Genomic DNA, 55,116 nt, shown 5'->3' on the forward strand with positions numbered 1-55,116 from the left:
CTGGTGTAGCTGTCTAGGTGGACAGATTAACTTCTTGCTGCCTGTCAGTATGGTCTGCAGACCTAATTAATTTCTGGGCCATTACCACAAATGACCTGGCAGGCTCTGAAAGCCTGATGATGGTAGTTTTGCCTGAATCGGGACTTAGCAGGGGACACTTTGTTGGGGGGATCATGTGACTTGAGGAATCCCCAGGAAGGTATACTGCAGGTTTGGCAGCAGTCTCACAGTCAAGGGGGTGCAGACTCAGTCTTATCTGGGAGGAGACAGATCCAGTGATGTGTTAGAGCTGGGAAACCCTGGGGAATCCCGCAACTCTGCCCTTCTTTTGCAAGAGAACAGTAAAGAGATGCCTCCCTTTGCCTTGACGTGCCTGGTCGGCCGGGAAGCTGTTCGCATTGGACAAAAGGTGAAATTTATGTCTTTCATAACTTTGTGTTTGGATTTTGTGTCCTCTGCTTATTTGCACAACGTGGTCCAGAACACGAGTATTATGCATTGAGATAGCTCATCTCCTCTGCCCTGAGCCCAAAGTGCATGTTGCTGTCACCACAGGAAAATAGTATGACCACAGATGGAAGCAAAGAATGTTTCTTTTCAAAGTTTGTGCTAATTTTGCACTTAATTGGTATGTTACAAAGCTAGCAAATCATAAATAAAACCTGAGTTTTCCTTTTTCTAAAACTAGGTTTTAAAATGTAACTTGCCTAAGATTGGAGTCGAAAAGGCAAGCTTTTGAAAGAGATGAAGCATGCCCTCATGTGGCAATATTTTTTCCTCATAATACCTATTTGTTTTGGTTTTAATCCCCAAATAATCTATTACAACGAGCTGTGTCACGACATCAGAACTGGCATACAGAGTAGGTGTTGTGATACAAAGCTGGCGTACACACAAAATGTTCAGAAATAGTTAAATGGGCTCTAACTCTCTTGTTACTTGAGTCCCTGCATGAGTGCTTTTATTCTAAAATAAGACTAGCTCCACACAGGAGTTCACAAATAAACAAAGGTGTGAATTAAAACTTGTCCTGTCCTCTGCTCTGTGGGAAAGTTGCTTTCCACAACTGAAAGCAAAGTTTAAAACTGTTGCAAAGTGGACAGCTTGGTTTGAAACCAGAATAATTGATTTTGTTTGAAGTCAATTTTAAGCTAAACCAAAATAAACTGAAAATTAAATACACATTCACAGAGCTGGCCTGAATAACTCACTTCAAAAATCATGTTATTTGTTGAGCTGGTAGAACTTCCTCATGTCTACACAAGGCTTGCAACTGTGTAGATAAACTTTTGGAAACCTGGCTCTGCTGTGAATTTTACTTTTTGACACATAAATGTTGGGTTATAAAACCCCAGCTGACATTTCCCAGCTTGATAAATAGGGAAGTTCTACTCTTTCCTGACACAGCATTGTCTGCTTTTACTGTAGATCAATTTCCTGTTTTTTCTTCCCTGAACTTAAAAACAGTAAATGTAATTCATAGAAATTACTGGGTCCCAACAGCTTATTGGGACTTTTTATAGCATTCTTCTGTGATTTTGGATGGATTGGTGTCTTTCATCCAGGGCACCATAGACAGTAAAGAAAAAATGCATGGTGATTGCGGGAGTCTAATTGGGAAGCATGTGATGGATGCCATCAAGTTTTAAACTTCAAGGAAGCATTTGAAATCCCAGGGTTTCCAGTCTGCTGCCGTCACTGTTTCCATCAGTTGACCCTTCACCAGATTCCTGGGAAGATGTCACCTGGCAATCATGTGTGCCATGGGTTCCCCGAGGTTCATGCTCTTCCCTGCAGAGCCTTGCAGAGCTCGCAGGGTGGTCAGGTCGGCTGAAGAGCAGTAGCAGTTGCTTTCTCCTCATCTTCCTCTCCAGGCTACATTCCCTGCTAATACAGGCAGCTCCCTCCTGTGCTGAGCGTCATTTCCATGGGGTCAGGAAATACGAGAAGTGGAGAAGTGGAAACTCTGGATCCACTAGGCAAACCTCGACTCTTCTGGGGGGCCTGAATGTATGTGAAAGTTGTGGGTGGTCTGAATTTTGGGTGCTTGAGCAGGAGGCTTTGGATATCTGTGTGGATATCCAAGTTGCTTTGAGAAGACTTCAGGCTGAATGAGAAGTGAATTCCCTAAATCTCTCCCCTAGGGTCTCATTGACTTTCAGCAAAATCCTCCCTCAGAGGCAACTCGGCAATCTTCATTCATGGAGTTCTCAGCGATGCTCCGCTATCGAGTTCCCTTTGAAAGGGTTTTTGTGCTGTAATCTGCTGGCTGGTTACTTAACTGGTGCAGCTTACAGACCTCCACTGGTTGTTGCATGTCTTGTAATTTTTAAGGGTTTATTTCAGCTCCTTTGTGAAGCGTAAGGAAATGGATGATTAGCGAAATTCTTCCCAGTATTTTAGAAGCATTAGTAAATGTTGAATAAAGGGCAGTCACACTGTTGTTTTCGTGGGAACTGTGAAAATAAGACTGCTAGATTAGGTGCAATCCTGATCTTAAAGTCACAATTCTTACACAATGTTTTTTGCACTCTGGTGCAAAAACTTGTATGTGAGAATGTGTGCTTGTAATGAGCCAAGTAATTCAGCACTGCAGGAATCCCACCAACTTCATCTCCACACTGGTAATGAACACGGGCCTGGACACATCCAACTGGTGTGTTTGCCTGCAGAAATTATCCGTGTGCAGTCAATGACAGCAGTGTCCTTCAGATGTTGGGTTTGATGCAGTAAGCATACGTGACACTTCTGCTTTGCTTCCTCTTCTTGCTGTGCCCTGGACTGGTCATAGCTGTGCTCTGCTCTCTGTAATCTAGCCAGAGACACCCTGTGCCTGGAAAAAGGCACCCTGTGCCTGGAAAAAGGCGAGCTGGGCAGGTGTGTTGGAGAACTTGTGTCAGCCTCCAGCAGCTAGTTGATCCCCGTGTCTTGCTGCTCTTTTGCATGGCTTCAGTACCTGAGCCAGTGCATTTCCAGCTGGCAGAGGTGTGCCTGAGCAGCACTGAACAGAACTGCTTGGAGGACCAGAGCAGTGTGGTTGGAGCAGAGGTGCTTGCTGACGTAGCTGACTAGATGAACTGGTTGACTGGTTAAATATTGGTGGCAAAAGAACTTGCAAAGCTGCTTTGCAGAAGTGGGTGGGTCTCAGCCACATCCTCACTGGCTTTGGTATTTGTCCTCAAGCCTGATTTCCATTTTCTGTACACCCTTTGCTTTCTGCTCTCCTTCTTTTTTGGCAGTAGGTTGTGGCAGCCTATCAGAAGTGAATGGAGATCTTCGTTGGATGAACAAAGCCTATCCATTCCCTGTCCAGCCTGAAAACGCCATGGAAGGCATGGGGTGCCCAGTCATGGCCCTGTTGCTCATCTTTCAAACTGCAGGAGATGAGTGGCAATGACACCCCAGGACAGACTGCCCTGGAGGCACTGCCATGAGAGTCATGGCAACATCTCAGCAAGTGGTTTTCAGGTGAAGAGCACTTAAGGCCATGGATGTGAATGCTCTCTCTAAACCCCCTTTTCCCAGGCCCTTCAGTGATTTTTAATGCTTTCTGTTCAGGTACATCTGAAACAGGTATTCCAAGGTACACGGCTCCTGCTGCTCCCTCCTGCAAAGCTGAGGGGCAGGGCAGGTAGTCCCCTCCTCCATGAGGGACTTCACCCATGTGTTCTTCCTGCATTGTGGAGCTCCAGGCTGTTTGCAGAGATGGCACATTGACCATTTTTGCTTTTTGCCATACACCAGTGACCCCTGGCTGCTTTCCCACTGATGTAGCTCACCGTGCCAGCGGGATGTCGAGGTGGCAGGGGGACAGCAGCTGCTGGGGATGTGGGGGAAACAGCTGGCTGCTGCCTCAGCCCTGCTGCCTGGGGGGGATGCTGGCTGGAGAAGTGGGGGGCGGGAGGGGAGAGGTGCCTCCAAGAAGGAGCTAGGCCATCACACTCACCTTCCTCCAAGCCCATCTGCCCCTGCTTGTCAAAGGCGATTGTCTGCATGGCTGCCCAAGGCTTTGACGCGCGTGGACAGATGCCAGGGAAGTTTAATCCAGCTGGCTTGGGTGCTGATAGGGAGGGAATTGCCACAGCAACCTTTAATCACCTGAGCAAGTACCAGGTGAGCCTGAAAGGCTCAGGCTGAAAATGATGGCATTTCAGAGGAAGGCAGAGGTTTTGTCCAGCATTCATCCTGGCTGGCAGCTCCCTTGTGAGGAATAGGCTGCACTGCAGGTTGTCCTTCAGTCTGCTCCGGCCACTTCTGACGTGGCCTCAAGGTGCTGGTCTCAGAGGGGCTCCATCCCTGGCTTGCAGGAAGAGGAGCACTTTTTTGGGCCAGGGGAAATTCTGAGGGCCCTGAAGCATGTGGCCAGGTCTGCTCCTCTTCCAGAAGGTCCTACAACAGCAGGAATATTGTGCGAGGAGGTGACTTAGGCAGTACTGTGGGTTTTCACAGCACACAGCACACAGCACACCCTCAACTGAAAATTTGCATAAATACCTTTCCAAGTAACGAGTATTTTCTAAATAGAACCAAAATCACATGAGAGGCAGGGAGGGGCATTTACGGGAAAGGCAGGTTTGCTACATTTGGATCTCATGCAAGAAATGGTATTATTACTGTCCACGGAAGTTAGAGCGTGAATTTGTAAGGGTCTGGTTGAGGAAGTTCCTAAGCATAGATGGAATGACCGTGATGCTTTTGACCTGACGAAGCCAGTTGATGTCAAGAAGCAGCTTTTGTGCCCATGGCAGGGAGAAGACACCATTAGTCCCCTGACACCTCTTCAGGACGCCTCCATGTGATCCCAATGGACCAGAGAGATCCCCACATGGTATAAAGATGAGTGCTGTTGAAGACTGCAACCCCAAAACCCAAGAGCTTTTTCTCTTTTTGAGAAAGAGTTTGAGAGGGGGAGAGGAGGCAAGGGAGAAGTGAGTTTATTTAGAGTTATCCACTTGAGGTCTTTTTCCCTAGTTGCTCTCAGAGCATTTTCCAGAGGACACTGCTATTCTTACCCTGGCTTATCCCATGGGGAAGATGAGGCATACAGCAGTAAGGTGGCTGAGCTGTGGTCAGCGCAAAGCCTGGAGAAGGACCTCCCTCTCTGGGATTTCAGCTAGGTGGTTGCTACCAGTTAAGTTATATGTGATATAAAAATATCTGTTCTGCACTCTTTATTTAGAAATCACCGTTTCCAGTGGGAAGCAGGTAGAGACAGAATCAGTAAGTCCTGCTGCTTCCACTGCTTTTCCTTACTAGTCTGCCTGTCAATTCCCTTTTACCATTTTACATGTGGTCACTTGATACCAGCAGCTGTTTTGGGACATCTCTTATCTGTCACATCCTTCTTTTTATTTCAGTGTCCAAAAGTTTGACTGGACCACAAAAAACAAAGCAAAACAAAACAAAACAAAAAGACCTCCACATTAACAAAATGTGAGTTTCCCCCAGGTTCAGTTCTAAACATGTCACTTTAATGATGTCTAAACTACACAGCACTTGATGAGCAAAACATTGCTATCTTCTAGCCACATTTGTTTTCCCTGTCTCCTAGAGCATTATAGTCACCCGGGGAGAACTGCGTGTTCTACTTCACTGCTGTAAAGCTATTATGGGTATGAAAAGTTCCCATTAATCTGCTCCACACATGGATGTTTCTGGATAAAGTTCAGTAGCCAGATCCCTCTTTCTTTGTGTGCATCAAACGAAGCAGAAAAACGCCTCCAATTTAAAGACACCAAATGAATAACCAAATAGATGAGATTAATTTTTGTTTAATCCACGTGGGCAGCGAAGCCAATGGCCAGTGTTTGTGTGTGGACTTCTCCTGGGAGTTCATTACCAGCTGAGACTGTAATAAGTTAATGCAGAGATTCCATGGAAATAGGGGGTTAATTATATGCAGAGGATGTTGGCCAATGTACAGCTTTGAACAACAAAAATAGCCCAAGTCTTCTGTTTTGGATGTGGAATCAATTAACGAGGTCTGTGACATGTACCCGGATTTGTTAAGATAGTTGTAGTATAAGGATACTTATTTTCTTCTTTTCTTTTCTTTTTTTTTTTTAATATAAGAAGATAAAGAAAATAAATGGATAATGGAAGGCAAGGGACAGAAAGACATGAGACTGGTAATAAAACGCTGGACTTTGGCCTGGGGCCAAGGCAGGCTTTTCAATGAGTCTGAAGTTTGGACGGCAGCACAGTTTGAACCAGTTTTCACTGACTGTCCAAAAGGTTCTACCGTAATAGATGGAGAGAAGAGGTTGATGTTAGTTTAGCAACTCCCTTCTCTCTGCTGGCAGGAGTGTTCTGCTGCTAAGATGCCGTAGTCATTAGACTGACGGATATCAGCATGTGGTGCTGCAGATTCAACTCCGAAGCTGAAACATAAAAAATTCTCCTTGATGCTGGTTGGCACAAACCTAATTTTTTTCCCCCTTTCCACATCTGGTTTTAATATCAAATGTGTCTTTCTGCGCTTCCCACCCCCTCCCGCCCCCCCCCCCCCCTTGCCGCATCTTTAGAAATGGCTTCTTAAAAAGAAAAAAAAAAGAGTGTTACTCCCCTTCCCCTGTTTCCCTAGGTTTTAGAATTAATTGTATGTATGTGTGGTAGTTCAGCAGTGCAGCTTGGGAGCTGAGTGGAGCACAGCATACACCTCTGTAAAGGGAAGTTGTTTCACAAAAAAAAAGCAGAGGAAGACCAGATAACTTTTACTTCCCTTCGGAGTTCAGAGCTGTGAAGCGCACTTCTGGCTGTTACAAGTTTTCAAGGAGCCACTTAAACAGGTAGAATACAAATTTAAAAGAAAAATATCTGACCCATTTTCACCCCATTTCACTTTAGCACAAGCTCTGGGCATGTTCCACGCATTTCTAAAGTCCCTCACTGTTTTTTATTTTCACCCCCTTCTAAATGGTCCCTAAAACCATTAATTTGTTCCTAGAAATTATCTACTTATTTGTTGTGGTTTGGGTTTTTTTGTTTGTTTGTTTTGCACACAGAAATCCTCAGACCAAAGCAAACAGTGCCACAGAAAAATGCTGTAAGACAACCCAGTTTTGAGGGAAGTGCCCCTGATAACTTCTCAGCTCCAGAGAGAAGCAGTGGAGGTTGGGGCCACTGAGTCTCCATGGAAGTCAGAGGGTAAGGTTTGTTTAACTAATTAGTGGTAATCCTGAATAACTCAGTGGGCTTTAATTTATGGGGTTTCCACCAGGTTCTATGTTCAGCTCCTCACGGAGCGCCTGGATCCCTGGGTTTTGTCACACATGGAGTCTGGGAGACTGCCATGGCCTGGAGATCTGAGGTGGCCATCTAGGGCACAGGGACATGGCTTCAGGTCAAGTGCCTCTTGACTCTGTATCTGGTGGTGGGCAAGGATCATCCCTGGCTGTTGTCCCAAAAGTACTCTTGGGGATCCACAATGCAGACTAGGACATGGGCAGGATGGACACCCTTGTCCATCCAGTCTGAAGAGGCTGACTGTTTGTGGGACCTCGGTGTGCCACACCAGGGAAATGGACTCTGTCAGCAGGGGCGATGCTGCCTGGCTGCTTAGAGTTAAAGTGTTACCAGGAAAGGTGGCTGCAGCCTCCATACTGCAGATCTGGTGTGACCATCGACTCCAGGGGCACCTGGGGACAAGGTCGGAGCAGTGGGAAGGGGAGGTTGTTTCTGTGGCAGCTTGCCAGACAGACAGGAAAGCAGAGGCAGGGGAGGCCAGGCAGGAGGAGGATGTGACAGCAGGGCTGAGGTGACCAGCCTCAGGCCATCAGGGCGATGAGGAGACACAAAAGCTGTGGGGCTTGTTAGTCAGGGCCCCACTTGCCAAGGAGCCCACAGTAAGGAGCAGGTTTCTTAGCCAGTGTGTGGGAATGGGCAGTGCCTTTGTTTTGCCTGTAATGCCAGGGGCAGCTCCAGGCCCTGTTACAGGTGCACTAAGGCTGAATGCCAGCATTCAGCTCCCCCGTGGCCCCCAGAAGCTGCCAGGTGTTAGAGCAGGAGCAGGCTACATCTGCTCTCTGGCTGCCCAAAATTCTAAATGGAAAAGGTATTTCCCAAGTACCAGAGCACCACTGCCCTCATTTATGTCCTGGAACTGGTTCAATTAGGGTCATAACTAAGTGAAATGGGAACATCCAGCCCCATGCATGCTGTAATAAAGCAACACCTTTCTTTTGTTTTCTGAGCTATCTGGGGAGTGCCATAAGAGAGGGGGTCTCTACTGTCTCTGGATCTTTTTAGTTTTTAATTCTTCCTTGTTTGGGAGTGCTTTAGGATGGGATGATCTGCTGCTGACACAGTTGAGCAGTGCCATGTCCCATGCCTTTAACTCAGCTGAAACTCTTCACAGAGCAAGAATGGGTGACGGCTGCCTAATTCCTCTGTAACCAACCTGAGCAAGGAAGTATAATTATGATAGTTATCACTGGGGGATATTTCAAAGGGAAAGCATGCTAGATATTTTGACTAAGCACTTAATTTTTTTTCTATCAAATTACTTCCAGCCCAGCAGCTAGCTCTATGTACATAATAGCTCTGTTGGCTTCAATGAGGTCCTTCAGCTAAGGTCAGCTAAATACCTGCCCCATGAAAGCAGGCCACAGACCAGATGTGAGATGCCATGGTGTCACCTCATCCACTCCTTTCCTCTTCTACTGCAGACCCCCACCCCACTAGCTAATTGTCAGCATTTGGCCTTGTATAGTTTTAAATGAATCAAGCTCCATCTGACTTTACTCTTAAACCGCTTGTTCATTTCCCTTTTAAAATACAGATTTTTGTTCACACTCAAATAAGAATACATACCAATATTTTATCTTTTCTGCAGTGTATCCCCAGGCAGAAATTATATCGTAATAATAAACTGGCTGGCTTGTTTTAACAGTTCCTGGCTTTTGGCTTTATGCAACACTGCAGGTGTGATTCTAGTAGCAATACTGTAGGTGTGAATTATTATGTTAGCGTAATAGGCTGTACTTTATTGTGCTTTATTGCTTAATTGGCTTCTTCCATAAGGATTCTGCAGTTGTTACTGGGAACTAATGCCAAGCTTTTTCATTTAAAGAGTGGTACTCTTTTTTTTGGTGTTTACTAAGGTAAGTAATTTCAGTGGGTGACTGGCTTTGGGAAATGAAGGAAAGATGTCACTAAATGAATTAAGAAAGTGCTTACTAAGTCCTTAATAAAAAGCAGAGCAGGCTAAAAGATGCTCCTTGTTATGTGTAGATACTTGTAACCCCAAAGAGCCCTTTGGGAAAACAGCTGGCTGAGCTTTCTGGCAAAGGAAGCCCTCTCCCATGTTGGGGGGATTCCCAGGTGATGGGCAATATTTCTGTGTGGTTATGTGCTCTGTGACCTCCTCTCCCCTCTCTATCCTTCCCACTTTACTTTTTACAGAAGATGGAAGATCAAAGTTTTGTCTTCACAGCAACACACAGGCTGATCCTCTTTGCCAGTGTACCCCCACAGGAGTGCACCCCGGGCAGGGGGCTGCCTCCCCTGCCACATGGACTGCCTGAAAGAGCAGGGATGTGGGCAGCTCTCCAGAGCATGTGCAGATCCTGCCACTCTGCCGGGAATCAAGGGGGCAGGGAGGAGTCCCAGGGGTACCCAGGTGCCCCAAGGATGCCTCTGCCACTTGAAACCTGAGACACCTTCAATATGTGCAGCCACACCCTGGTGTGGGGACCAAGGGTGTTTTTCAATGGTTTGAAATAATGAAAGCTGCTGCTCCCGTGAGTCACTCAAATTCCCACCATGTACTCTTGCTAAATGATTTCACCTCTACTCCCCTGTGCTCCCTAGCACCGTGCCCTGCTCATGCTGCTGAAGTTCATTTTTGGCCTCACATCTTCATTTAAGTCTTTTTATGTTTGTCTTTCTGGAACTGCAGGTTTAGCAGAAGGATCTGTATTTACTTTCAGTTGGGTGAAATATTTATGCCTGGCATCTTGTTTGCAGGAGTAGTGAGGTAGGTGATTTCCCAAGTGGGATCTTCATCATGCAGAGCAGGAAACTTTTGATTTTCCCTTCTTCTTGTAATGGTGTTTTCCAAAACTGTTAATGCAAAGCAGAGCTGGGAGGTAGCTACAAAATATGGATGCAGATCTAGATTCTGAAGTCACAGGGTTTTGCCTGGTTCCCCCAAAGCACTGAGGCCTTATCTGTGGTGGATGCTACCTTGCCTTACCAGGGATCAAACTGAAAATATGCAGAGCTGAAAGCCTAGTGTATGGACCATTAATGGTTGAGTTAATAGGTGTTAACCATGCACGGATTGTCCTTTTCTGTGGCTGAGGCACCAAAAGTGTAGTGCTCATTTCTTCCTTTTTCCAGGCCTCACCAGGTCCAACCCAAAGGAGGTGAGCGTGTTTGAGCTGTGTTTGCACTGTCTGGCCAGGAAGAGAGGACTCGTCTCTTCCACAAAGGTCTCAGTGGGGTTTGTGCTGAAGTGGGATTCCACATCTGGGATCTAACCAAGAGCTACATCATACTCTCTTAGAGATAGGAAAGATTCATAAAGAGAAGACTTTGAATCAGGAGTCTGCTGTGCATTGCAACATTTATCGTCGTGATTCACATACCTCCAGTGTTACTGCAAATCCGGGCAAAGTGTGAAATGATTCTCTCTTTTATCTTGGAGGAAATGCAACGAGCTCCAACCATGCTGACTCTGAAAGTCAGCTCTACCCTGCTTTGGGCCACAGAAATTGTCAGGATTTTTGAAAAAGCTTAACAAACCTGAACACCACAATCTAGCCAATTAATTTTGAAGTGCTTTGGGAACCATTCGGGGTTTTTTCTTTTCACCTTATGTAGCTCCATAGAAACCCTTGGAGTTCTGCAGGTACGTACCTAGTTATGAAGGAGCTGGAGGCACTAGGAGGGCTGGTACATGACTAATAACTGTCAAATTACAGGGAACACTTTAAAATCCCTTAAATCTCTCCCCTCCCCTACTTCATCCTGGTAACTGGGACAATGACCCTTTAGCTAGGCTGTCTTTCCCAGAGGCAGTCCCTTCACTTGAGGCAGCAGACGATCTGAAGCCACAGGCAAGGGGTTCAGAAACTTTATGACAAAATCATGACATGGGAAAAAAAAAAGAGAGACTGGGTGAGCTGCAGCACAGAGGATCACAGGAGGGAGTAGCTGGCATGTGCATGCCAGTGCCAGAGTCATCAGACTTTCATCATGGGAACCTCAGCTTGACTGCCAGATAAACCACCTCCTTTTGTATTCACAGTTGCAAAATGTCTCTACAGCAGCTCTAGCAATTGTTCAGAGAGAAAATAAATAGAAAAACTTCTCTTGCATCCTTAGCATAGCAGGTGTTTTTACAAATTAAAGAAAAAAAGACATTAATTCTGCATTTTATTTTGGCCCTTTGCTATACCCCTGCTCTGTGTCTGAAATGTTTTCTTTGCCAAAGAGACAAGCAGAGGCAGTCAACTCTTTACAGACAGTTCTTTCAGGTTTATCAATGTTAAGGTTGTTTTCTTGTACACATTTCGGTACTGTTTTTTGGTTTAGACAGCATGGACTAACTGTATTTACTTTGCTGCCCTGCTGTCTTTAGCAGAAAAACTTAAGAAGTTTGTTTCTCATTCCTGTTTGCCATGGAGGCCTCAATCTCGGGGAAAATTGTAGAAGAAACTCAGTTAATTGAAAGTTAAACAAAATGAATGAAGTTTGTATGGTGCCCTGTGGGTTCTTAGACTCAAGGTCTGAGCAGCTGCCAAGGGGAGCGAGTTCCAGGGCAGGAGCATTCATCTGAGAAATCCCAGTTGCTGGACATGGAGGGGTCGAACCTGGGAGCCCCAGCTGCCTCCCAGCTGAGCTTGGCTGCCATGGCTGGATGTGGGGTGGGTCCCCTGTCCCTTCCCACACTCCTGGTCCAGAGAATTCTGTAAATGGATGGGAGGGCATGTCCCACCCCATGGGAGAGCAATAGGGATTTGCCAATAGTTCCAGGTACCTGGCTGCTTCCTTTACTAGCTGTGGAGCGAGCAGGGAGCTCTAAAATCACAAAGACAGGCAATTGCTGGGAGTTAGGGCTGATGAAAGGGCTCATGGACCTTGCCACAATGAAAGTCTGGAAGTGGCACAGAGTCAAGGGGTGCAGCAGGCAATGCAAAGTGACCGGTGGTCAGCGATGTGTCCTCTGAGTTGCTCTCCATCCACACGTCTTTGTCTCCCTATCAGAGTGATGCTCTGGACTGGTGCCTCGTTTATCTCCCAGTTCAGTCCAGCTTGGAGGTGGAGTTGAAATCACAGGGTATGGATGCAGGATGGAAGCAGAGAGGCAAAGTGTTGTGATGTCCTTTCAACTTCCAAGTGTCTTCCAAGTGCCTCTTTCTATGATATAGAACTTTGACGAAATAAAGCCATTAAGTGAAAACTGTAAGAGCAAAGATAAAGATGTATCTGGGTACACCTGCACTGTTATTTGTGAATGTTAAGCAGCATGTTCTGCCTTCCTGTAGATCAGTTTGTGTATCTGTGCAGCAGGCTTGATATTTTATTCCTCATTTGTGCCATAATTTCAGGAGTCCTTTATGCCAATGTAGACACTGATCTCACTGCATGTTGGAATTACAAAATATATGAGAGAGCTGGAATAACAAGAATGTGTGTTTTCTGAAAAAGTAGAAGGTTTCTGGAGGAGGAGTTTTCCCGAAGGGAGCTAAGTTTACAGATCTAACTCATTCAGGCCTTTTTCCTTCTGAAGTTGACACACACATGCACAAACACACAGGCTCTAGTATCTATTTCATGGACACATTCTTCCCATCTCCGTGTGTAAAGGTCTTGAAAGCAATAGCTACTGGCAGTACCCCAATGCAACATATCTAATAGGTCCTTCCCAGTTTCAAAATCACTGAGGACACACATGGTGAAATGAGAGCAGAGCTTAAACTACCTTGCTGTCAGAAGCAATGAAACTAGCTGCCTGTCCTTGTGGGCTTGATTTGTGGGTCCTTTGTTTTTGTAGTCTTGGTTTGCTGACTACATCTCAAGAACTGTGTTGCTAGAGCAACTTTGTTAATCTAACTCCTGCAAGTAACTCCAACTCCAACTGTTGAATGCAGGACTTTTCAAAATCTAATAATACACTGCAGTGGGTTTTCATTGTTTCCCAAATTTTACGGATTAATAGGCTCCAGGTGGAAGGAAAAAAAGAGTAAATTTGATTATTTGTAAACTACCTCTGACTCAGTGGATCTGCCTACATACTTAGAGAAGATATTTTGGAGCAGCATCAAATGGCCTAACTCTGCTGACTTAAACACAGCATTTCCAATTTGCATCACCTCAGTGTCTGAACCTTATGTTACCTGTGCAGATATGTAACCAGAGAAGGGACACTGCCTCTTCTCAGCTCCACATTTGACCTTCTCTGTGTTGACCTGTGATTGTGTCTACAGAGATATGGAAGCACATGTATGATCACAAAACATCTATGCTTTGCCATGCTTTCCTTTCTGCTTAGATGGGAAATCTTAGCTCCAGTAACTATCAGAGAAAACGTTTTGATGCAACCAACCACTGGAAGAAACAAATGTCCCCAAAGTAGACCTTGTGATTTGTACCTGGTCAGGACACCCTGAATCTGCAGGCTAACAGGAGCAGAGTTCCTTACTGGCTGACATGCATTTCCCAGGCCTAAATTTCTGTCAGGAGTTTTTTTGGGTTTTGTTGGTATTTTTGTTTTTTACCTTGCCATCCCTCCTGTCGTGCTGCTGTTCATACTTCCCAGCCCAGAGGAGCTCTGTCCAGGCTTTATCTTAGTGATTTGTATTCCTATGGTCACCACAACAGTTCAGGCTTATTCTTTTGAACAAAATTAATTATTGTTAGGTTATCTGGGAGATGGACTCAGATACTCTGTTTCACTAATACGTATAATTTTGAAGAGCTTTTGTTTAAAAAGATTTGTTATCTACTGCTTACTGGCAGGTTTTGAATCTCACATCCCTGTTGAGATTGATTTCCTGTACATGCCTAATTACTGATGACACAGTTAGATATAAGCTAAAGAGATATCTTGCAACTGGGAAAAAAAAAGGAAAATAAAAAGCTTTAAGCCAAGTTCCCTTTGACTTAATCAGAAAGAGGCTTAATTTTATTTCATTTAGTAAAGACACCATGGAAGGAGCCTCCTCCAAGAACTTGCAGCAATATGAGGAGTGTGTACAAAACATGTCCAGACATCAAACAGGGCAACTCCCAAAATGTCTCTGCATTTGTAAACATGCATCACATCTGCTCAGCTTGGCTGTAAGCATGAAACGTAAAACTTGGGATAGCTGTCTTATTAATTTGAATGGATGCTAATTCAGGCTGTGGCTTGAGGAGATGGAGGATGCAGCTGCAGCTGGCTTGAAAAAGTTTTTCAAGAAAAAAAAGATGCCCTGAAAAATTAAATATGTTTTTATTAAAGAAAAGGATCAGTTGCCTAATCTGATTTGTAGTGGATCCCTAGTTAGGCCATTTGGAGCAACTGCCTAAGCACTGCTGTCACTGTTAACCTTTTCCTGGGATCAAACAACAATCTTCGAACCAAAGGATGTTCACTAATGATGAGAACATGGAGAGAGGGAGAAAAGCTTCTGTGGCATTGAGATATGTGTCTTTTATTCCACACTATATGTGAAAATGGCTAGGGAGCCTTTATTGGGATGTATATTGAAGCTTTATAACCACCACAACCACGGACTAGGCTGCTTCAGCAGGTGCACTTTTCCAAACGCCTAGCAGAAAATCTTGCAGTGAGAATGGGTAGCTAGTAGTTTTTAGGGATGTAGAGTGGCACAGCTTATCCCTAAGTTAGAAATATTTATGTAAGTATAAATAAATAAACAGATAAATTTCCATAATAAAATATATTATAGAAATATATTTTACTTAGTCAATAAAGAGAAGTTTTATACCAACATAGGTGCCTGCACAGCAGGGATAGTACTCTTAGAGACTACATAAACTAAACCAATATATATTTGATGCATACTTATGTATGCATAACTATATTTGATACATAATTATAACGTGGGGAGTGTATGGAGATCAGGTCTGAGTTGTGGTGTAAAGTGAATGGCCCAAGGTGACCTTCATTCACGGCCAGGCACTAAATGAGGCTCCTGGTTCAAATGTTAATGTAATATTGTAGTCACTACGCTCCTGGTTGATACACCTTTTGGACACAGTTGCTGGAGGAATTTTTTGCCCATAATTGTGTATCACTGTCCCTCCTTTGCAAGTTACATCTCTAAGATTTTACTGGCAGAGCTGCTGATTTGACTTGTCTCATGCAGTTCTGTCAAAATATCTACGTATACATCTGACTATGAAGAAGCCTGGGGCTTTTGACTAGAGGCAAAACATGTCGAGCACAACAAGAATGAGGTGATCAAGACTTTCAAGAGTTTGGGGATCTGAAATTAAAAGAACAGGGTCTTAGAGTTTTACAAACTATTTGAATCCATAAATACAAGAACAGTTATGATTCCCTCACTGGACTACTTTCACACACTGGTTAGTGTAATTATTGTCCCTCTCCCCTCATGACAATATCTAGTCAGATGCGCCAGTGAGGCACACTCTTTTTCCGTAGAAAAGGGTCTTCTTTGGGGAAAGAATTTACACAGTTTTTGATACAGAGGCAGCAAATCTATCACTAGTTGAACATGGAAAGCACAGTTTTGGGAGTGCTGCAACCTCCTGGAAAATGTTGAGCTTCACAATGTAGATATTAAATACCATGTAGTGAGCACTCCATGTGGATTTTGGCGGGGTAGAAAGGGGAAAGTAAGGCACCTTCTAACACAGCAAGTGAGGTCTGCTTCTTACGGGTGCAAAAATGCCTTGAACTTTTGCCTTTGGCAAAACCTCAATTTATACGTGTTCTGTGGCTTGTGTCACTTGGCCACATCCCAAGCTCACCTCTAGTGTGGCTACATTTCAGCAATAAGCCAGAGCTGTAGCCCATCGTGTTAGGCACAGAGCAAATACACTGGCAGTCTCGCTCTGAACATCTCCTGGACTAGAAAGACCAGCAAAAGAGGAGGAAAGGAAAGAGAAGCAGCAGAAAAAAATCATCCAGGGTTGCACAGCATGCAAACAAGGCAGCAGAGGTTCCTGCTAATGGGTGGTGGCTGTTTTCTTGCCTTCCCAGCCACCATGTTGTCTCACTTAATGCTGCAGAAGGTAACTTTTGGGTCATGTCTAGGCACAGGGCTTTTGCAGGGCAGCTCTGGCTTTTCATGCTGTGACAACCTAAAAGCATTTCTCATCCTGTATGACTCCTGTGTCCTGCTGCCAGAGTGACTGTCCTAATGCCTGAGTGACAAACAGGTACATGTGCCTATGTAGAGGTTTTTCTAGGGCAAAGTTCGGCTTTTGAGTTTCAAACTGCTTGTATGCAGCAGGTCATTGCTACTGCTGGAGCTGGGCCTCGAGCACCTGGACCCCTGATGCCACAGCCTCCACCTTACACTTTGGGCTGAAAGGTGCTGTGCAATGGATACATCGTGTTGTTAACACAGCTGATTTCCCAAGGGAGCTGTGTGCAAGTGGTTTTTTTTGTTCTTTGATTTTTCCCTAATTCACAGAAATGTCTGATGTTCTCCAGAGTACAATAGACTTTATCCACGTTGCTAATGATTATTTCTATTTGTCTCCTTAATAGGACTGAGGGAGCAGTGACTGGTCACCCCTCTGCAATGTCACTCATGATCCCTCCTGGACCTTTTGAGTGACTAGGCTGGTAGGAAATGACAACAGAGTGCTGATGAGATTAGCACTTCTTCCTCTTCATAGTGTAGAAAACCCCAGGACTAACTCATTCTTCAAGCTCCTCAGTGACTAATAGGTATTTTATCATCCTTTCAATTAGAAAGCATTTATCAGTAATCTTTGCTAGCTCACTGCATGAATTGACCTGTCATTCACTGTCTCTGCCCTTGGAACTGGTAATTAAGTTTAGCAATCTGCCTCAGCAGCTCTGATTGAGATACGTGGTATGTTTCCATGTGAGTAGGCAGACACTTTGGGTTTTCCTTCCCAATAAAAAAGGGCTTTGAGAAAAGTGAATGAATGGTCCCAGCAGATGCCCTGTGACAGGTACCTGCAACCCTGAAAGCCTCACAAGCAGAGCTCAGTGAGTGGCACAGAGCAGCCGGGCTGCAGAGGGGTATCAGTGGGGCTAGCCTGACTACCTGTGGCCCAGGGAAAGGAGCATCTTTATTTGGAGTTGGCCAACATAAGCTGGGACCAGTACAGAGTGCTTCCTAGCTGAGCACCTGCTTCATGCCTAAACTTTCCAAACTGCATGCTTTTGGAACAGTAGAGGAGATTTTGCACTTCATTCTTGATGTTGAGGTATGTCAGCCTTGAAGTTTGGGCACAGATACAAAGCTCTGAAGTCTGGGTACCTCTTTGTTGTTGAGCAAGGGGTAAAGCAAAGCAGTTTGTAGTGAAGCATGTTATGTATGGTGAAATCTGGGGATCAAGTACACTGACACAGGTCCTACACCTTCTCCGGTACAATTCTCCTCAGTGCCAGCAGAGGACATGTCCTGTTGACAGTGTAAACAGCAACAACAAAAAAGGTAAGCCAGCCTCCTGCTGAAGGCAGTTTTTTAAGGGGGTTGACCCTACAGAAAAGTGACTGAACTGCAATGGCACAGTGTGATTTGCCGTGCTGTCACAGGTATTGCTGACATTGAGGCCGCATGCCTGTTGTTATCTCCTGCCCTGTCCAGGTAATCGCTTTCTTTTTAAGATGAGAGGAAATTTGCAGATTGCTTACACTAAAGCCACACTGCTGGTAAAGGAGCTTTCCCCCCCTCATGTAAATCTGTGGCTGACAATAGTTGATGGGGGCTGATTTTCAGTAGCTAGCCCACTGTTTTTTTAAGCAAATGACTCTGAAAAAACAGACATCTTAAAAAAACCCACACAACCTCCTTCACAACTGCCAAGGGGTACAGAAATGCCAGGGTCCCCATTACTCACTCCAAAATCAGGTTCAGGTTGCCTGGCTTGGGGTTTTGGAGGAAACACAATTTGCAGAGTTCACTGAACCTCACAGAAGATTTGGATTTGAATTTGTCTGGAGCTGCCCTGAAATATTTCTTACTGTTTCTGAAAATATTCCTTACTCTCTTTTACCACAGGAAACGTCCTAAGGGGATTTTTCTGCTTCTTCTTTTTCCCCTCCTTCCACTACACGAGGTTCGTCTCCCTGCTGTCTTAAGGAGACCACCTACAACTTAAGGAAATAAAGACCTCTGTGAAAAAATATAGGCAAACCCAGTATTTAAGGGTGAGCTCCCCACAATATTTATCTAGTTGTCTGAGCTGGTGTAACCACAAAATGGGGAAGAAAAAGAAATTATTATCATGTGGTGGCTGGGAGGATAACCTCTGTTTAAAAAACAACAACAAAAACACAATGCAGCAGCGTAAAAGTGATGAGAAAAGTGCCAAGTAGAGGAAAGGAAAAGGACTGATATTTATGAGCTATAGTAGATAATAGCACTAGGAGGTATTGCTTGGTGAGGATAAAACAGCAGACATCTTTAATTTTGGAGCAGAGAGATGGGGTCTTGTATAGTTTATTTAACAGATTTCTCTGTATTTATAGGGGAAAAAAGTGGTCCTGAATATGAAAAAAAAAAGAAAAATAGAAGAGATGGGCAAAAAAATATACTTTCTTCCCTGAAAATACCCAGAGGTTCCTTAAAGAATTCTGCACCCTGAAGATCATGTGCCTTAACTTCAGACCTGAAAAGTAGAGAAGGAAAGAAACACTTACAATTTGGAGCAAAGGCCGCCTTTCCTCACCGAGGCACTAAGCAGGGACGTAAATTACAGGGTATCTGTTTCAGGCCCCTTTCAGTATACGGCTCCTATAAGAGCTCCAGAGTAAGATAATCCTCTGTAGATCAGAGGCAACGTGTTATTAGCTGGAGCTCATAGGTTACATTTAGTGGTGCCTGGGGTACCTTTATGCTGAAGTGTTAGTGTCAGCCCGAAAGCACATAATCTTTCTCTTGAGTCTAATTATACATTCATTGCACATGCAACAGAATATTCAAATGTGTTTAATTAGTCAAAAGATTGTGCTTTACACCCACAAAAGCAAGGCAGTAAGGACTAAGGATGAAAAGTCAAATAGCCTCTTTTATCTAATTGCATCTCTGACTGCCTGGGAGTCCCCAAGCACCAGTGTGAAAGATGCTATAAAAATATTTAAATATAAAGCCGTAGCTGAATAAGCTACAGCCACAGCAAATGCCAGTGTTTCTGTTATGCTTAATGACCAGTTGAATTGTTCCTGATTTACACCAGTTCAGGAAAAGTGTATGGTTTGTGTCCGTTCAGCCCCTCAGTTGGATCACCTCTAACATTTGTGGTGTGGGCAAAATACCTTCTGTTGTTTGTAAAAGAGGTTCATTATCTGTTTTAAAAATGCCTTATTTATATTTTCCCATTAAAGAGTATTAAGTAAAGTTCTCAAGGATTTCCATTAAAGTTCGGTTAATAGCTCAAATAGAGGGTTATATTTAATTATAAAGGCTTCACCCTTGAAAACAACACCATCATTTTATCTTCTCATCTGAAGTACCTTGTTTTTTCTTGTTTTTTGGTGTGGTAAGTTAACAGGATTTTGCAGGTGCTTTCTGAAATCTAATGGTGACATAATTGTTATATAAATTTGCAGCAGATAAGTTTTTACCATAGAGACTGTGGCTGAAGAAGAGATCTGGCAAGAAGGAGAATGAAGGATTGTGCTTCTGCCAGTTCACTCGCCACTTAGCCCTGGGTGAGCACTTTTGGTTGAGATTTTCAGAGTGGTCACTCTGTCCCCAAGCCCATTAATGTAACATTATTTTATACTCATTGCTGAGTATCAACAGCCCCAAAAGAGACCATCTCTGGACAGGCACTGGCCCCCAGCCAGGCATCTCCAGGCTCCTCCCAGGGGAGCCGAGTGTCCTGGCCATGCTCTGGGTCAGCCCAGCTTCATGCAGCTTTGACTCTGCTTCACCACTCAAGTAGTATAATGCCTTTATCTAAGAGGCATTTTGGGTGGAAGGGATACCTTCAAAGTAGGGTCATCTTCCATGTAAAATCAGCTTTTTCCTGGGCCAGGACAGGGGCCTGCAGATACGAGTTTTCCCAAGGTATGGTCTGTGGTATACGATTTAGTGCAAAGACAGTGCAAGAGTGAAAGAAAAAAAAGCAAACCATGAAGTGAGCTGAAAATCCAGCTCCTAGAATTAGAGGAGTTAAGGGCACTCAGTCCTGCCTTAACAGATTTCAGAAAATGAAAATAAGCCACTGTTATTTAGGATTAATTAGCTCAGCTGGGATGGGTGATAACAAATGCCCTTCAGTAGGCTGTGACCATGAAGATGCTGCATCCACAGCTCATCTTTGGGAAGCTGCAGACTTTCCTCAGAGAATGGGTGTCAGAATAAATCTGCTCAGTATTCCCAAATATCAAGATTTCATCCTGGAAAGACAGGACCTTAGTGAAAGCAGAGTAGAAAATAGCCACTTCATTCTAACTCGTATTATACAATATAGTAATTGTTTTATTTCCTTCTAGGCTGGGAGCACGGTGCCATATACAGAGCATGAATCAGGATACAGTGAGTTTATTCCTTTAGCACTTTTGAAAACCACCATGTCTGTGTATGCAGCTTGTGGAATTTTTCATGCAAAGACCTCTGTTGTTTTAGATACCCTTATAAAGGCTTTGAAAGGGATCTCAAAGAATACAAGATATTGAGGAACTGATTGACACTTTCTATGTAGACCACAGGACCATGAACTGTGGGCACTTGCTCTTGCTGCAGGCACTAACCCAGGGAAGCCTAGGTGGTCCTACCTCCGTGCTCTCCTCCAGCTCTGCAAATAAATTCTAGGTAAGTTTTGGCAGTCTTTGGCACTTTGGTGCAAGCAAATCTCCTCCTGTGCTGACTCTTTAATAGAGGAGATCTGTTTGAGCCAAATTTTCTTCCTTCTTTCCACTCTGCAGCTTCTGTCATTTGGAGGTGTAGCTGGGGAGCAGAGTTCATGCCAGTGTGTCTTCTGAGGAACAGGTTGGCCTGTTTGGACTTTTTTTCCCCTAAGGGTGCAATGACCAGCCCGTGGAAAAGGTGTTCAGAGGACTGGAGTGGCATAGCTGGTAGGAATATTGAGGAGGGGGTAGTGAGGCTACAGTTGTAACTGTAAGCACAACCTCTGGCCATAAATTTGATATTTTCTCCTCCTAAAACACCATCTGCTTGCTACTGTTTATATTCCGTCCCAACCCTCACACATTCAGGCAAGTCTGTGCTACAGGGACACCTGTAGTCACAGCTCCTCCCTGAAGTCATCTTGCAGCTTGGGAGGAAGGTGACCTCCCCTTTCAGAGTACTTCAGCCTGAATTAACAGAAAACTGCCTGTGGTTGTGGGCACATTACTTTGAGTGTTTATGCCACTTATCTGTTACCTAAAGATGGAGGTTTTGAAGACACTTTTAAGTGTTTTTTTTCCTTTCAGCTGCTAATCTTACAGTGTCAGGAGCCTGCACTCATGAGAAAGTTGCACCAATTTACTTCAAGGGGCTTTAAGTTTTAGTTAGAGTGACATGGGACGTGTTACACATGTGGAGGATAGGAAGGCTCTGCAGAAGGATCTGGGCAATGCTAGAAGCAAAGTGTGACCTTGCAGCTTCCCATTGTGCTCTTTCACTTCACTTTTCTGGTCAGTCACGAGAGCTCAAGCTCTCCCCATCTCCCATCACCCTTGCAGGGTGTGTACTGTGTATTCCACTGCAGGGCAGCCCTCCCTGGCATGTGGTTTGCTCCCCGACAGCTCATGTGAGCACTGCTGGGACTCCAGGCTGTGGATCCTGTACTGGGTGGGCTAGGTGGATGACTCACAAAAGCTGGGATTGTGCCCTGCCAGCAAGCAGCAAAGTGAGCAATGATGCTGCCAGTCCTCTGCAGGGTGAAGTGAGCCTCCCCAAGGCAGCCCTTTGTCTCTTGGAGGGAGGATGAGGAGGAGGTGTAAATCGCAGCCAGGTTTCCACACGGTAACCTGAAGGCCTTTACCTCTGTAATGTGTTTCACAACTAGCACGGTGGGCCAAGAGATGACTTTTGTGCTTTTCTGGTTTTCCCACCCAGTGTGGCTCGGTCCCTAATAAAAATCAGTGGGCAGTAGGTTTCTTGGGTAACCATTTCTCCATGAGACAAAATGAGAGAAAAAACAAACTGGGAATTATGGGCTGTTGGATTTTGCCTTGCTCATCCTTAAGGCCTGTGTGCAGATGTGTAGCGCCGAAGGTCAATGGCCGTTGACTTCAGCTTCTTCCCCTTAATTTTTATGTCCACTCTTACTGGATAGGATGGGTTCAGCTCTTTTCAGGATGCTTCCCAGTGTTTTTGTTGGGGTGAGGACAGGGGCTTCCTATGGGAAGTCAGCCCATGAGGCTCATTACCACCTCTGGAACCATTACTGTGCTGAGGGATGAGCGAGGAGGCTCTTGCAAGGAGGAGTGCTCAAAGCTTGCAACTGCAAAAATCCAAAAGCAAAACAGTGGAAAGCTGGCTGGACAAATGTGGAAAGCTCTTGGAAATAAACAGCCCACAGAGGCACAGCCAACCTTTTTGAAACTGGTTTAAAGCGATCAGTTACTGAGTCCTACTCCATGTGGGTTGAGCCTGAGGGGAAGGCTGGCATTCCCTGCGAGGTGTGCAGGGGGCACAGCGGGTCCCTCTCCCAGCCGGGAGCCTCCTGGGGCTGTAATGTGGAGACGTGAAGCCAGCTGGCTGTGTTGGAGGCCAAAAGCCTCTTTTCCCAGGGGCTGGAGCAAAGTTGAGGGTGTTGAGCAAGATGCAGGGCTGAGTCTGGCATCCCCCAATGGTGGCAGGGGAGGGCGAGGGCATGGCAGGGTTGTGGGAGTTGTTGTCATCCTGCATCCATCTGCCCTGCAACATTTTTAAAGTGCTAACATATTTTATGACGCCGTGCAAGTGAAACGAAATAGTGGCTCCTGGCTCCTCGTAACTTGTGTAAATTCCAGATGTGACAATCCTTTTACTGGCAAATGTAGATGTTTATCCCTGTGCTCTCCTCGAGTTGAATTAGCTCCCACTAGGAAGAGCTCGTTGAAAATGTGCCTGCCTGGCTACTAAATGGCTGCCTAATTGTCCCTCTGCCCCTTCCCGGAGCTGCACATAAAAAGTGCAATCCAAATTCCTGGGCAAACCAAGCAGGGCTCTGGAGAGCACTTCCCGCCCCCCTTCAGGAATTGAACGTCACGCCTAAAGGATAATGCAGGATTAGGGCAAGGGGAAAACGAGTGGCTTAAACAGATCCCAACTGCAGCGAGGCTCAGCAAAATGTGTCCTTATTCTCAGCCATAGCCCTCTCTCTCTCTCTTTTTTTTCTTTTTTTTTAAATAAAATTTGTTATTATTGCAAGGGGAAGGAGGAAAGGGGCCTCCAGATTGTGAAACAAGCGGAAGAGGAACAGTGTTAGTTCCCTGAAAGCCCCCAGCCCAGGCCACAAGGCTGCCTTGCCCTCTGCCACATGGTAGCCTACATGGGAAACCCTTCCCGGCCCTTCCCAGCCTGTCCTCCCCCACCTCCTCCTCCTCCTCCTCTCCCGGAACACACAGGCACTAGTTATTAGGGATTAGGTGGAACAGATGCATGTAAGATGCTTACTGCCTTTTCCAGACACAAGGCCACTTTCCAATCAGCTCAGAGGAAACAGGGTAATTAGATGGAGTCGCGGTCGGGGAGTGGAGGGGAATTAGCCTCTTACTCAACCAGAGCCTGCAAGGCCACCTCTTCCCCCCCACATTCCCTCCTTTCCCCTCCTCCCCATTCCTCTGCCTACTCTGTCTTTTCAAAGCTTTTTGTTTTTTCTTTCCCTTTTCCAGGAGGCAGCTGATGCCGACAGGCTGGATGCCAAGCAGGTCAGGCCTCTGCAGCTGAAACTGCCCGAGATTCTTAAGCGGGATGATGAATCAGCTGTGTCCTTTAGGACACATCCTCTCTTGGACATGCTGCTGGGATGTCTTGTCTTTCTGCTGCTTCCCCGTGAGAGTGTGCTCAGAGCTGCTGGCTGATGACACTGGGTGGGTTGATGAGTTTGGTTTAACTCTTCCTCCTCCCCCTCATAAACCAGCTTTGCGCCCTGGTGAAATTATTGCCCCTTAAGCTGACGATAGCAGTTGTCGATGCAGTAGAGAAGGAGTGCCGGGCTTTGAAGGAAATGTTGCCTTGCTTGTCATTTGCCTGCTTTTAAAAGCATATTAAGATAGCTTTGGCTTGAGTGCCCTGCAGGCAGGAATTCTGAGTGAGGACAGGCTGGTGTTCACTGTGCCCATCCCTGCTCCCAAAAAAAGCCTTGACTGTTGGGGTTGCTGAGTGCAACTGCTGCGGACTGGAGGCTGCTGTACCCAGGCTACCTCATGCCTGATCACTCTCACAGCACAAGAGATTTTTCTTTTCCATCTTCTTTAAAAGTCCTTGGGTGTGTTTACACTTAAGTGCTTGTTCATCCCTGAGGAGATTTTGCTGGGTAAAGTCCTCCAAATGTGGAGGGCTGTCCTGTCACTGTTATGCACAGGGCAGCTGAAACAAGGTAATGGTTATCAGGCACTCGGATGATGATTAAGAAGCTGACTATTGTATTTATGATCATCTCCTCCCACAAGCTCCTGCCTTGCTTGTTTGCCTTCTGAGGCCTGACTGTACTGCTGTTTGTTTCGAGAGCACTGCTCTTTTCCAAGATGTTTGGTTTTAAAACCCGTCAGAATGTCCCCACGGCATTTGAAAGGGGATGTGCTGTGTCACAAAAGACAGTGTTCCCCATGGAAGGATTTTTTTTCCAAGTGACAGGTCAGTTGGGCAGTAAACATGCAAAGGAGAATCACCATTACAAATGTATGTGACCAGAGAAGAGCTCTGAGGCAAAGAAACCAGAGAGTGTCTGGGCTTTCCCAAATGCAGGTGCTGCTCCACACTGGTAGTACCCTTTTGAACATCATGTAGATAATTTTCTGAGATTGACAATAACCTCTTTTCATAAGCATGCACAAACACCAAATGTTGAAATCCACTTCAGGGCTGGATGGAAAATTTCTGACTATGGTTTGCTGTCAGGAAATGCTGGTTCAGCAAGAGGAAAAAGATGTCAACTTCAATAGTAAAAAAGGATCAGAAACAAGCAGAAAAAATATGATACCATTGAAGATACTCTCCTGGGGGCTTTTTGAAGCAGTGAGGTTTATTTTTCAGTGCCCTGTTTTTATTGTTCATTGACATGTGGGATAAACACAGCCAGAACAGAGGCTGCACCATCTTTTTCCCTGTGATTTTGCTTAGTATATGGTAGGTAACAGCTTCTACATACCCAAAACATCCTTCCCAGTGCCTACCTGCAATAACACAGGTGGTAACAGTGCAGGTAGAGGGGAAGGAACTCTTTCTGATGTACCACCTTTCCTAAGGGAGAGGAAAGTGCTTCTGTAAAGTACAAAACTCCCAGGGAGGCATGCTGGGATCTGTCTTGGAGGTGGATTATCTCCTTCACTGACACCCTGCTCTCCTGGCCATGTGGGTTAACTGATGACCTAGTAAAACCATTGGCTCCTCTCAGGTCTTGACATACTCCTCATTTATGTAGCTGCAGCTACTTAGGTCTGGTAATTCTAAAAATGGCATTCTTCCTGAGCACCCAAGTCCTCACAGGAGTACAAAATTAAATATGCAGGACAGAAAGAAGACATGGAATAATAACCCTGTGTTGCATGGGAAGTGTGTGTAATTTTGGTTACTGCTCTGCATTTTTTTATGTCTGCCAAATACATGAGATTGACAAGTAAATAGACAAAAATATATATGTTGAAGCAAAAAAAGCTAAGAAAAACAGTATTCTAGTTCAGTTCTGAAAACAGCCAACCAAATAAATCTCCCCAAATACACAGCTTTTCTACCCAGGGTGGCTGTTTGGTTGAGGACCTTCCCAATTAGCATTATAAACATACCAAAGTGCTATGCGTGTTTTAGAGTAAATTGACTACATAGATTATTACTGTTGGATAGCAATTAAAATGATGGAGTAGTCTAATCTATGTCCTGGTGTAGTGCCAACTATCAGAGCTCTGATTTATGCATTTCTTCCTCCTCCCCATGCTGCTTCTGAAATGGGACAGCGTGGGAAGCCTGGCAGTGCATGGGACAGAACTTCTCTCAGCAGTATCAGGCCACTTGTTCCTTGAATTCCCCTCCGGGAAGTGGGATGGTGGGAGGAGAAGAGACTTGGCGCTTCCCATCCCTCCTGATGAATGGGGCCAGGCTTTCTTTGGACTGCAAGTGAATTCACCGGGCCAGATGCTCAGGCCAAGCCCCAGGATTGCTTGTTCCTAGGAAGGAAAGGTAGAAGATTCCTGAGGTCATTTTAAAAAAAAATTATTTTGTGATATGGTGAAGTTCCTGTTTCAGAAGTGATGTTTGTATTTTAGTCTCCTTTTTCAGTGCTGCCCCTTAAGGCAGAGGGTACAAGAGGGGTGCATCATTTTTATGACAACAAGGATGCATCCCTCGCAATTGTGACTCCCTCTGGCTGGGATGTGGGATGCTGTGTCCGGCCTGCTGTGTTTTCTGTCTTTCTCTGGGACAGGTGAAGTGAGTACTGCAGTAACAGATAGATTCGTGATGGATGGACTGGCAGAACCAACATATTTTACAGAGGTTAATAAGAGTTTTGTAGCTGTTATTTATTGCCAGGACGGGGAACGCCTACATGTGTCCCTATCTCTTATTGCAGTAGTAACGCTTGTCTTGAAAACCAGCTCATCAGCTTTCCCCCAGGCACTTGTCTGCTTTTCCCCTCCTTACAGTTTCTTCAGGCCATGCTGCCCGTTTAGCATTTCCCTGAACTACAAGGGACAGACTGAGTGTCTGGGAATGTATGCACAAATCAGATGACCCGAAACAGCCTGCATTTTTCCCCCGTTACTGGATCACTCAGGTGTTCTTGCTTTGAATCTCCCTCTTTGTTACCTACCGGGGCATTTGTGGCTGGAAGGTTGTCGGGACAGGGGCAGTTTGACACAAGCATGCACAGCACAGAGGAGCAGTCTGACCTGCTCGCAGCTCCACACACTGCTGCTCGGATGACAGTGGTGATTTTTCACGCCTGTTATTGGAAGAAGGAAGTAACTGTTTGCAGTAAGCCACGTACTAACCAGGAGCTGGATTTCTGGGGACCTTTACCCGTTTGTTTTCCTCTCCGAGTGACTTGCCTCTGAGCGGGACACTTTGCAGCCCGAGCCTATGTCAGCCCTGCCGGGGTCTGGCATTTGTCAGTCACTCAGAAGATGGGAGCTTAAGTGAGAGGTTTTCCCAGTCGCCAAACATTGTTCCTACTATGGGAGGCTTTTGGTCCCAACCTTAGAGAAGCTGTCAGTGTTCTGGCTGCTGGGCAATGCTTCTGCCAGCCCGGGGGTGAAAAAGGAAAGGCAGGGTTGTCCAAGTCTCTGGCCAGATAGCGCCTGGATTTCACTGCCACGTGATGCAGCTGTTTAGCAGCTTGTGCATGCAAAAGCTGTTGAAAACCAAAGGGGCATGGGAGAAAAGGAAGAAACATTTTGTTTCTCATCTCCCCTCCTCTGCCTGTTTTTGTCATGCTGCTGTTCTCCTGCCCCGCTCCTCAGCTATTTGGCAGAATCGCTGCCATTGCAAATGTACGTGACTAATCTGTTACTTGGGGAAACGATTCACAGGCATGAATGACCCAGGCGGTCAGGGAGCTGATGGGATCCTGTGCTGGGAAGAGTGTTTTGGGGTTTTGGGGGGTTTGGTGTGTTTTTTTTCTTTCTTTCTTCTTTCTTCCCTAGAGGGTTGCTCCCTTTGTTAACTGATGGGAGAGAGATACCCATCGGAGTACTAGATGGATAGGGTCTCTGTTAAAGAGGTGGCCACGCTCTTCCCGGCCCCACGGGCAGATGCGCTGCACCAGGACTGCACGTCCCCCTTCCTCCCCAGCCACGTGGATGCCGTTCCCTCGCGGTGGCACGGTGCCATCAACCACAGCGTGCTCGCCGGAGTGCAGAGGCTCTGGAAGGTCTGGGTGTGAGATTAGGGCAGATCCCTACAAGTTCGTCTCCCAACCAGCTCAGGCAGACACCCGAGGCCGTGGGACCGGAATGCTCTGACCTGAATACAGCCAGGCACTGTCCCTTCAAGCCCGGTCCTCGCCTCCCTCCACCACTTTGCTTTGCTCCGTTTCAACTGTGCATCCTTAAGTGATTCAGGGGCTCCGGGCCAAAGGGCTCTTTGCCCCGCTGGGCTGATCCTGAAGAGAAGGGGTGATGTGCCAGGAGGTCTGGGAGGCGAATGTCATTTCATCACAGTTCTCCCGGGAGAGGTAGAGGGATCCAGCATGGGAACAACGGGGGTGGGGGGGCAGGGGTTAATGACTAGAAATGGGATAAATTAAAGAAGGGAAAATGTAGGCCAACTATTTGAAGAAAACATATGTCTAAATGTGGTCAAGCCAAGAACTATTTTCTCAAAAAAATAAGTAAATTCCAGAGAATGACTAAATTACTGGACACAGCTCCTAACTAGGCACCTTGAAAATGTGTTGAATCAGGCTGTTGGTGTGAATTACTCGCCCAGCTCTGGAAAATATACCCTAGGGAGTACCAGCTTTCCTGGTTTTCCACTGATCTTAATGCCAAAGTGAAACCTCCTGAGGCAAAGGGACATTAACTAACTTAGAGTGCCATCTAGCCCCATCTAAGACATAAGACGTCTATGAGTGATTGCTAATTTTGTTCCTGTAACGGGGAGGCTGAGTCTCTTCAGCTCTAACCCACCTCGTAGGTCATGTGTTTGTGGATATTAAGTGTATCTTGGAGTACATCTGTGCATGCACTGGGATGTATTTTTGAAAACCTGTCCATGAGCCATAAACGTAAATGCCTGACAGGGAGCCATCCCAGCTGGACAAATCCTATGTGTTTTCATGGCCACTGGAGGTGGGGAGGGCAGCTCAGTGTTGCTTAGGCCTGTCTGGCACTTCCCATTGATAAGACCTTACTTTGGATGCCTCAGGGATTTGCCAGCCTGCAAGTGCTTGAGCTGGGAGTGTTGGGTGCTGGATGATTGCTGCAGGCTGTTTGTGGGGACGTCTCCCCAGAGCAGCGTTTGTAACAGCTCCCAATGCTCAGAGCACGGGTTTGCACTTTCTTAGGGAAAAAAAAAAAGGCAAATAAGAAAGCAGCAGTACGGCTGCTGCTGCTCATCTTGTGAAACACGTTGGGAGCAGAGGGTGGTGGCTCCAGCTCCTGCCGCCCACACTGTGCTGTGACTGCATCCCTGCGCCTTTCACTGCACTCACCACAGACACATCATCCCCTGAAAGATGGGGACATGGGGTGAACTCTGGTGACCCATCAAAGGCCACAGAGTGGAAAAAGATGCCTTGGGCTCCCTGGTACAAGGGTTCAAGGCCCCTTGAAGTCTGTGAGTGTCCTAAAATTGCTGTGTTAGCTCTTTGGGCCTCTGCTTTTTGCCCTTGTGGGCTCCAGAGGGATTCAGGGGTGCTGCTGGGGTCCATGGGTTTGGTGCAATAGCTTGGTTTTAAGTCTGCAAAGCTGGTGCCAGCCTTTCTTTTCTGTCTTGCAAAAGACTAATGCAGGGAAGCTGGCCAGACTGCCAAAGGTAGCAAAGTAGCCTTTTTCTATGCAGGAAAACACCCATTATCCTAACTGGGCTTGGATTACCAGTGTTTTTTTCGCACTTTCTCCTTTATGTTTCTTTTTTTTTTTTTTCCTTGTGTGCTTGCAGTAATGTCCGTAGCCAGACATATGCTCATGGCCTGGAATGAAGTCGGCTGCAATTTCATCCTAAGGGAGTCGCTCAACAGGGGTTTTGTGGAGGCTGGATGCAGGCTCTGGTGGAGCTGCACATGTGCTGTTAGACCTCCAACTGCACTCGCCCTGCCTTCAGCTTTGTGGGAACGGGGAGCAGCAGGCTCAGAAATACAGCCAGTCTGGTGCACATCTGGAGGCAGTAATTGGAGGTAAAGTGTGCACCTTCTGTTCTCGATCGAATGAGGTGTTTTCTTGCATTAGCGATTTCAGCGCATCAGCACCAAAATTCATCCTTTTAAACACACTTGCTCCCCATCCCCCATGCTCTGTGCTGGTCCGAACCTTCTCCAAGCATAAAGGTGTTGGGAGCTGGGTTGCAGGGTCAGGCCTCTCTCCTGTAAGGCTCCTTGTGCCTTACTTCCTTTATCTCCAAGAGCAGCCAGAAGCACATGCTGCGGCAACATAATCGTTTAATCCAGGCTGGTGAAACCTGTTCTCCAGATGAACAACTGACAGATCGTTTGCTCTGTAGCTCTGCATATGAATGCAATGTTTGTTGGGGTGGCTGGATGCCGGTGCCAGTTTTCCACTCCAGCTTCCAGCAAAGCCAAGCAGGAGCTTGACCATGAATCTGCTTTCAGCTCCTTCCTCTGCTCCCTGCAACATCCTTGCTGCAGCCACATTAGTGCTGGGACTCTCCCTCCCTGGCTGCTGGCCACTGGCATGGATGCAGTAGGTGCACAGATTCCTGGCAGGCGGATGCAGCCCTTGGAGGAGCACAGCAGGCCTCTGGCACCCGGGATAGGAACGTGTTTGCCTGGGGAAGCAGGTGATACCTGAAAGGGTGCAGCCAAAACTAACAAAGGTGTGTTCAGAGATAGATACAGTTTGATCTTTAGCCCCTGATACAAACCTTGCCTTGGCTGGGGAAGCTGCTCTGCCAAGCCCTCTCATAAGGGCGTAACAGCCTGGTGGATTGCTGGTGATTCCAGCAGTGGGTTGGAGCGGGGACATGTACTGCTGCCTCCCTTGCAACTGCTGTGAGTTAGCAGGGGCAAGTGAGAGGGGCACCCCCTGTTCTAGGCCTCTGAAGTCCTTGGGTCTGAATGTCAGACGTGAGGAGATGGTGCTCTCATAGTCTCATGTGCCATCACAGAATTACAGAACGGTTTGGACTGGAAGGGACCTTAAAGATCATTGAGTTCCAAGCCCTCTGGCATGGGCAGGGACACCTTCCACTAGACCAGGTTACTCAAAGCCCTGTCCAACCTGGCCTTGAACACTTCCAGGAATGGGGCATCCACAACTTGTCTGAACAACCTGTTCCAGTGTCTCACCACGCTCACAATAAAGAATTTCTTCCGAGTATTTAATCTAAATCTACTTTCCGTTTAAAAGCATTACCTGTTGTCCCACCATTACATGCCCTTGTCAAAAGAGCAGAGCCAGTGGTTCATTGCACATCATGCAAATGCATGTGCTCATGTAGGTTTTCTGAGTGCCCAGAAAATCTGTCATCTCCTAAGTGCTGGAGGTACTTCTAGTGAGCAGCCCATCCTGCTGCAGCCCTTGTTTGCTGCTTCTCTGGTTTCAGGTTCCATCCCTTCCAGATTTTGTAATGCAAGCAGCAGCTGACACTCTCACGGCCCAGCTGATGGCTTGGTGGTGGCACAAAACCAGGGAGAGTGCTGTGGTGTGCGCTGGTGGCAGCCACTGCTCCAACAAACAGCATTACAAACTTCCCAGGTGAATATGCAATGGTTTTGCAGACATATTCTTTATTTTTGGCTTAAGGAGCAAGCTGAGGGCTGAGACTTTACCAGGGCCAGCTTATGCCTCTTGAATTGCCTGATCTGCTTGCACTGCCTCTGATGATGGAGAGTTGAAAGAAGCTGCTTGCATTCAGATTGCAATCCAGATTCCTTTAAAATGTCTTTTCTGAGAAGAGCACGCCTTAAATATTTTTGGGCCCAACACTGTGAGAGGTTGGCTCAGCCCCCAGAAACACTTTCCAAAGCTTGTAGTCCAGAATAATGTGCTCTAAAAATGCACTGCATCCCCCTGCATTAGCTGGTCCGACCTACTGTGGCCATATAACAGGATTTTTCTTTCCGCTCATATGAGATTTGTATTAAGATCTGTATTTGTTGCACAGTGCAACAGCTTCTTTTTCTTCCTTGTTCCCTGTTATGCGCATCCAGTGCCTGTCTCTGTGCTAGATGAGAGCCTGTGGGGCATTTAGGGAGTGCAGGTCTGGGCCGTGTATCACCCTGTCACCAGGACCAAGCTGGGAGAGGTCAGTACATGTGCACAGCTCGGAGCAATGCGTGCTGTGCTCGGGGGGGGATGGGAAGTTTGAAACCGTCAGTGGTATTTTATCTTCAGTTTGGCATGGCTCAGGTTTGTCAGCAAAACACCATGGTCCTGAAATTTCAAACTTGAGGCAGAGCTGGGAAGAACATCCTAGAGCTCCTGGGTTTCTGTCTAGGGCTTTGGACACAGCTTCAGTCAAAGATTCCCCCTTCCTGAAAGAAGAGAGATGTCAAAGTGTAATGTTTACATCAGTTATGTGAAGTCCACTCAGACCTATTCAACCCCCTGCCTCTGTGTAATTTTTTTTGGCAAGCATTAACTAATAAGGAAGGGAGTAAATCTTGCTTGAAGTTATTTTTCTTCCTGATCCTGTGTCCCACCCCCAGGCGCCCCATGGCAGGTGCTACAGAGGCGAAAACCAGTGCTCCTGCAGAGACAGATTAGCAGCACACAAAATGATCTCTCTCCTCCTCGTGCACCCCAGAGCCCGGAAACTCCTCCATCTCTCCAGCCTTGCAGCCCAGCTGTCCCAAACCCCAGACAGCAGGGATGGATAACAGCAGGCTGCTCCCTGCACTGCAGCCCAGGCGATGGAGGAGATAATGGGAATGATTTCTTGGTACAAGTACAAGCATGAATCCTCTGAAGAAATACTAAGCCTAGTTGTGGTGGAAAAAAAAAGGAAAATAAAGCAAATTCACACAGGTGCACACACACAGCCTCGACCTTGTGTAACGTTGGAGGGTTTGGTCGTGTCTGACTTTTTTTCTCAGCTGCTGGTCCTTGAACTCCTCCCAGTGTGGCTCCACCACTGGAGCAACAGCTGGCGTGCTGAGGGCTGCCAGCTCTGCTCACTGCAGATCAAACCTTGCACTCTGTTACTGGGGGATTTCCTTGAAGCCCTCGTGCCTTTTTGCCAGAGTGCTCAGATTGTGTGAGAATTGTGCCTTTTGATAGAAGAAAAAGGGCCGGTGGGGGGAAGCTAATTAGGAAAAAATGTTTCTAGCACTCGTGATTGTGTAGGAAAATTAACAAATAGGAAATGAGTGTGACCTACAATGAGTAAAATAATAATCTTTCTGCCCCGAGCAGGGCTGTATGGCTGTTTGGATGACGTGGTGGGGGGGGGTGTGGAAGAAAATGGAGCCCTGCTCAGTGCTGCAGGCTTGCCACTGCAACTGAAAGAGTTATTTTGCCACTCTGGATGCTAACTCATGACAGGCAATTGCTTTAGCTATGGCAAATGAAGCCCGAGGAAGGGTCCATCACAGATTAACTCCTAAGCCTCAGGGTGTTTTGCTAAGTGAGGTGCCAGACCAGTCTGTGGAAATCTTGTTCTTGATTTATTATTCATTTTAAATGTTAGATCCTGCCTGCAAAGATGAAGTGTTTCCTGGCCTCACTTTTCAGCATTGCTATTCTTTCCATCCTCTATTGCTTCCACACTTGGTACAGAGACTTGAGCTTTCAATACCTGCAAATTTCCATCGGGTTTGTTAGCAGCACTCCTCAGGAAGGGGATTATGAAAAGTTGGAGATGCTACAGGTAAGCATCCAAACAGTAATCCTGGCTTCCACAATGAGGCAGTGTGTTTTGTGTGGTTAGAGAAGCAGGAACAGGACTCATGAGTGACAGAGCAAAAAATCTGTGATTGCTGTTTGGCAGGAGATACTTAAACTTTGTCAAGATAGGCAAGTATCTCCATTGTGGTCTCTGACTCACAATTCAAATATGCTGGGAACATTTGAGGGGGCTGGGTCAGTTCTTTAGGCAGTGGGAAAACAAGGCTCTAATGCATCACGGCATAACTTTGGGTCTGTGCTCTACTGTTCTGCTTTTCTTTGAGGAAACTGGTGTGGCTGGCAGTGGGGAGAGGGAGGTGTTGTGAAACCACACACACACACTCACATGTGATTTTAATCCCTCCTAACAGTGTTTCAGACTCATTTGACTGCGGTGGCTGAACTGAACCACTTCTGACTTGTCCTCCTGAAGGTGAACGGAGGATGAGGCTGTGCAGTGGGGCTGGTGACAACTCGGTTTCAACCTCTGCTGCAGCAGACTGGCTGAGGTATGCAACGCAGAGGAGCTCGTGGAGGGGCTCACCAGCCCCTTCCAGCTATTCAGTACCACTCTGTGGGCACGAGAGTGTCACAAACTGGCTGGCTAAACCAGGCTTGCAGCTCTGGTGTGTGGTCATTATGGTGGCAAAAAGCAGCTGGGCTGTTCCGGTGAATCAGGCTGTGAGCATAGGAAGGCTTGCCAGCAGCTCGGCTCTCCTGCTTCCTTCCACTGCTGCAGATAACCCCGTGCAGCCTCCCGGGGAGGGAGGTGCATTTATGCTCTTACCAAAGGTGTTTTCTGTTGATATGGTGTGTTCCTGCACATGGAGGGGAAGGCAGATATGGCCAGACATCCTCTCCCAGATCCTGTTGCGTGGGTGAGAGCGGCTGCTGGCCGTGGGGTTGCTCCTTCGTGTTTCTCCGGCTGGAGGCAGGCACCCATTTGGGGATGCTTCCCGGAAAATACAATTGTACAGTGAGCAGATCCTTTCAGTCCATGGCTTTGCACCTTCTGCTTCTGGGGGGGGGGGGCTGGAAGGAGAACCAGGAAATGGTGCTGGAAGAATATGGCCAAAAATGGTCAAGACCAGGTAAGGAGCAGCCATATGGCAGATGAGCGGCTTGCTCCATAATTAAGCCAAGTCCTCGGGATGCAAGAGGTTTGGCTGTGCTCAGTTGAGAGCCTGGCTTCCTGTGTGTTCCTCCCTGCTATGATTCTGACCAGAAATTCCATTTTTGACCTGAAAAATCTTCCAGATGAAAATTTAATTATAAATGTGATGTATTCCCACAAGAAACTCCAGTGTCAGCAAATAAGCATTTTTTTTCTGAAAAACTGTTTTATTCACACACACAAGAACCTGGCTCTCACTGATTCCATGCTAGAGCATTACCCCGGTAAAAACTCTGTTGATTTGTTTAATAAAAATGATTATGGTTTGCAGTTAGCATCCATTAGGCATACAAGTTGCAAAGAATTGACACCGGTCATGAAGCCCTCTTACACAGGATAAATTTTCTTGGCAAGTTATTAAATCATGGCCTATGCTATAGCTGTGATTTATAAAAGGTTTCTGGCAGCGGAGAAGTGGGATGAATCAATTTTGGGAGTGCTAACCCAGATAACAACATTTTCTTTCCTTTGGTGCAACAAATTACTTGCTTTCTGCAGAGCAAAGGTGCAAGCATTTTCCTCCAGACAATGTGACTTGTAACACGGACTTTGTGAATATTTTCCTTATGTAAAGGTCTTTGCTCGTGGTTGTTATTGGTTCCATATTTACTTGGGATCTTTGCATGCAGAGGATGGCTTTTGGCTTGTGAAGAGGAACTTCTCGGAGGCTGGACCATTTCCCCTCGCACTCCTGAGCGTCTCCAGGATTGTGTGTAATGCTCAGAAAGGCTGCTAGGGGCAAGGTGCTTTTCCATGTGTAACAGAAAACTCTGCAAGCTCATTAATAAAGGCCAAATAAAATACAGCTTTGAAAGTCAACATATTTGAGAAGATACGCTGTTCTGGGAAACAAGCAGAGAGGAGGTGTGTATTTATGTGAACAAAAGAAGTCCAAACTGTAAACCATAATATATCTGTTAGTTCATTAATGCATCTGATGCTGACTGATTCCAGGGGTGTTCCTGCTGCCCAGCAGCAAAAGTGCAAATAAGTGGACAGCTGTGATTTAGTGCCAAATATTTGAACACATCGTGACAATTTGGGCCACCCACTCTCTTAAGTAAATACAGTTTCTGGAGAATAATTTCGAACTGGGCTGAAGTGCAGAGCAGCCACTTTCATGTGCATCTCAGCCAACTGGCCCTCAAGTATTTGGGGCCAAACTTTGCCTTCTGTTACACCCTGGGAGCCCTCATTCACTCCAGAGTTTGCACTATGTAGCTGAAGGGCAGAGCTGACTCCTGATGTTAATCTGACTTTTTCTAGCTCAGTAAGTACAATTTCACATGTAAATGTGAATGTGGAACAGATCTGGACTCGATTAGCTCCTGAATCCTTGACAAAAAACTATAATTGTTTATTCAGATGATGTTTCTTTCTCTCTCTCTCTCTTTTATTTTCTCTACACTTTAAACCCAAGGTTTTAATGGGCTTGTAAAATAAATACATGACTGTAGATTACAGTGGTACCAAAGGTGTGAGGAAAGCTCTTCCCTTCTCCTCAGCAGGGCTAAATGATCACTTGGTGCACACTTCAGTTATGCTCTCCAGAGCCTTGGGCAGGGGTGGCTGCGGATCTGATGGTGGGAGGGAGGGTATTTCCAACACTTAGCCCGGGGCTCCCATTACAGATGTGAAGGACTTGTGATAGATATCTTTTTTTTTTCCTGGTAGGCAGTGAAATCTGTGCTAGTGGCAATATCTGGGGCACAGGGTTGTTGGGGGAGGAGAAAATCAAGGGAATATGGAAAAAAATTGTATTTATCAGGGTAATCTAGTTCAGGAGCACAAGTACTAAAGCATTTTAATCACAGTCATACGGCTGTGTGTCACTGCAGGGCAAAATTAAGGCTATTTGTATGCCTTGGTAGCACACTGCCACACTTCAACAAGTTCGAATTTATTTTAAGCATAACTTTAACTCTGAATTCCCTGGGTTTGTAACGTCTGGTCTGGAAATAAATGCAACCTCTTTATATTGTACTTCACTCTTAAAATAGGCTTTCCACTTTAGCTCCGTTTCTGTTGGCTCGGCAAGAGCATGGGCTGTCATTTCCTGCCCTGCTGGGTTTGCTGTTTAAATGGAGAGGGCGGTGTATCCGAATAAAGGAACACAGCAGTAAAAGCTGGGATGGGAGAGGGATGGCACTCCCAGGGCAGCTGTGCCACAGCCCAGTTATTGCTTTAACTGCCCGTGCCTGACTATCTCCTGCACAAATGTGTGGCTACATTTGGCACAGAGATGCTTTCCTTGGGGGTAGAAGGAGCTCACAAGGGATCAAAGTTTCAAATTCAGTTTCATGCTGTGGAAGTGACATTGTGATGTCAGCTCCCAGTAAGGCCACTGAAATTGGTGGGATGATGCTCAGCTCACACCAGGCTGCCTGTGAGCTTGGCTCACAGCTCTGGAGCTGCATGCTGTAGCTCTTGGTGTGCCACAATGGAGAGGCTCCACCCGGCCAGGCTGGGCACAGCTGGCCCAGCAGTGTGCCCAGGGATGGGGCACAGGGATAGTCCCCTGCAGGAGAAGTTACTCTGTTTGCCTCCCCACAGGGGAAATTGCCTCCTCCTCCTCCTGTGATGGGGAAGGCTGGTGGCTCAGGGAGCTCTGGGGATGGAGTCCATGCCCTGACTGTTTTCAACACGAGTTTCTTCAGACAAGGCTTCTTCTTGATAGGAGAGAAACAGCATCATTCCTGGAGTTTCCTGCCTTGGCTTCTGCCTGCAGCCATTACCTCCTTCCCCCACTTCCAAGCCATCCTGCTGGGCTTCTTGCCTTGCTACACATCCAGAGACAGTGCATACATACGTCCCCCTTCTCTCCCTCGCTCTGCTGTGCAAGCTCCCTCACTCTCTCTCTCCTTTCCCTCCCAATACACCCATGCCCTACCCCCTGACTAAAGCAAAATTTCCCTCTTTTTTTGGCAGCTGGCCTTCCCAGGGGCCCAGACTAACAGAAGCCTGAGCCCTGACTGACTGTGCCTTGGCCAGAGCAGAGCAGCTCTTTGCTGAGAGATAATGTTGCCTTAAAGGAGAAGGGATTTTTTTATTTCCCTATCTGTTTCCCTATCGTGCTCATCCATTTGTTTCTAGGCTCCCATGGGGAGAGCAATGCTTGTGCATGGGACCCGCTGCCTCCCAGTCACCTACTGGGAGTTTCCCTCTTCCTGGACAATCTTCCTGGCTGTGGAGTTCATCTCTGAGTCAAGCCTCCTGTAATTAATGCAAGCCTTGCTCTTGACTTTCTGCAAGCTCTGGATTTCTGCAAGGCCTTTCCAGGACTTGCAGCTTTCCTCCAGCTCAGCCCTTGCAAGCCAAGTGATGAGGCTTCCAGGGCTTCTCCCGCGGGATGGCTCCAGTGCATGCATCTCACTGTCAGGAAGCTTTTCCTGACACTCAGCCTAAATTTTCCCCTTTTCAAATGTTATCCTGGCACTCCTACTTAGCATGCACTTTCTGTGCATCTCACTCCCTCTGAGCAGGCTGTGCTTTTCCCTCTCCACTGCCTGGGCTCTTTCTGGTGCTTGCTGGCTGTCACCCACTTTTCTCGCACCCGCCTCAGCTTGGCCAGTCCAAGCACATTATCTTACAGCTCATTTCCCATTATGAATCAAACCTCCCAGGCATTTCCCTCTTTCTTTTTTTTCTTTTTTTTTTTTTTCCTTTACTTTTTCTTCTTTTACCTTCTCCCCACCACATAGGAGGGATTTTTGGGTGTCTGCCTCATGGTTCAGAACATTTTTCTCTCCCCTTTCACTGGCAAGGTTTTTAGTGTAAAGTGCTGGCATTTCTTTGTTGCTGTGGGCAGCTCCGTCTCAGAGTATTGAGTGGCTGGGAATGGGTAAATGCACAACCAGAGGTCCTGGGAGCAACCCAGGCAGGTGCCCCTCAACCCGTGCCACGCTCATGCAGACTCTCCAGTACAGACTGAGTTCCCACTGTTGCCTTCCTCTGTGTGAAGCCATGATTGCTCTCCCCTGTTTGGACTCTTCCCATGGACTTTGTGGATCTGAGGGTACCACACCTCTGCTGGGTCCGGTCTGTATGGGCAATGACCTTCAGTTCAGGGAGCTCTGGAAATGAAGAGGGGCAGGCTCTGCCTCATGGTGTGCACACATGAAATGGCTCCATGTGCCTCATTTCTTTATCAAGCCAGCCTGAATGTGCCTCCTGGTGAGGAACAGAGCAGCACCAGAATGGAAAAGTGTAAGAGACAGGTTGCTTCTCCTTCTGTGTCCAACTTCTTTGCTACCACATGATATGGGCTTTGATCAGGATCAGGATCTGGCGTGAAGGGCTGAGCTGCTCTCCCACTTGCAACTTGCACTGCCACCAGTGTTGAGTTCTTGCTTTGCCGTAGCCAGAAAATGAAGATTTCTCCATGCAAAATGGCAAACACAACCGTGGAGGTTGCCATGACAGCTCTGAGGAGAAACTGGGTCATCCCTGCAGCCCGTGGAGGGGACCAGTCATGGCTGCCTGGTGGTCACCCTCAACCCACAAGGGCAAATGTGTTCCAGCACTCATTATTGGGCTGACTGCTCTGGTTCTGTGTTTCCTGGGAGGAAACCAAAGAGTTTCAAACTTGGTTACCGTTTTAAAGTTAATGTGGCTAAAATGGTTGGTTGGAACCCACACCACTGCCATGGCAACAGATACATACACATTTTTTTTGGAATGTGAAATGAGAACAACTTTTCTTGTGCATAAGTAACTCTTCAGAGGAGAAGATGCTGAGGAACTAGAAGTGGGAATGACATACTGAGGAGACTGGAGATATCAAGCCAGCAGAATTGAGTACAGGATCATTTCAAAATTAAAAAGAAAGTCAAGGATGAATGGTGAGGCTGAGAAAGTGCTTTGGCCAGTGAAATGCCTTAAATAATAGTGTCCTCCATGGACTTAAGACCAGTTATGAAACACATAATTGGTTTCACATCAAAATAGTCTTTTCAAAATATAAAAGTGCATGTTCATTGATTATTGATCTCTTTGGAGAATGTGGTCACAAGTGTTTCAGGGGAGCATTGCTGAGAGCTGTGGAAGATCTATCCTTTTTTTCCAGCCATTTACCCTCCTCACTTTCTAGATATCCCCCTCGAGCGTACGATATTGATCTGTTAATTCTCCTTTTTTTCTTCCTACTTGCCACTTTCTAGACAGAAGACACCAGGGATCTGGGTACCCTCCTTGAAGAACAGAAGGGATGGGTAAGGAACATCCACCAGTTCCTGCAGTGGAAGCCAAAGTGACCATTGTTCCTTTCCTTTGTCATCACCATAATGCTGTGCAGGAGAAGGACAGACACTGATGGCCCATCTCCCGTGGGTCATGTACTATCAGCGGTTTCATAACAGGCTAGTTTTAGGCTTAATGCCGGCTCTGCTTTTGTGTAGATACCACTGACAGGTAATGGTGTGACCTGTTTAACAGTGTGACTATACAATCTGTGGTTATTTCCATGTAAAAGACAATACATACTTTTGTAGAGAGCAGGAGATTTTTTGGGAATTGCGTGTATGAAATATAAATTAATGCACTGAACTGCCTTTTGTACACACACACACATGCACACACACAAAAGCATGGATCAAGTTGCAAGGTCTGCTCCATAAAAGTGGTGTTGATTTTGAAGGTTTTGCTGCTGCTTTTTGCAGCCTTCTTCCTGTCACAGAGGCAAGGAGCACCAGAGGGTTTGCCCCATGGGGTACTGACAGCTTGGCACTTTGCACTGTATGGCTGGAGGGTCACTGAGCCTGGTGTTACCTGGCCAGGAGCAGAGTTGTGGCAGTGTCTGGCCCTTAGGAAGAGGTGCTTCTGTTTCTGTGCAGGTAGCCAATACTGCACTGCTGGGATAGTGGTTTAGCCACGAGAGCAGAATGATGACCTGTGCTTGCTGAGCACTACCACTGCACAAGCAGTACTTTCCTGAGATCAAACTGAGCCCTGGCTGAGTTGGCTGGCATCGAGGATGGGCTGGGTGCACCAGCACTAGGGTCTTTCAGCATTGGGATGGAGCCCCTCTGAGGCATCAAAACACACAAATCCTTCCTGCTGGCCTCATCCCTGCCCGGTTTTCCTGTCTTTGACCCTGGCTGGATGCCAGGTCCCCACCAAACCTGCTCCATCACTCACCTCCTCAGCTGGATGGGACAGAGAAAAGGCTCTTTGATTGACATAAGGTCAGGTAGAGATCACTAATTACAGTCATGGGCAAAACGGACTCGAGAGAATTAGTTTAATTTATTATCAATCAAATCAGAGTATGATAATGAGAAATAAAACCAAATCTTGAAAACTCCTTTCCCCCACTCCTCCATTCTTCCTGGACTTAACTTCACTCCCAAATTCTCTACCTCCTCCCCACAGGGCAGGGGGATGGGGAACTGGGGCTACAGTGCAGGGGCGGCAGGGAGCTGGGGCTGCTGTCAGTTCATCACATGTTGTCTCTGCTGCTCCCTGCTCCTCAGGGAGGGGACTATTCACACTCTTTTCCTGCTCTAGCCAGGGGTCCCTCCCATGGAAGACAGTCCTCCATGGATTTCTGCAAGGTGAGTCCTTCCCACAGGCTGCAGTTCTTTATGAACTGCCCCACTGTGGGTCCCTTCCATGGGGCGCAGTCCTTCAGGAGCAGCCTGCTCCAGTGTGCATCTCCCGCAGGGTCACAAGTCCTGCCAGCAAACCTGCTCCAGGGTGGGCTCCTCTCTACGTGGGGCTACAGGTCCTGCCAGGAGCCTGCTCCAGTGTGTGCTTCCCATGGGCTCACAGCCTCCTTTGGGCATCCACCTGCTCTGGCATGGGGCCCTCCACAGTGAATATCTGCTCCACTGTGGACCTCCATGGGCTGCTGGGGCACAGCCTGCCCTCACCACGGGCTGCACTCTGGGCTGCAGGGGAATCTCTGCTCTGGCACCTGGAGCCCCTCCTCCCCCTCCTTCACTGACCTTGGTGTCTGCAGGGCTGTTTCTCTCACATATTCTCACTCCTCTCTCCAGCTGCAATTGCTCTTCTCCTTAAACACATTATCTCAGAAGCACTACCACCCTCAGTGATGGGCTCAGCTTTGGCCAGCTTCAGGTCCATCTTAGGTCTGGCTGGCAATGGCTCCTTTGGACATGGAGGAAGCTTCTGGCAGCTTCTCACAGAAGGCACCCTTGGAGCCACCCCACTACAAAAACCTTGCCATACAACCCAAATACACTTGGATATTATCTCCTCTCCAAATTAGTCTGAAAGCATTTCTTTCCAATGTTTCTAGAATCCCAGAAGGGAGCTTAATCCCTTCAGCACTCTCCTCATCCAAAGTGTACCTGGGATACCGGATGGCTGAATAACCTCTCATGGATAAGAGCCATTAGCATTTGAATTAGTGACATGAGGATAGCAGGTGATTATCCCATTTAACAGCTGTTGAGTGCTGTTGAAGGGACACCCTCAAGAAGAATGAACAAAAATGTAGAGGATTTTTCTCTTTTAGTAAGGGTTTCCCTGGCTTGTATGAATATTGACATGCTCCCATGATTGAAAAGTGGTGCATTTTCCACCGGGACATCTTATGATCATTAAACCTCTTTCCTGTAGAGAGCTGGACACCTCAGTATACCTACAGCATGCCAGCAGATGAGAGTGAGAAAGTGGAACTGTCCCCAGACAGAAAGGGAAGTGGTCCTGTGTGTTTGGGAAACAGGCTAAGCCAAGCATAACGAGAACAGTCGAAAGAAAGCTGCAAAAAGAAGCAAAAGTTAAAGAACAGCTGCTCTAGAGCACTTCAGCCATAAGAGATGTGCCTGGAATGGGCCTGACTGCTATTCTCTTAAGTGGAAATGTGACTGCTTCAAGGGGCAGGAGGACCTAGACACCAGTTAGAGCCCCCAGTGTGATAAAAAAGATGAACAAAAAATGCCCTCTCTGAAGATTTGGCTAGATGCAGAGAAATGCATTTTGAAAGCATAGGATCTATCAGACATACTGCCTAAGGAAACCTTTCTGTATGGAGGCCATTTTTGCAAAAGAAGACAAGACAAAAGTGAGCAGGAATTATTGCAGTTATTATTGTAGGTAATTTTCTCTCCTGATATATGAATACATTTCTCTTGACAGTGTGTTAAGCAAAAAGCAAAGTACCAGTCCTCATAATCACAAGGAAGTGCTGTCTGGGCTCCTGCAACAAAGACATTAAAACGTGACTCTCCCCATCTCCCACTTGAGTCTCAAACATGACTCATTTTGAGGCTCTGCCTTTTAGAGTAAGCTGAACGAGCTGAGGATGCTGCACTTTCATAAGGATTCACCTATGTCACTTCCCACTGGGATGCTGGTGACCTGCCTCCCAGCCTTTCAGAAGGTCAGGCTCCTCATTCAGGTGTCTTGTTAAAGCCTGATCCCCTTTCTGAAAGCTGTCTTAGCCTTGAGATGTTCGTGGAAAGTTGGCTTCATTGTCCCCCCAGGATCAGCATCTCAGAGAAAACAGAAATGACCCCCCCAGGCTTTTGTCTTCAGCGGAGAGTGAAGGGGGACAGCGATGTGGCAGGAGTGAAGTGGCTTTTTTCTCCCGCTGTGATTTGAAGCTGATGGCAAGAGGTGTACCTTGGGTCAGGTTAATTCTGCAGAATTAGAAAATCAGTTTAAAATGGTGAGGTTGTCCCTGGGGCAGAAGTGATGAGAGTGGGCAAACAGAAAAATTTCTCCAGTCTTTTTTGTGGAACTGGAGGTTTTCGTTTCCTTTAGACTTGAGGGGGATAAACCTTTTCTAACAAGCCAGAGGATTTTATGGGGTACAAGGTTTTTCCACTTGGCTTTTCAATCTCCTTCAATACAATTTTTGTCTTTTCTCTCTCTAATTTTTTCTTTCTCTTTGAATAAACTCCCTTTGAGGTGGATGCAGTGGCAATATCCAGGCACAGGTGAGGATATAGAAACATTTACAATGTTAAATAACATCATTCCTATTATTTCCTCCCTAATTATTTTTACCCTCTGTGATGACCACTTACAGTCTAATGAATATAAGCATTATTTCCATACAAAGTAGTGGTAGCAACAAAGGTGAAGATGCCTCTTTTTAACCTTACTTTCTAAGCAGGCCTTTTTCATACCATCCTTACCACTTATCTGACCAGTAAATCTGCAAATACATGCAAACGGTATTTACTGTGTTGTTACATGTACCTCAAAGCAGATGGTGAGCCAGTACCAAAGCTCACATTTTTACACCTTTATGCAGCATCTGGGGAGATGGATTAAATTCCTGCCCTTCTTGGGGCTTCCCACAGACCTCTGCCTCTATGGCAAGTGACTCACAACTGCTGCCAATCCCAGCTGCATTGTTTCAGGGTATTTTTCTTCATACAGTATGAATAAAAGAATGCTGACAACACTTCCTCCACCTCCCTGTCCCCCCTGCCCACAAGTAATATTTCCAAAGAGCCCTGCCAAGGTTTTGAGCCATTATTGTGTGTACTGCTGGTGTCTCAGTCACCTGGGTACCCTCCTGCTTTTTCCATGCTCTGTGGCCCAGTTCAGCTGATATTGCAGCATCCCTGGGCGCTGTGCGTGGGCTGTACAGTGAGGCAGATGCAGGGAGCTGGGGGTGCTGCAGGATGGAACCCAGGGCAGAAGGCTGAGCCCTCTTTGCTCACTGACATGGAAAAAGGAGTGGGAAGCACTGTTCTAGGACATGAGCTGAGCCTGTAGAAAGACTCCTGGTGACATTAAACCATCTGAAGGGCTGTTGTTAATTACTGTAAGGAGATCAGGCAGGTCTGTCCTGTAACCAGGGCTAGCAGCAGGCTGTGTGGGACTTGGGTGGCCCTGAGACACCAGGAGTTGCTTTGACTCATCCACATGCAGGGCTGGAAGGGGAGGACAGTGGAGAAAGGGCTTCCCAAGCTGGGGCCTGAACCGCAGCCTGTTTGAAGGATGCCAAAGCCTGCTTGCTGTGGGCACACAGAGGCCTAATCCTCTGGGCATCCTTGCCGTGCCATAGCCACAGGGTAAGGGGCCCTCCCAGTGCACAAGCTGTTCCACCGGCTCTTGCAGTTTGTCCTGCAGGCTGGCTCATTTCTCCTGGACATATTGTTGCTTGCTGGCCCTATGAGCATCCCCCGCTCAAAGCCTGTGGGGTTAAACGTGTGAGATGGGTGTTGCCAGCAAAAGTGAAACCCACCTGTGGAGTTTCCTTGGGAAAGTCCTCTCTGCTAAGGAGTTCAGCAGTGAAGCAGCGCTGAAACCTACTCATGTTTCCTTGGGTAACACCCAGCCCTGGGGAAAATCTCCCAGGAGATCACCCTCAAACAGACACACACATACAGCCCTCATCCCAAAGCTCTGCCCTTCCGCTTGCCACCCAAGAGCAGAGGATTATTAGGCATAAAGGGTTCTTTCACTGAAATCTGACTTGCTTGGGGTGGATGTCTTCTTCTGGCATCATTACTGTAGCTCCCCCTTTTCAGAGAGAAATAGATGTATGATGTATTTGACATCTGCTTTGGTATGAGTTGCATCTTCAATACAACTGTTTCTCAAGCACATCTGACATCTTTGTATAGCCAGATGAATTTGTTCCCCTCACTCAGCCACCTTTCTCATCTATGTAGCCTTCATTGCCATTCTGCCCCTGCAGCACCCACACTTGTTTTCATCTTTCCTCTCTTTTTATCACTTTGGTTCTGAAGGCCTCATCTATGGATAATTCCTTCCCATCCATGTGGTCCTTCTTTCTCCTGTATAGTGCCTCATGGTGTAACTCTCTCATCTCCTTTGAACCTGTGTTTCTCCATGACACTGTGTCTTTCTGCATATTTTCTCTGGCATAATGTATCACAATCCCCAATCTTCCTACACACAGACCTGTGCAGTCTCTCCTTCCCATATCCTCTCTTTATCCCCCTCTCTTCCCCTGGGCTGCCTCTTTGTTGAACTCCCTCCTTTGGGAAACACCTGTGTTAGCTCCCCCAAGCTCTGCCTGCACAGCAGGCTCCAGCACAGCCATTAACATTGCCATTACCTTGTTTATCTCCCAGCCAGCCAGCAGCCAAGTACTGGTGGACAGATCTTCATGGATGAGGAGAAAGAAGGAGCTTTAATTGGAATGATACTTCACTGATGTAAATTGTCATGTTAGAAGGGAAAACAGGCCTTGGAATGCTTGCTCTGACACTGCAGTCAGTTCACCTCCCTGGGATTCTCGAGGCTTCCTTCTCTCTATGTTCCACACTGCAGCCCAGACCAGGCACAGGAGTACCCACTGCATGTCCCCACTTGTTGACCAAGCACAAGACTACTGAGGGCCCTTTCTCCAGCAGCTGCTGAGTGCAGGAGTCCTTTTATAACCTTACATGCACCACAGAGGGGTAATACACAGGGTAGGTAAACTGGAAACCCTGCTCTGAAACCCTGGAGTGTGATGCACAGTGGGGAGCTCAACTGGGAGCTCAAGAAGTTTGTGTCCTGTTCTCCCATCTACTGTTGGTCTTGTTCAGCTAGGGGTGGACCTTTCTTTAAAGCAGCCCTCTGGCCCCCATGCTGCAATGAGCTCCAGTGATGGGAACTGCTGGGAGAGAAAAGGACTCAGGCTGCAGGCTCTTTTCCCTTGTGGCTCAGAGGATGCTGTGTTTATTACCTCTTTCCCTGAGAAAACACAGTTCCCCAGGGTGACTGCACTCTGACACTGTCCCACTGTTTTAACAGTGGCTGACAGATGCTCTTTTAGCTCTTGGTCAGTATTCAGGCCATTTTGGTAATGAGGTTTAACAGAGCAAGGAGCTGTACAGGTCAAGAAAAGCTTTCTGGGGTAGATGGTAGTGTTTGGAAAGAGGGTGTTTCCCTAGCCATCACCTCAGAGACGTCTGCCAGTTTTTTCAGATTTAATCACAGTACCACTGGCAGCACTGATGCAGACTAAGTCTCAGCACGATAAGTTCAAAGTCTGGATGCACAGACATTTGCTGGTTTACATCCAGGCCAGAAAGGACGGTGCCTGTTATTTCTTCCCGCCATGGAAAGAATGGGAGACATTGTGAAGGTCTGCAAACAGCCTCTGCAGAGCCAGTGTGCAACGAGTACACTTGGGACATTGGTCCTGTGGCTCTTGGCTTGGGGCTGCCAGCACAGGGGTGTTTCTGGAAGTGGGGCACCACGCTGCACTCCTCCACAGCTGCCCTGCTCTCAAACACACACAGGCATTTGTGGGAGAGAGCTCAGGCATCAGCCGGATGGCAGCGTGCCTTTGACCAAGAGGAAAGGAATGCAGCATCTCCCCGTGACTGAGAAAGCTCGGGTGGTTTTACACATAGGAAGCTCCTTTAAATGTGTTTCCTCCCACTGCCTGGCCTTTTGTTTTTCAGCCATGCTTGATGCTGGTGTTGGAAAGCTGAACTCCCCAAAAGTGAACTTCCTCTCCTACTATAAACTGACCCTTGGGGTTGCTATAGCGACTGCAGAGCAGCCAGCGGGCTGTGTAAACACTCCCTCCCGCTTCCCATCACACTGGGCCTGAAAGGCTGAGCCACGGGATGTGCACAGCAACCTGGATTAGGCAGGCGGTTGTGAAATGCAAACCCGACAATTTCTCTGCTTCCTCCCTGCTTCCCCCGCGGGGAGGCAAACCCAGCAGGCTGGTAGCAGGCACAAACACGCCTGTCCTGACGAATTTGGGCACATGGTGTGGTACCACAGAAACCAAATTCAGACACTTACCTGGGGAGCTTGAGCAAGATGTGGAAATACATGGTGCAACTGGATCCTCTGCAACATCTGATTACCTTGGCCTCACTAACTGTGGAGTTTCCAGCTGCGTGGGGGGAGCAGTTTGGTACACACTGTCACAGCTCCTTCTATGTAATTAATTGCAACAATCGACCGAGTGTGAAATCCATCAATTTCTGTGTCCTCTATTGCTCACTTTGATGTCAGCTCTCCCTCTTTCATTTTCTTCTTTTTTTCTTTTTTTTTTTTTTTTTTTAACACATTTCATTAAAGTCCCTGACTCTCTGAGTCACTCTCCAAACGTTAATGTTCGTGTTTGTATCCATCCCTGTAAAACCAGGTCAGGTATTTCAGCAGCAGTAGCCTGGGCGACACACTGAAGCACGTGGGGAGGTGTTTCCCAAGCACAGTGGGGTATGCATCCCCTCCAGCCACTGCAGATATTCTTCCAAAATGGCAGGTACTGCCTAGCCAGGGATTTTGTGAGAGGCAAGCTAAACCACCCTACCAGGAGGAGATAATCAGCACTGCTCCCATGGCACTGTGATGCATCTTGCTGAGTTGTCTTCAAGAAATAAGGTTGCTGTCCCACCACAACAGACCTGTGACTGCTTGAAAAAGCACAAAGCACATAATCTAAAAGGTGTGTAAAATGAAGCCCCTGCTCCAATGCCATCTGGAGGGGCCATTCAGCAGTGCCAGGCATCCTGCAAAGTACCCACCTCTGCCAACTGCCAATACACACTTTTGTTTCACTGTGAAGAGACTCCCTGGCACAAAGATGGATGGACTTATGTGATCCCATCTTTATGTGTCCTGGGTATCACTGACCAAGCTGATCGATATGTACCTTTGATCAGACATGTGGCCATACAGACACAAGCTGTCTGGAATTCCCTGAATTTCCATCCTTTCTGCCACATCAGAGAGCATACACAGCCTCTGTTAAACAAGGCACTGGCAAAGGTGGAAGAGAAGGAGATTTCTGGAAGAGTGCTTGTCTGTAATCCTAAGAAGTCCCTATAATCCCAGCCTGTGACTCAGAGCTGGGGGGATGCAGAGGGTTGGTGGGGCCTGCTCATCCACTGCAGTGAGTCATTACACCCCAAAGAGAAAAGGAGCCTTAAAGCCTTGCTCTGATTGCTGTGAATGAGGGCAACAAGACATGTTGCACAAAGTATGGTAAATCAAGGGCAATTCTGATATGCATTTTGTTACAATACTCAGTCCCTATAGTGTCTCACTTAACAGATGGCAGGAGCTGAATCTGATTAAACAGGGTTTTCTGAATCACTTGCAGGGACAACTGAGAGGAAGGCAGAGGCATAAAGCAACAGCATAAAGACAGCTCTGAGAGCCTTCTAGATCTCAGTGGGTTTGCACTTCTCCATTCACTCCGTGCCTGCCTTATTACAGCATTTAAAAATAAATCAGCTTAATTAGTTGGTGTGAGTACATGGTCTTTCCTGCTCCTGTCAAAGGAGTGCCCCAGTGTCAAGCAGCATTGCCAGGCTGCCTGTGCTCAATGCAGAAAATGTGGTGAGCTCGGTAATGTGATGACACTGATGCTCCCATTTTCCCTGAAACAAACGTCACAAAAATAAGCAGCCTGCAAATCCCATATTCAGGTAGGGGCTTAGAAACTGTGAAGTGGGCCACATGCATCTGTGAAGTAGCTGGGGGGAAGGGAGGCAAGAGGAAGGAGGAAAGGCAAAGCAGAACTGCTTTGGCAATTCTGGGAGCTCAAAGATCGCTGGCGAGGTGAGTTTATAGTTTTTCTTCAGAAAGAATCTTAAACCAGATTGGTCCTGATGAGGGGTGGGACAGCCTCAGACAATGCAGCATCTGAAGTATGTCCATAGAAGCAGTTAAAAACCTGGCTGCTATAGGAGTTATCAAAACCTCTGCAAACCTAAAGAGACTGGAGCTTTTTTGTGCAATTTTTGATGATTCTTCTTGGGAAGGAGGCCAACTTTGTGGGCCCCACAGACCACTTAGTTCTCCAAGCCCAGCTGCCCAGTGCCAGGGCTGCATCTCAGCTGAATGCCTGGCATGGCAGGGAGCACAAGTAGGCAGCACTTGGTGTTAGTGCAGCACTAAGGAAGTCTGAAGGAAGACAGTGCAAGGGACTTTTCAAATCTTTCCTGCATCTGGTTCCAATCCAGCTGCAAATGGCCCAGCAATGCCCTTTCCAGATGTGGACTGACACCATGGCTGTCCAGGGAAGCTAAAAATTGCTGGGGGAGGGACACAGAGAGGATTATTGACCTGGTTCTGCATAAAAATGAGGGGAGGTTTGTGAGGCTTCTGCAAAGTCTCCCTGCTGCAGGGAGCATGTTTTCAGAGGCGCCTCTGGCTGTGGATTGCGAGTGGCCGGCCGGCACTGCGGTCGGCTGCTGTTGCCTCCCAAAGCCACAGCAGCATTGTCGAGCTGCAGACGTGCAGAACAGCTCATGCCAAGGCTGCGTGCTCACAGGTGATCTTTTGGTCTGTACATTTTCCAGCAGAGCTGGCAGCTGCTCCTGCAGTGTGCATGCTTCGTTGGCTGTCCAAAGAAGGAACTGGGCGGGCGTTGATCCAGTTGAGGCGGTTTTGAGGAGTGAAGGCAGGAAGGAAAATTACCAACTTTGACATATGTTGCTCCCTGCAGGTCTCTCTTATTATAGCCTGGCGGGATGTCAAGGTGCACAGACACGACCCAGAGCTGTAACACACGATGGCTGCTTCGCCTCCTGTCCCACCCCTTTCACACAGGCAGGAGTGGCAAAACCATTTCTGGCATACCAGGAAATCCTGGTTCTCGCTATTATCAAGGAGGGAGCGCACAGTTATACAACCTCGAGCTGCCATCAGCAGGACCTGTGGGAGGGAGGGGGGGAATAGTTCACTTGGAAAGGAATGCTGCAGTGTAGGGCAGTGGTTTTGACATGCTGGAGTGAAACTTGGCATAAGGGAAAAGAGGGAATTCGTTTGCCAGGTAGATGTGGCACTTGAGCAAGAGAATAAATGAAATGGCAGTGGAAATCTTGAAAGATCTTAAGAGGTGGCTGGTTAGCACGGGGCATGTATCTGCAACCCTTAGTGCAGTTTTCACTGTGCTGGGTGTCCATATCATTCTAACTAGTATTTACCTGACCCTCTGGCTCTTTCATCTCACCAGCACACAAGAGAACCCAGCTGTGTGCATAGTCCTACCTATGGTAGGGCCCCCAGCTTGACAAGAAATGAAGACCCGGGGTGCAGTGGCCTGAAGTGTTTGTCAGCCCTTTCTGATGGCAGAAACCTACTTACTTTTCCAAGAATATTTGTCCACCCTAGTGTGCCAGGAAGAATGTAGTGTGACGTAGCAGCCATCCAGAACGATGGCAAATATTTGTTCCTGGTAAAAATTTGCTTGCCACATGTCTTCATCTGCAGCATATCTCATGTCTTGGAGCAGATGGGGGGTGGTCTGGGGTGTCCTTCTTAAATGTCACTCTGAAAGGGCTGAGTCTTAAGGAGAGCACTTAGGTGGAAAGGCTGGGAGAAATACACATGTGCATCAAGAAGCACTAGGTGTGCATTGGATTAACACCTTTCATTGCCCCTCCTGACAAGCCCCTGCCAAGGGATGACATCTAAACAAACATGTTAAACCTTCCTCTTCACGGATTCTTTCTGCTGGGGCAAGTTCCCCATCGCTTGCTTTCATGCTGTGCTTTCAGCCGTTGTTTTTGTAGTCTGTCAGCACAACCTTGAGAGAAAGGACTTTGGCTGCGAGCTGAACACACAGTACCAGCTGTACTGATTTCCATCTCCTGGTATGTAGCTGTGGACTTTCACACTGTGCCTTCTTTGCCTCCCCCAGCTAGGCTGAAATTTCTCCCCACAGTTTCTGCTCTCCTTTGTGGAGGAACTGACTTGGCCATGAGAAGCAGAGGATTTAGCCCCCTGCAGCCCTGCTGTCAGGAGGGTAGCCCCTTGGCAGTGGGCAGCCAGCCATGTGGGATGAGAGGTTGAAGGCATCGGAGGACTGTTGATGTTCCAAAAACCTTTGGGATGAGTGAGGGAAGCTGGAATGCATGAGTGGATCAGAGAAGAGGAGGAAATGAGCGGAAAAGGGAGATACCATATGATAGATGGGAAGGAGAGCAGAAGGGCAGCATAAAATCACACAGGGGATGGGCAGGATTTGAGGAATAGGGGCAATAAAAGGTGAGGGAGTGTTATGAGTGCCTAACTCTCTGGGGAGCTTTCAAGGGACTGGATGTCCCTCCCACCCCCATCTCTGACTTGAACTGTATTTTGAAATGAAAAGAAACTCAAAAGATATTTTAGTGACTTTTTTTTTTTTTTAGTGAAACAGTTAGGTTGGTGCACTGTGGGTTTTTTTGAGTTTTTTTTTTTTTTTTTTTTGCATTCCTCTGGTTATAGGAGTGAAGCAGATTTAAAAAAAAAACCTCAGAAGTACCAGATTTTGCACTTTGTCACATGCTTTTGTGCCCTGTCCTTTTCTCCTTTCTGTGACTCTGGCAAGGAGAGGTGCAAAGCACAGACTTCTCTTCCTTAACAGGGATTTTACCCTGACCTCATCATTCGTGTAATGCAATGTTGCTACCTGGCACTTATGGTGCTCTTTAACCTTAAACAAAGGTTCACATGAAACACAGGCCTTTTGTGTGAACAGAAGGAAAGAAGATGAATAAATTGGGTAATGCCAGAATAATTGCATTCTTGGAACAAAGGCTTGGAAGAGTAAGTGGGAAGGGGATGCTCCAGCTTCCTTCTCAAACATCCTCTGGGTGCTGGGATATGATCCAGAAAGTCTTCATTGTCCTAGTTTAACTCAGATGTAAGGTCTCTTCATACCATCACATGGCCTGCAAATACTGGTCACCACCAACTCCTTTCACCTGCTTCCCCTTTGCATGCCTTGGAAAAGGCTATAAAATGGTATTTCTACAGTGTCTCCTCTTTTGCTGCTGTTTGTCCTTCCAAAGTGTACCTAGCACACCTATTTTCTCTGGCAGCACTTTTATTTGCATCCCAGGGGACTTGTAAGAATTAGGGTCGGCTTGACATGAGTGGAGTACTGTACAGAGATATTTACAGCTGTTTGCAAGGCTTGTGTTGAGTATGAAACCAGCAGCAACTAGGATCCAGGCCAGTGCCTTCAGTGAATAATGGTCTTGGTTACTTGGAAATATCAGATGGCTTCAGCTCTATGCAGTTGCTACGAGGAAAAGAAGTTAAGTAAACAAAGAAAAAGAATAAGAGGAGGGAGTGGTGGTTTTTTTATTGGCATAGTCAAGAAGGACAGTCAAAAAGAGAGAAAGAAACTGGAAAACAATACCCTGGGTCTTCTCTTGCAGCCCACAGCACAGAACATTTTCTTTGTGCGCCTTCATGTTCAATATCCTTTGCCATGAGCACTTTTGGTTCCTGTCCCTTGGAGACATTTCTTGGAGGCCAGTGTTGTTTATTTGGGTGCTCTAGTCTTAGGATTTGTTTCTAATGCCTCACATATGATCCTGGTTGCCACAGTCCTGGGACTTCATCCCCATAAAGCACCTTCACATCTCATGGCCTCCATGGCAGTAGTACTCAGCAGCACGTCCCTGGGGCCAGCACTCAGCAGTTGTCCCTCTATTGTAAGATGAGTCCAAACAGTCCACTTGGTTTCCTCTAGGGGTTTAAAGATGGGGGATCTTGAGAAGAGATTATTTCTGGAGGTTTTCCAGAGCCACAACACCGCCTGTTGCATAGATGCCTTCCTTTCCTATAGATAAAGGAGAAATGCTTTCAGATTCCTGGAAACAGTTCAATTTTGTCTTTCCTTGGATAAGTAAGATAACATGAGGGAACTGATTATATTTCTTAGTGTCCAGCTGTGGAAACAGGCTATTGGCCAGCTATTGGCCACCTTTGCCAGACTGGCCTTGGAGTTTGTAGTATTTTGTGCTTCTCCTCCTGACTGACAGTGTGGGTCCCACCTGGACCTAGGAGCTTCTGGGATTTTTGGGCTCATCTCTCTTTTCTGGTGCAGCCTAGCCCTGAGCACAGAGCCAGGCACAAGCCTTTCTCAGCATGCCACTGTTCAGAAATTGAGCAAGACTGTTTTTCTACCCCAGAAGAATCCCTCTGAAGACTCTGAGGTGAGGCAGAACTTCTCCTTGCATCTTGTTTTCCCTGCCCACAGCAGGGGTTGGCTCGTCTCACAGTGTTCTCCACAGTGGCCCACATTTCCCCATGGAGATGCTGCCTGTAATGAGATCAAGATGGAGGGACAGTCTTTTAGCAACCCTTCAGCCTGCTCTAGCAAAGGAGGAGGGCTGCCAGTGCATCTGTCAGTGGGACAAAATCTGGGTAGTCTTGCCTTCTAGCAATGATGGAGCCAGTGCTTCCAGACCAGTGTACTCTCGCTTGTGATGACACCAGAAAATCCTTGGCTCCTTGCAGGCTGCTGGCACACACAGCTCACTAGAGCACTGGCAAGTTTTTAAGGTTTTGTCAGATGGGAACAGTGGTGGAGAAAAGAAAAGTGAAACCAGATGTTTTTCCTTACAGTTGCTTCATATTCATATGAGGGAGGAGAAGAGAGGCCATAAAAATGTCATAACCCTTGATCCCTGAGGCTCAGCATTATACTATGCAAAAGCCAGTGCTATAAATCCACACTTCTGCCTCAGCAGCCGAGGGTCCTGACTGCACAAGACCGTTGCAATAGCTGAGGGGGAAGAATCTTCATATTTGTCAGCAAATGGAGGAAAATGGAGGAAAAAGCCTTTGAGAAGTTAACGTTGATAGGCTACTTTTATGGAATCAGTTATTTTTTCAGATTTCTCTGGGGATGCATCAGTGCCGAGTCCTGAGGCTGACCAGCAGGCTTAGAAATTTGGGATGCCTTTGCACTGCAATCAATCTATGCTGCAGGCTGTGCTGAGGGAGTGGAGTTAACTTCATCCTTCCCAGAATAGGCTCACCTGCCAGCACAGCCAGGGCAGCACAGCACAGGGGTGAGGACTTGCTACCAGGGCATTCACCTGGCTTTCCAGACAGGGTTTTGCAGCCCTTTCTGACCTTTGCCACTGCAGCTACACCTCCCTGACACCTCATGCACCCGACCTGGGTACCGCTGCACCGCAGTGCAGTGCCAGTAGCCACAGAGAAGTAGTTCTGATCAGAGGGTCCAGCTGGCACTAGAGGAGAGCTGCCAGGAAAACTGGACTCCAGTCCTATCCTTTTCGTATAGGAGAGGCTGCTTGTGGTAATCAAAAAACAGCTACAAGGAGTGCCAGGGAGCCCTCTTCCAGGGAAATGTGAGCTTGGGTGAACACAAAGATGGAGAAGAGGAAATAATTGTGTACACACAGGCCTTGAGCCAAACAAGGGTTTTAACAGAAAGCAGCCAGGCCTTCTCTGCCATGTACAACAAGAATTGTGATAACTGGATATTTTTTCTTGATATTTCTTGATA

General features: G+C 46.9%; 2 long non-coding RNA genes across 2 annotated transcripts; both read left to right on the forward strand.

The window, feature by feature from the left end:
• Positions 1-18,185: 18,185 nt before the first annotated feature.
• Positions 18,186-31,642, forward strand: LOC138106856 (uncharacterized). The gene is made up of 8 exons (XR_011149154.1): positions 18,186-18,331; positions 19,733-19,834; positions 20,624-20,666; positions 20,833-20,942; positions 21,056-21,119; positions 23,957-24,154; positions 29,880-30,114; positions 31,500-31,642. It is a non-coding gene; the product is annotated as an uncharacterized lncRNA (long non-coding RNA).
• A 2,035-nt stretch (positions 31,643-33,677) lies between these two features.
• Positions 33,678-35,808, forward strand: LOC138106857 (uncharacterized). Its single transcript, XR_011149155.1, has 3 exons — positions 33,678-33,764; positions 34,153-34,290; positions 35,585-35,808. It is a non-coding gene; the product is annotated as an uncharacterized lncRNA (long non-coding RNA).
• Positions 35,809-55,116: the final 19,308 nt, after the last annotated feature.

Source organism: Aphelocoma coerulescens, chromosome 2 (genome assembly GCF_041296385.1).
Source record: "Aphelocoma coerulescens isolate FSJ_1873_10779 chromosome 2, UR_Acoe_1.0, whole genome shotgun sequence".
Lineage (NCBI taxonomy): Eukaryota > Metazoa > Chordata > Aves > Passeriformes > Corvidae > Aphelocoma > Aphelocoma coerulescens.